Source organism: Nerophis lumbriciformis, linkage group LG22 (genome assembly GCF_033978685.3).
Source record: "Nerophis lumbriciformis linkage group LG22, RoL_Nlum_v2.1, whole genome shotgun sequence".
Classification (NCBI taxonomy): Eukaryota; Metazoa; Chordata; class Actinopteri; order Syngnathiformes; family Syngnathidae; genus Nerophis; species Nerophis lumbriciformis.
The window spans coordinates 8,722,899-8,794,987 of NC_084569.2; the positions used below are offsets into that span (position 1 = coordinate 8,722,899).

The 72,089-nt window shown below is 39.2% G+C and overlaps 2 protein-coding genes across 2 annotated transcripts in view; one reads left to right on the forward strand and one right to left on the reverse strand.

The window, feature by feature from the left end:
- Positions 1-41,340: 41,340 nt before the first annotated feature.
- On the forward strand, positions 41,341-56,732 carry aimp2 (aminoacyl tRNA synthetase complex interacting multifunctional protein 2). The gene is made up of 4 exons (XM_061974313.1): positions 41,341-41,580; positions 44,219-44,434; positions 51,882-52,116; positions 56,021-56,732. The coding sequence occupies exons 1-4, from the start codon at positions 41,458-41,460 to the stop codon at positions 56,407-56,409; spliced, it is 963 nt and encodes a 320-aa protein (XP_061830297.1). The 5' UTR covers positions 41,341-41,457; the 3' UTR covers positions 56,410-56,732.
- Positions 56,733-65,828: 9,096 nt separating this feature from the next.
- LOC133615596 (uncharacterized) overlaps positions 65,829-72,089 on the reverse strand; it is an 8,556-nt gene continuing 2,295 nt past the window's right edge. The window contains exon 2 of the mRNA XM_061974312.1: positions 65,829-67,894. Within this exon, the coding sequence (XP_061830296.1) occupies positions 66,182-67,894 (1,713 nt within the window). The 3' untranslated portion in view covers positions 65,829-66,181. The remainder of the gene's footprint in view (positions 67,895-72,089) is intronic.

Consider the following 72,089-nt stretch of genomic DNA (forward strand, 5'->3'; position numbering starts at 1 on the left):
CACTTTCGTCACTTGATTGACATTCACGGCACCCGAGGGTCTTCTGAGATGACGCTGGCTGCTGCCAGCTCATTAAAATTACCGACTGGAAGGCGAGAAACACTTTATTTCAACAGACTCTGGCGCCGTACCTGTCGTCAAAACTCCAAAGACCGACTGCACAGTTGCACAATAAAAGCTTTGCTTCATCCTGCCTGCGCTACCAAAATAAGAGTCTCAGAAAGCTGGCGTGCACAAGCTAGCAAGCTACGGAGTTTGCCGACAATGTATTTCTTGTAAAGTGTATACAAAGGAGTACGGAAGCTGGACAAATAAGATGCCAAAAACCAACCACTTTCATGTGGTATTGGACAGAAAGGAGGACTTTTTTTCCCCTTCCTTCGAAAATGCGGACGTTATCAGCACCACTGTCTGATTCCTATCAATGCAAGTCATCACAATCAGGTAATACACCAACTTATATTCTTGTCTTCATGAAAGAAAGGAATCTATATGTGTTAAACATGCTTGTATTATCTTTAACCACCTTTAAGTTGTTAACAATATTAACTATATGTGTTAAACATGCTTGTATTATCTTTAACCACCTTTAAGTTGTTAACAATATTAACTATATGTATTAAACATGCTTGTTTTATCTTTAACCACCTTTAAGTTGTTAACAATATTAACTATATGTGTTAAACATGCTTGTATTATTTTTAACCACCTTTAACTTGTTAACAATATTAACTATATGTGTTAAACATGCTTGCATTATCTTTAAACACCTTTAACTTGTTAACAATATTAACTATATGTGTTAAACATGCTTGCATTATCATTAAACACCTTTAATGTATTAACAATATTAACTATATGTGTTAAACATGCTTGCATTATCATTAAACACCTTTAACTTGTTAACAAAAACATATATTTCATAAATAAGTAAATATAAATGATATATATGAATGAGGTAGATCCCCACGACTTGATCAATTGAAAAGTAGCTCGCCTGCAGAAAAAGTGTGAGCACCCCTGTTCTAGAAGTCTAGAATGAAAGAGTATATAAGAGAATTGACATAGTGTGTGTACCTTCAGTGCTGAATGATGAGCAGAGGCAGAGTTTGGAGTGTTTTCTTTAGCTTGCTTTCCATGTTTATGTACTCACTGTCCACTTTGTCCAGCTGCCTGAAAGGGGGTGACTCCACTGTAGAAATAGCCTGCATGTCTTCTAGCACATATGCTGCAATGGGTCTATCAATGTTGTTCTGGCTAGCAGTCCCTCCGTTAAAATCCAGCCACTGTTGGAGGTGGAGGTGACGTGTGTCTCTCTTTACTAGCTTTGTCAAAGCATGTTGCTTTTGTAGCTGTTTCAGCAGATTTTAATTGCTGTTTTAGGCAGTTATTGGGCGGTATAGTACCGAATATGATTGGGCGGTATAGTACCGACTATGATTAACTAGTATCGCGGTACTATACTAGTACCGCAAAACCGTACAACCCTAACTTAGTGTTAATAATTGAGTGGGCCCGAGGCCACTTGTAGTCGAAAAGTTGGACCCCGAGGTCCAAAATGTTAAGGACTTTACTTGAAGGCAAGTCATTTATTTGCACAAAACTTGGTAACGGTTGCATCTACTATCCGGTGGAGGTTAAAGTAGTGGAGTTTGTGCAGTCCAAAAATATTAAGTCCTTAATAATACAATATTTTTTGTGATTAATCACATGAGTTAACTTGTTATTTTTGACAGCCCTAAATTAGATACGTCACGCCTCTTTTAGTTGCGTTTAGCCATTTGTTGATTGATTGATTGATTGATTGAAACTTTTATTAGTAGATTGCACAGTACAGTACATACGGTACTCTGTACAATTGACCACTAAATGGTAACACCCGAATACGTTTTTCAACTTGTTTAAGTCGGGGTCCAAGTAAAACAATTCATGGTACAAATATATACTATCAGCATAGTACAGTCAAATATATACTATCAGCATAATACAGTAAAATATATACTATCAGCATAATACAGTCAAATATATACTATCAGCATAATACAGTCAAATATATACTATCAGCATAATACAGTCATCACACAAGTTAATCATCAGAGTATATACATTGAATTATTTACATTATTTACAATCCGGGAGTTGGGATGTGGAGGGGGTTGGGGCGGGGGAAGTGGGTTGGGTTGGGGTGGAGGGGTTAGGTTTGGTTGATATCAGCACTTCAGTCATCAACAATTATATCATCAGAGAAATGGACATTGAAACAGTGTAGGTCTGACTTGGTAGGATATGTACAGAGAGCAGTGAACATAGTGAGTTCAGAAAGCATAAGAACAAGTATATACATTTGATTATTTACATTTGGTTATTTACAATCCGGGGAGGTTTAGCTCGTGACAGGGGTGGTGCAATCCGATATCACAGACCACTTTCCCATTATACTATTCTTTGACTCTGGCAAAACTCCCTCCTCCCCACCTCCTAAAGGTAAAACCAAAATACTCAACAATACAACTCTACTACACCTAAATAATAATCTGCTTGCCAGGAAATGGGACTCTGTGTCTAATTGCACCTGTCCTGATGCTGCATATGAACATCTGATTAAAATGATTCAGGATGCTATTCAGGAAACAATCCCTGAAAAAATTATCAAAAATCATACCTCAGAAAAAAATCCCTGGATTACAAGGGGGATCTTAAAGTCCATCAGACAAAAGAATAAACTCTACAAATGTTATATTTCGAACCCTACTACTGTCAACAAAGAAAAATACACAAATTATAGAAATAAATTAACTCATATTATCAGGAAAAGTAAGCGCAACTATTATTCTGAACTATTACAAGCATCGCAGGGGGATTGTAGGAGAACATGGAACGTGTTGAATACTGTTCTCAACAAGGGACATAAGGCCCCTGTTGTTCCAGATACAGGGTCAAATAGGGCTGATCTTGCCAATAGTTTTAATACATTTTTTGCTTCTATTGGGGAAAACCTATCCAGTAAAATAGGTCAACCTCCAGGGTATTCCTTTAAAGAATTTCTATCAGGCAGCTACCCTAGCTCCTTTTTCATGCAGCCAACCGACATCAATGAGCTTTATACGATCATTATGGACCTAAAGTCATCACATACAGCTGGAGTGGACGGGATATGTAGCAAAATCTTGAAAGCCATAGCAAATGTGATCATAAATCCTCTCTGTCACTGTATAAACCTGTCACTTAGTGCTGGCATTGTACCCAAAATGTCCAAAGTGGCAAAAATAATCCCAATTTTTAAATCAGGTGATAAAAATAATATGAACAATTATAGGCCAATTTCAATTTTACCAACATTTTCAAAAATATTTGAGAAAGTGGTCTATAACCGACTGAATGGCTTTCTGGAAAAACTAAATATCCTTGTCCCCTCCCAATATGGTTTTCGTAAAAAAAGCACCACCTGTATGGCTATACTCGACCTTTTGGAAAAGGTCAATGACTGTATTGAAGAAGGAAAATGCGGTATTGGCATTTTTTTGGATCTATCCAAGGCCTTTGACACAATAGACTTTGAGATCTTATTGTATAAACTATATCACTATGGTGTCAGAGGGGTACCTCTCGATTGGTTCCGCTCTTACCTATACGGAAGGTAGCAATGTGTATGCGTCAATGATCACAATTCACCCTGTATGACCATAAATTATGGGGTTCCCCAGGGATCCATCTTGGGGCCTCTCCTTTTTATCCTATACATAAATGATTTTGTAAACTCCTCCGAAACTTTTCATAAAATAATTTTTGCTGACGATACAAATTTGTTTACCTCACACAGGAGCCTACACGATCTACAAGTAACTGTCAATTCAGAGCTTGTGAAAGTAGATTCCTGGTTCAAATGCAATAAGCTCTCACTTAATGTAAATAAAACAAATTTTATTCTATTTCGTTCTAATAAAAACCGGACAAATACTGAGCACTGCCATATCAACATCAATGGGCAGGAAATACAGAGAGTGTACTCCACAAAATTCCTGGGGGTCATCATTGACGAATACCTCAATTTCAAATGTCACATTAGCCATCTGTTAAACAAATTATCCAAATATGTTGGCCTGTTCTTTCACCTTCGTCATTATCTTCCTCTTTATGCTCTACTCACACTATATAAAACTCTCTTTGAACCACATCTAAACTACTGTAATGTCATCTGGTGTAACACCTTCCCTACCTACCTCCACAAATTAGAATCTATGCAAAAGAAAATTATACGGGCCCTGTCATGGTCCAAGTTTAATGCCCCCACTCGACATCTATTCCATAATTATCATCTCTTAAGACTGACAGAGTTCAATATTTATCAAAATGCTTGTTTAACCTATCAAGTCATTTACAGGCTGAATTTAAGGCTCTGTAGCTTGGTTCCTATCTACCATCCCCAGCATGTCCACAACACTCGTAACTTAGATTTGATATCAGGGAAACATCGTTTACTGGATTGTACCGCTCGAAGTGTTGTATGCAGGGGACCAAAGATTTGGAACCGGCTTAATGAGAACCTCAAGATGCTGTATCCATTCTCCAACTTCAAAAATAAACTAAAAACTTATCTATTAACCACCTATATTTAATGCCTCATGTAGGGTAGACTACTGTTGGGTTTTGCATGGTTGAATGAATGTATGTATGTATGTGTATGCTTGCTTTAGTACTATTATCTTGTGTTAATCATATAGCGTTGTTTTTTGTTTTGTTTTTTGTTGTTGTACTTGCTACCATGTTCCATCATTCCATGTATATTCCATCATTTCATGTATATTCTATCCTCTGGACCCCCTGTCAAAAGCTTCTTCTAGCTTATTTGGGGGACCCTTTCACGTACCAACATCTTTAAATGATGATATTTTACTACTATTGTATTTGTGATATGGTATTGTGAATAAACTTGAAACTTGAAACTTGAGGTGGGATGTGGAGGGGGGAGGGTGTTAGTCAAGGGTTGAAGTTGCCTGGAGGTGTTCTTTTAGTGCGGTTTGGAAGGAGGATAGAGATGCCCTTTCTTTTACACCTGTTGGGAGTGAATTCCATATTGATGTGGCATAGAAAGAGAATGAGTTAAGACCTTTGTTAGATTGGAATCTGGGTTTAATGTGGTTAGTGAAGCTCCCCCTGGTGTTGTGGTTATGGCGGTCATTTACGTTAAGGAAGTAGTTTGACATGTACTTCGGTATCAGGGAGGTGTAGGGGATTTTATAGACTAGGCTCAGTGCAAGTTGTTTTACTCTGTCCTCCACCCTGAGCCAGCCCACTTTAGAGAAGTGAGTAGGAGTGAGGTGTGATCTGGGGTGGAGGTCTAGAAGTAACCTGACTAGCTTGTTCTGGGATGTTTGAAGTCTAGATTTGAGGGTTTTGGAGGTGCTAGGGTACCAGGAGGTGCAAGCGTAATCCCGCTAGAATCTTCATGGTGCTTTTGTTGACCAGAGAGGAGATTCTGTAGAGAAATCTCGTTCGTTGGTTGACCTTTTTGATTACCTTGGTTGTCATTTTATCACAGGAAAGATTTGTCATGTCTTTTGGATCATGTTTTGTTTTGTTTAGTTATGTTTGGTTTTTGAACTCTTTTTAGTTCCTGGTTGTGCACTCTTACTTGTTTTGTTTCCATGACAACTTATTAGTTTCACCTGTTTCACGTTTGGATTCACACACCTGTGTTAATCATACTTGCCAACCCTCCCGGATTTTCCGGGAGACTCTCAAAATTCAGCGCCTCTCCCGAAAACCTCCCGGGACAAATTTTCTCCCGAAAATCTCCTGAAATTCAGGCGGACTCAGGTCCATGAGGACCTGAGTCCGCTAACCCACAATATAACCAGCATACCTGCCCAATCACGTTATAACTGTAGAATGATGGAGGGCGAGTTCTTGGTTTCTTATGTGGGTTTATTGTTAGGCAGTTTCATTAACGTCCTCCCAGCGCGGCAACAACACACAACAAGAGCAGTCACGTTTTTGTATACCGTAAAGCAGTTTGTCTGCCGTAAACAGCAATGTTGTGACACTCTTAAACAGGACAATACTGCCATCTAGTGCATTTGATGAAAGCACTTTTGTGCGTGCCACACATCAATGCATCATCAGAGAGGGTGTTCAGCATGGTTAGAAAAATAGTGACAGAGAATAGAACAAGGATGGACAATTCAACCCTTAACTCAACAATGAGTAGATGAGTGTTATGTGTGTGTATACGTGTAAATAAATGAACACTGAAATTCAACTATTTATTTTATATATATATATATATATATATATATATATATATATATATATATATATATATATATATATATATATATATATACATATAATAAAATAAATATATATATATATGTGTGTATATATATATATATAGCTAGAATTCACTGAACGTCAAGTATTTGTTATATATATGAAATACTTGACTTGGTGAATTCTAGCTGTAAATATTCTCCTCCCCTTTTAGCCACGCCCCCCTCCCACCCCGACCACGCCCACCCCTAGCCCCCTCCCCCCACCTCCCGAAATCAGAGGTCTCAAGGTTGGCAAGTATGGTGTTAATCATGATCACTACTATTTAAGCCTGTCACTTTCAGTTGGTCAGTCTGGCGACATCACTCTGCTTCATGCCATGTTTACGGTTTCATGCTTAGTTCACGCTGCTTGTTTCATAGTCCGTGCTGCTCTGTTCACGTCAACGTGAGTAAGTTTTGTTTATTAATGCCCCAGTTAATGTCTTTTGTTTCATGTCCGTAGTTTACGTCTTAGTGCTAGTTTTGTTTCCAGCGTTAAGTTTTGTGCCTCCGCTGCGAGCGCCTTTTGTTTGTACAGGTTCTTGGCCCTGCACTCTTTAGTATTTACATGCTGCCGCTAGGCGACATCATACGCAAATACGGTGTTAGCTTTCACTGTTATGCTGATGACACCCAACTCTACATGCCCCTAAAGCTGACCAACACGCCGGGTTGTAGTCAGCTGGAGGCGTGTCTTAACGAAATTAAACAATGGATGTCCGCTAACTTCTTGCAACTCAACACTAAGAAAACGGAAATGCTGATTATCGGTCCTGCTAAACACAGACATTTATTTGATAATACCACCTTAACATTTGACAACCAAACAATTACACAAAGCGAATCAGTAAAGAATCTGGGTATTATCTTCCACCCAACTCTCTCCTTTGAGTCACACATTAAGAGTGTTACTAAAACGGCCTTCTTTCATCTCCGTAATATCGCTAAAATTCGTTCCATTTTGTCCACTAGCGACGCTGAGATCATTATTCATGCGTTCGTTACGTCTCGTCTCGATTACTGTAACGTATTATTTTCGGGTCTCCCTATGTCTAGCATTAAAATATTACAGTTGGTACAAAATGCGGCTGCTAGACTTTTGACAAGAACAAGAAAGTTTGATCACATTACGCCTATACTGTATACATAAATACATGTATACCTATATATATACCTATACTGGCTCACCTGCACTGGCTTCCTGTGCACTTAAGATGTGACTTTAAGGTTTTACTACTTACGTATACAGTTAGAGATGCTACCTCAGTAGAAGCATTTAAGTCCCATCTCAAAACTAATTTGTATACTCTAGCCTTTGAATAGCCCCCTCTTTTTTAGACCAGTTGATCTGCCGTTTCTTTTCTTTTCTCCTCTGCTCCCCCCTACCCCTTGTGGAAGGGGAGACACACAGGTCCGGTGGCCATGGATGGGGTGCTGGCTGTCCGGGGTCGGGACCCGGGGTGGACCGCTCGCCTGTATATCGGTTGGGAACATCTCTGCGCTGCTGACCCGTCTCCGCTCGGGATGGTTTCCTGCTGACCCCACTGTGGACTGGACTCTTACTGTTATGCTGGATCCACTATGGACTGTACTCTCACAATATTATGTTAGACCCACTCGACATCCATTGCATTCTGTCTCCCTAGGGGGGGGGGGGGGGGGGGGGGGGGGGGGGGTTACCCACATATGCGGTCCTCTCCAAGGTTTCTCAGTCATTCACATCGACGTCCCACTGGGGTGAGTTTTTCCTTGCCCTTATGTGGGCTCTGTACCGAGGATGTCGTTGTGGCTTGTGCAGCCCTTTGAGACACTTGTGATTTCGGGCTATATAAATAAACATTGATTGATTGATTGACACACTTTTCATAGTCAGAAATAAATCATGTCCCTACCTTCACGCCATGTCCACTCCAATTTCTTTGCATCTCGGGAAAACAAACCCCGCCATAGTCCACGTCGTGACAGGATTAGGCCCTTGAATGGAACCTAGGTAGGTGACCTCATCTTTCCTGGTGATAACACTGTCACCTACTTTTATAGTGAAGTCACTGACTTTCTTAAGGTTGATTTGGGACCCAAATAGGATGGATTCCGTTTTACCCAAGTGTATGGATAGTAGAGATGCGCGGATAGGCAATTATTTCATCCGCAACCGCATGACAAAAGTCGTCAACCATCCGCATCCACCCGATTTAACATTTAATCAACACCGCACTTACCCGCACTCGCCCGTTGTTATATATCTAATATAGACGATGCAAGGCATTAGTGAGGTTATAAAGCTTTTGCCTGTTAAAGAAAGGCGACTGATCCAATGCAGCAATCATCTGGGAGCCGCGCTGAGCGCACCTCCAAGCGCGTGGAGGTGCGATGTCCCTCGCACCCGGGCTTGCGCCCGAGGCTTCAGCGCCATCCATTTTCAGGTCTAGTTGATTCGGCAGGTGGGTTGTTACACACTCCTTAGCGGGTTCCGACTTCCATGGCCACCGTCCTGCTGTCTACAGTGCCGGCCCAAGCCTCCATGGGGCCCTAAGCAAAATTTGATTTTGGGGCCCTCTATTTCTGCCAATAATATATAAATAATATATAAACTCATTGCGGCTCTGGCAGTGTTGTTTACATTATCCTATTGTCAGCCTGACATGTCTTTACAAATGACATGTCATTTATAAAGATATGGGGGTGGCCCAGTTAAGAACATAAATAATACCAATGAATGAACGAATGATGTCCAGAGTGCCACATATGGTTCCTAATCTTAAAATGTAGAAAACATTCAGCTACAAGAGTGGCCTGGGGTTGAACAGTCCAAGTGATAAAGCTTTGTATTTACAGTAAAAGTGTCATCTTGTCTCATCAGTCTTGTACATATTAGTCTTTAATTACTAGTTTATATTTTTAGTTAATTGTTCATATTTAATGTTTACTTTGTACAAAGAGAGCGCAGTCTACTGAAGTTAAATTCCATGTGTGTTAAACATAACTGGACAATAAAGCTGATTCTGATTCACTTTATTATTTTTGGTAACAAAAACCTGAAACAGCAATGTGCAAAAATGTTGACCTAAAATTGTGTTTTTGTACAATAATATATCTTTGATCATTTAGAAATCATCAGTCAGACTCGTACATGCAAAAAATAAAAAATAATAATTTTTTGTTAATTGCTTTTGGGGGCCCCCTGGTGGCCGCGGGGCCCTAAGCAAGCGCTTAGTACGCTTATGCCTTGGGCCGGCTCTGGCTGTCTATATCAACCAACACCTTTTCTGGGGTCTGATGAGCGTCGGCATCGGGCGCCTTAACCCGGCGTTCGGTTCATCCCGCAGCGCCAGTTCTGCTTGCCCCACCCCTTTCGTGAGCGCACTGCGCGCGGAGTGACCCCTGTTACGCGCCCCCGGCAACAGGGGTGGCGGGCAGGTAAGCTGCGCGGGCGGAGCGCGCGGAGTGACCCCTGTTACGAGCCCCCGGCCACGGGGGAGGCGGGCAGGTAAGCTGCTTACCTGCTGCGCGTGACGCCGGCCGCGGCGAAGGCGGACGAGGCGGGGTGTCGTGCGATGGACGCGGTGGTGACCCTGGACGTGCGTCGGGCCCTCAGCTACGGCTCCCGGTGGGGCCCTCTCGGGGGAAGGGGCCTCGGTCCCGGACCCCGGTGAGGCGTCCCTTCTCCGCTCCGTAAAAGTGTCCATCTTTTTTTCTTTTTTTCTTTTTTTTTTCTGTTGTGGCATATGCAGCAGGTGCCTGCTCGTTTTTCGTATGTGGGTAACAACATTTAACTATGTATATATATTTCCGAATTGGTTTAACTGCCACCCGCCTGAATCTATTTAAAATCTAATTATTTTTTTTTTCAACCGCCCGACCCGACCCGCGGATAAAATCTAATTTTTTTTAATTTCATCCGCCCGATCCGCGGATAATCCGCGGACTCCGCGGATAATCCGCGGACTCCGCGGTTGTGCCCGCAAACCGCGCATCTCTAATGGATAGTTTATTGTCAGCGAGCCAGGTGCAAATTCTATAGAGTTCGGCACTGAGGGCCAAAGTTTTCCGTTTTTGTAAATGAAACCTGGACACTAGCAACAATCTTTAATAGTTTCGATTTTTTTGACCAAAAAAACCTGTATAAATGCCACATGTTTTACATTAACGATAAATGGAGGAACACGCAAGTAATGGTTCATTTTTAATTAGCCACATGGCCGCCACATAGCGTCATCACTTACAGTGCCACATATCTAATTATATCTATGGTTGCTTCAAATATAAGTCAGAAACACACACACACACATCTAAATAAGTTACTTGTCAAATATAAAAGAAACGTACATGCTGCAAAAGTACATTCATAGCTACTAGCTAACTAATACGTGTTTGTCTAGCCATCCATTTGTTAGTTTAGCTAGCAGGTTATTCCTAGTGTAGTAGTTTACAGAAGGCGTGTAAAATGACAAGAACTTACCATTCTTGCTCCTGGGTTCAGTTGTCTCTTAAACAGCAAAAGGAAAATGGGAAATGTGTCCAACCAAAGTAAATAAATATTTAAGGGATATATTTTGTTTCTTTGTCTGTTAGTGAGCGAGCCACTTCCTGGTTGATACCATTTTTGATTCTAGGATGGGGGGGTTCTATTGTGATCTAAGAATGTCATGTCAAGTCATCATTAAATAGCCCTGATATGTCAAAAGGCATTAATAAATCATGTTCTTTTCCAATACCTCTATAACTGATAACAGTAGTTCAGCCGGGATATGCTCATTTCAAAATTAGATTTACAGCCCTGAAATCTTGTTATGGTTTGAATTTCGATGTCCCGCCCTCCACCGTTTGACCAATTAGAAAGTCCGTGAGTGTGTCACATCCAATCCAATCCAATCCACTTTATGTCAAGTCTTGATCTTGTGAGTTTGCTTTTCCGGGATGCAACGGAAAGTTGGCACGGGCGAGACGGGAATGAAGGTACATGATTTATTTATTAACTATAAATACAAAAAAAAAGATCAAACAAAAAGCGCGCACAGTGGCGGAGAATAAACTATGAACAATTAAACAAAACTTGCAAACTATGGCTTGAATAAAAGAAAACTTACTTGGCATGGACAAAAAAGGAGCAGCGTGAACATGGACATGAAAAAATGGACAGAGCATAAATGTGGTGTGAGGTCGTCAGGACGAACAACAGAAAATGAATGAACTTAAATACTATGGACATGATTAGTGAAAGCAGGTGCGTGACTCAAAACGTGAAACAGGTGCGTGATGTGACAGGTGAAAACTAATGGTTGCTATGGTGACAATCAAGAGTGCACAATGAGTCCAAACGTGGAACAGGTGAAACTAATGGGGTAATCATGGAAACAAGACAAGGGAGTGAAAAGACAGAAACTAAAGAGTCCTATAACTAAACAAAATCATGACTTAACACAAAACATGATTACACAGACATGACACTTTATTTATATAGCACATTTAAACAACAAAAATGTTTCCAAGGTTGCTGCACAACAACATTAAAAACAATATTCAAATATTATCCTTAGCTCCACCAATGACTGAATAAAAAGAAAAAATCAATGATTACAAAACCAATATAAAAACAATTTAAAAATAAATATGATTAAAAACAATTTTAAAGGTTAAAAACAATTAAAACAGTAAATAAAAAATAAAAATGTTAAAAACACAAAGGACAACAGAGGACCACACAACTTACGTAGTGTTAAAAGCCAAAGAATAAAAGTTTGTCTTTTTTTTTTTTTTTTTTCATTTTATTTTTATTGACATCCAGCATCAGACCTTCCAATCCATTACGTCATATTCACATAAATCATATATCTATTGTCTGTCCTAAATGTCTAAATATTTTTGTTTATATCCCATCCATACCACCCCCCCCCCAAAAAAAAGAAACAATTGTTGGTATAATTGTTTGTAAGTTATCACAAAAGAAACGTTGTATTATGAATGCTGTCTTTCGAGGCCTAACAAGAGGAAGAATGCTCGTGAAACGCCACTGTGATTTCAACACGGACAGATGGCAGGATCTGCTCAACTTCCAGAGGAACTCTCTTTGAAGTGTGAAACGAACTCTCTCTGAAGTATTTCACAAACTCTCTTCCAACTATTTGGTAACCGAGGTCAACGCTATTTACGACCCGCTGCCCTCTTGAAGTCCCTGTGGTCAGGAGATGGGAGGGGTTATCCATTGTCCTCCAACACCTGCCCCAGCTGGATCCAGGAAGAGCCCAAGCCCGAGAAATCCTCTTCTTGGACTTCAATGAGACCGAAAACAATGACTGTTTTAAATACTTCCTATTCCTGCTGTGACATATGTTGGTGCGTGAACATTGAACATCTGAATAAATGAGGAGACGAAAACCTTCTTCGTCAGAGCGTGGTGCAGGACTGTACAGAGAGTGCAGTGGCCATGTCTCTCCTCAATATTGAGTCCAAATTGAAATCTGTCTCTGTTTGATTCCTTGCCTTTTGTCTTGTTTAATAGATGTCCTCAGTGTTTGAACGTGACAACAACAACAAAAAATATCTACAAATACATTGATTAAATAAACAGAAAAAGAAAAAAAAGGAAATAATAATACATTAATAATAATAATAATCAGAAATAAAATAAAATATAAACAGATGTATGTGTATATATATATATGTATATATATATGTCTTGATTAGATTATTCAAAAAATAGTGTTCGATACCGTGGTAGAGCGCAATATATGTATGTGTGGGGAAAAAAAATCACAAGACCATTTCATGACGGGTTCCCTCAATCATCAGGAGATTTTTTCTCCTGAAGGTTAAAAGATAAAAACGGGTTTACTTTTGCTAAAAGACGAAGATGATAAAAACACGATTTTAAAACGCCATTGACTTGTTTGTCAAGTTTAAAATCGCTGTCTATAGTGACGCCAAGTCTGGTGACTTTGGGACGCACATCATTTTGCAATGGTCCCAAGTCAGTGAGGGCCGGACCAAAAACTAAAATTTCAGTTTTTCCCTCATTTATTATTAAAAGATTCTGGGCTAACCAAGCCTTGATGTCGCATAGACAGTTGAGAAGGGGTGCCAGGGGGCCGTGGCCTTTTGAAATCGGCATATAAATTTGGCAGTCATCAAGGTTGCCAGTTACGCACCGCCATCTACGTCTAGCTCCTGCCACTGGTAAAGTTACTAAACATGTCAGATTTTAGCACATCTAAAAGGCCTCATTACGATTCTCAACGTATTCATGACAAAGCCAGGAACAAAACAAGGATTTGTATTGGGGCTTCCTTTCAAGAATTGAGACGATTAAAAGGCAGGGAATATTTTTTCATCTGACGCCAAATTTGCTAATTTCATGTCAAGTCATCATTAAATTGCCCTGATATATCAAAAGGCATTAATAAATCATGTTCTTTTCCAATACCTCTATAACTGATAACGGTAATTCAGCCGGGATATGCTCATTTCAAAATTAGATTTACAGCCCCGAAATCTCGTTATGGTTTTTAATTTCGATGTCCCGCCCTCCACCGTTTGACCAATTAGAAAGTCTGTGAGTGTGTCACATCCAGGTTGCCAGTTACACACCGCCATCTACGTCTAGCTGCTGCCACTGGTAAAGTTACTAAACATGTCAGACCTAAAAGGCCTTGTTACGATTCTCAACTTACTCATGACAAAGCCAGGAACAAAACAAGGATTTGTATTGGGGCTGCCTTTGAAAAATGGAGACGATTAAAAGGCGGAGAAGATTTTTTTCATCTGACGCCAAACTTGCTAATTTCCTCCTTGATAGGTAAGTCAGGCATTTATGTTTTATTACTACTTGTAATAAATGGAATTGGACATTTCCTATGTAAACTACACTGTCCAATACAGTCTATGATCTTGTCTAACAAAGCTAGTACGTTCCTTCAACGAATTCTTAGTGTGATGGTGCTTTGCTCCTAGTGTAATGCTGAGCATGCTAGCCCGGTCAATGACACGTCGGCATATAGGCTAACCGGGGAAATATATGCCCGTCCTTCAACCTCCAAAGACAAAGCTACGAACAATGGGAGACCGGGATTTCTGCTACCCCGCTCCCAGTCTGTGGAACGCTCTCCCTGACCACCTGAGGGCACCACAGACTGTGGATGATTTAAAAAAAAAAACTTCTTTTTAAAAAACCTTTTTTTTTTTTTAGATATATGCATACTAGTTTTAGCCATTAGGCTGTTCTAGTTTTTAGTTTTATTTATTTTTTTATTATTTTTTTATTATATTTTTATTTGTATTTTTTTAATACACTGTAGCACTTTGAGGTTGTTTACTCAATGTAAAGTGCTTTTTACAAATAAAATTTATTATTATTATTATTATTATTATTCAATTGAATATAAGTTGAAGAGGATTTGCAAATCATTGTATTCTGTTTTTATTTACCATTTACACAACGTGCCAACTTCACTGGTTATTGGTTTTGTACTGTTGCCAATCCCTCACACCTCGACAAATTGTCACAGTTTGGTATTCATTTGCATAAAGAAGAAGAAAATAAAAATATAACCGTGTCTGTCTATAAGACAAGGATGTGGAAGCCAGCCTCCAGGTAAGAGAAGCCTTTGGGGGGGAGGAACAATGGTTGTGTGGCCCCTGCAGGCTCGGAGCAGCGAGTGGTAAACAGGAAGGAAATGTGAGCCAACACCGACTGACTGAATAGTACGGAATAATTCACGTGTCTTGTACTGTACATAGCGGAATTATGTCGAAATAAGACATTTGGGATTAACACCAGCCTGATTATCTGCTGAAGATAATCAATAATTGACGCTTTCACTGCATTGTTTTCTCAAAAAGTCAAATCAAAAAAGGTGTGTCAGGCTCACCTTACTCATTAGGCTGCTTTGAAACTTTAATGTGCATCTTCAAGGGTAGCCCATATGTACAGTCCTGGTCAAAAGTTGACATACACTTGTAAAGAACATAATGTCATGGCTGTCTTGAGTTTCCAATCATTTCTACAACTCTTATTTTTTTGTGATAGAGTGATTGGAGCACATACTTGTTGGTCACAAAAAACATTCAGGAAGTTTGGTTCTTTTATGAATTTATTATGGGTCTACTGAAAATGTTGCGTCAAAAGTATACATACAGCAATGTTAACATTTAGTTACATGTCCCTTGGCAAGTTTACCTGCAAAAAGGCGCTTTTGGTAGCCATCCACAAGCTTCTGTTTGAATTTTTGACCACTCCTCTTGACAAAATTGGTGCAGTTCAGCTAAATGTGTTGGTTTTCTGACATGGACTTGTTTCTTCAGCATTGTCCACACGTTTAAGTCTGGACTTTGGGACGGCCATTCTAAAAGCATAATTTTAGCCTGAATTAGGCATTCCTTTACCACTTTTGACGTGTGTTTGGGGTCATCGTCCTGTTGGAACACCCAACTGCGCCCAAGACCCAACCTCCGGGCTGATGATTTCAGGTTGTCCTGAAGAATTTGGAGGTAATCCTCCTTTTTCATTGTCCCATTTACTCTCTGTAAAGCACCAGTTTCATTGGCAGCAAAAACAGGCCCAGAGCATAATACTACCAGCACCATGCTTGACGGTAGGTATGGTGGTCCTGGGATTAAAGGCTTCACCTTTTCTCCTCCAAACATATTGCTGGGTATTGTGGCCAAACAGCTCAATTTTTGTTTCATCTGACCACAGAACTTTCCTCCAAAAGGTCTTATCTTTGTCCATGTGATGTGATGATTGCTTCATCTGACATCTGTTGCGTCAGACCAGTTCTGACGCAATCCCAAGTTCTTTCGATGACATATATGCTGAGTAAGAAGGACCATCAAGACAGAATTTGAATATTTTCAAGTTTTACTAAAGCTTTAGGAGATCATCTTAACTAATACATTCGTATCGGCTACTCTAGTTGATCTGACATTCAAACGGAAAAGCCTACTTCTTGCAGACAAAGAAAGCCCCCCTCGCAACACTGATAAGGAAGACTTGGGGGTTTGGTTTCACATTCCTGATGGTTTAAGACACTAAACAGACAATCTGAAGACAAAGAGAGACTGGTAGAATATACAAAGGAAAAGTACTATCTACTCTAAACATGGCTATGTAAAAAGAAAGAACTCTTGAACATATATGCATCCTCCACACATCCCATGGACAAAGATAAGACCTTCTGGAGGAAAGTTCTGTGGTCAGATGAAACAAAAAGTCAGCTGTTTGGCCACAATACCCATCAATATGTTTAGAGGAGAAAAGGTGAGGCCTTTAATCCCAGGAACACCAAGCCTACCATCAAGCATGGTGGTGGTAGTATTATGCTCTGGGCCTGTTTTGCTGCCAATGGAACTGGTGCTTTACAGAGAGTAAATGGGACAATGAAAAAGGAGGATTACCTCCAAATTCTTCAGGACAACCTAAAATCATCAGCCCGGAGGTTGGGTCTTGGGCACAGTTGGGTGTTCCAACAGGACAATGACCCCAAACACACGTCAAGAGTGGTAAAGGAATGGCTAAATCTGGCTAGAATTAAGGTTTTAGAATGGCCTTCCCAAAGTCCTGATTTAAATGTGTGGAAAATGCTGAAGAAACAAGTCAGAAAACCAACAAATGTAGCTTTATGTATACTTTTGACCCAGCACATTTGCTCACATTTTCAGTAGACCCATAATAAACTTCATGCATGTTTTTTGTGACCAACAAGTATGTGCTCCAATCACTCTATCACAAAAAATAAGAGTTGTAGAAATGATTGGAGCTCAAGACAGCCATGACATTATGTTCTTTACAAGTGTATGTATACTTTTGGCCACCACTGTATGTCTACTATTTCCCTTCATTAATCAGTGATAGGCTAGCACATATTAATAGCCAAACATACTGTACATATATAAATAGATAGATATATGATATATATTGTAACTAGGAGTTCTAAACATAAACATTGAATAAAACCTCATTTTAAATATAATCAAATGTCATTTAAAAAAATAAGTAAAACCCACACATGCAAACCCCGAGCCCACACACTAACCCGTGTTCCACCACGCTGCCTATTAATTACAACAATTCTCATCAGAACTAATTTGATTAATTCACATTAGATTAAATATATAAAGTAAAATGAAATCAAATACATTAGCCAGTAAACAACACAATAAATATAAATAGAGCACCTCACTTTATGAGCTTAAGTCTACATCATTGAAATTAATTGAAATCAATTGAATTAGTGCTCGCCTCGTGTTCTGTGGTCTGACGAGTCCACCTTTCAAACACAAACTTGGAAACTTTGGATTTCGTGTCCTCCGGACCAAAGAGGAAAAGAACCATCCGGATTGTTCTAGACGCAAAGTTGAAAAGCCAGCATCTGTGATGGTATGGGGGTGTATTAGTGCCCAAAGCATGGGTAACTTACACATCTGTGAAGGCACCATTAATGCTGAAAGGTACATACAGGTTTTGGAGCAACATATGTTGCCATCCAAGCAACGTTATCATGGACGCCCCTGCTTATTTCAGCAAGACAAAGCAAAGCCACGTGTTACAACAGCGTGGCTTCGTAGTAAAAGATTGCGGGTACTAGACTGGCCTGCCTGTAGTCCAGACCTGTCTCCCATTGGAAAATGTGTGGTGCATTATGAAGCCTAAAATACCACAACTTAAGCTGTACATCAAGCAAGAATGGTAAAGAATTCCACCTGAAAAGCTTCAAAATTTGGTTTCCTCAGTTCCCAAATGTTTTCTGAGTGTTGTTAAAAGGAAAGGACATGTAACACAGTGGTAAAAACTTTTTTTGCAATGTGTTGCTGCCATTAAATTCTAAGTTAAGGATTATTTGCCAAAAGTGTGAACATTAAATATCTTGTCTTTGCAGTCTATTCAATAGAATATACCGTATTTTCCGCACTATAAGGCGCACCTAAAAACCACAATTTTTCTCAAAAGCTGACAGTGCGCCTAATAACCCGGTGCGCTTTATTACGATTCATTTTCATAAAGTTTCGGTCTCGCAACTTCGGTAAACAGCCGCCATCTTTTTTCCCGGTAGAACAGGAAGCGCTTCTTCTTCTACGCAAGCAACCGCCAAGGAAAGCACCCGCCCCCATAGAACAGGAAGCGCTTCACCCGCCCCCGGAAGAAGAAGAAAAAACGCGCGGATATCACCGTACGTTTCATTTCCTGTTTACATCTGTAAAGACCACAAAATGGCTCCTAATAAGCGATCCGGTTCATAAAAAGACGCAATCTCTCCATCCGCACACGGATTACTACCGTATTTCACAGCAACTGATATTCCTGTGAACCGCACTGTGGAACGGGAGCACGTACGGTGAATATTCGCACCACAGAGAATGAGAAGTCATCCTTCACTGTGGTTCTAGCTTGCCATGCTAACTTCCACCCATGGTGATATTCAAAAGGAAGACCTTGCCAAAAGAGACCTTTCCAGCCGGCGTCATCATAAAAGCTAACTCGAAGGGATGGATGGATGAAGAAAAGATGAGCGAGTGGTTAAGGGAAGTTTACGCGAAGAGGCCGGGTGGCTTTTTTCACACAGCTCCGAAGGCGAACACACCTTCACTAAGACGGGCAGACAGCCTCGGACGACATACGCCAACATTTGCCAGTGGATCGTAAATGCCTGGGCAGATATTTCGGTCACAACTGTGGTCCGAGCTTTCCGGAAGGCAGGATTCACAGAACAACAGCGACACTGACTCCCGATGACTTCTACGAGACGGAACCGGCCATTTTGGATCCCGTATTCGCCCAACTTTTCAATTCGGACACCGAAGACGAAGAATTCGAAGGATTTACGAATGAAGAATAACTTCAGAAGGTGAGCGCTATGTTTATTTTGTGTGTTGTGACATTAACGTTAAAGCAACATTATGTTGCTATTGTTCTACACCATTTTGAATTTTACTATGTTTGTGATTGCACATTTGCGTACATTTTGGGACAGAGTTGTTAGAACGCTGGTTTTCAATATATTATTAAAGTTTGACTGAACTATCTGACTGTTTTTTTGACATTCACTTTAGCGCAGCGTTTTTTTTGACATTCACTTTAGCGCAGCGTAGGCGCGGCTTTTAGTCCGGGGCGGCTTATTGGTGGACAAAATTATGAAATATGTAATTCATAGAAGGTGCGGCTAATAATCCGGTGCGCCTTATAGTGCGGAAAATACGGTAAGTCGAAAATAATTTGCAAATCATTGTATTCTGTTTTTATTTACCATTTACACGACGTGCCAACTTCACTGGTTTTGGGTTTTGTATTTTGTAATATTATACCGTAATTAATTTTTTTTAAATTTAATTATGTTTTTAAAATATTTGTCAGTACAGTTGTAATACCCTTTTGGTGTAGTTGGTGTAATAACTTGGAAAGCACCGATTGGTAAGCATAATGTGAAAATGACATTAACCATGTATAGGCAGAATACTCTCGCCTGGGATCTTGCTACCTTGTGCGGGTGTATCTAAAGTTTTGCTCATATGTACTATTGAAGGGTCTTGTCAAACACTGGGTGTGTACGCTAATTAGACCTGTGAGCAGGGAGGTGTTGCGTAGCTATTGTTGTGAGGCGCTGGAGAATTTTCCACGTGAGAAAACACAATTAGAGACGCTGGCAAACTCAATTCGACTTGCTAAATAATGGAGGTGAACTATTGTGGTTGGTATTTAAAGACGTAGCAAGACTAACTAACATCATGGCATTAAATGATGGATTACAGGATGGATGGAGGCATTTTATTTATTTAACCACTCTAAATATTATTTCCTGTTCCACTCAGGATGGAATACAAAGTCTCCCTACTAACCCACCAGTGCCTCCATGGAAATGCCCCCATTCTCAAAGAACTGCTCACCCCCAAATCCTCCACACGACACCCACCTCCGCTCCGGACAGGCTAACCTCCTCCAACCTCAGAGGATAAAGCTCCGAACTACGGGAGACCGGGCTTTCTGCTCCGCCGCTCCCAGTCTGTTGGAACACTCTCCCTGACCACCTGAGTGCACCACAGACTGTGAATGCTTTTTAAAAAAAGGCTTAAAAACCCTTCTGAAATTTTTTTTTATCTTGAAAATCATTTTTTACCATTGAAAATTTTTTTTACCTTGAAACATTTTTTTTAACTTGAAAAACTATTTTTACCTTGAAAATAATTTTTTACCTTGAAAATCATTTTTAACCTTGAAAAAAAAATTTTACCTTGAAAAATTTTTTTAACCTTGAAAATCATTTTTTACCTTGAAAATCATTTTTTACCTTGAAAATCATTTTTTACATTGAAAAAAAAAAAATTACCTTGAAAAAATTTTTTTAACTTGAAAAATTTTTTTTACCTTGAAAATCATTTTTTACCTTGAAAATCATTTTTACCTTGAAAAAAAAATTTTTTCTTGAAAAAAATTGTTTTACCTTAAAAATATTTTTTACCAAGAAAATCATTTTTTACCAAGAAAATCATTTTTAACCTTGAAAAAAAAAACGTTACCTTGAAAATAATTTTTTACCAAGAAAATAATTTTTTACCAAGAAAATCATTTTTAACCTTGAAAAAAAAAACGTTACCTTGAAAATCATTTTTTACCTTGAAAATCATTTTTAACCTTGAAAAAAAATTTTACCTTGAAAAATTTATATAACCTTGAAAATCATTTTTTACCTTGAAAATCATTTTTTACATTAAAAAAAAAAAATTACCTTGAAAACATTTTTTTAACTTGAAAATTTTTTTTTACCTTGAAAATCATTTTTTACCTTGAAAATCATTTTTACTTTGAAAAAAATATTTTTTCTTGAAAAGAATTGTTTTACCTTAAAAATATTTTTTACCAAGAAAATCATTTTTTATCAAGAAAATCATTTTTAACCTTGAAAAAAAAACGTTACCTTGAAAATAATTTTTTACCTTGAAAATCATTTTTAACCTTGAAAATTTTTTTTTACCTTGAAACATTTTTTTAACCTTGAAAATCATTTTTTACCTTGAAAATCATTTTTTACCTTGAAAATCATTTTTTACCTTGAAAATCATTTTTTACATTGAAAAAAAAAAATTACCTTGAAAATCATTTTTACCTTGAAAAAAAATAAAAATTCTTGAAAAAAATTGTTTTACCTTAAAAATATTTGTTACCAAGAAAATCATTTTTTACCTTGAAAATCATTTTAAACCTTGAAAAAAAAACGTTACCTTGAAAATCATTTTTTACCTTGAAAACGGGGTGTGCAAGGACCGGCCTCGACGACGGCGACAGGTGAGTGGATGGCCCGGGTGGGCCTTGTTATCTAATCACCTGCAGTGCAAAAACTGAAATCTAAGTAAGATTAAATATCTCAAATAAGGGTGATATTTGCAGATATAAGCAGATTTTATGTTGGAGTGTTTTACTTGTTTTAAGGGTTTTGGTCCTAAATGATCTCAGTAAGATATTACAGCTTGCTGCTGAGATGTTTTGACCTATATTGAGTAAAACATGCTTGAAACTAGAATATCAAGTGTTGCAAAGCTGTGTTATCAACACTCACATGTATAAAACTACTTTTTTTAAAGTAATAATTTCTTATTTCAGGCATGAAAAAAAAAATCATGACTTTGACACAATTGTGTCTCATAATTAAAACAGATGACAGCCAAATGGACTTTGCTGTTTTATTTTGAATGAAACAATAGAAAATATGTACTCATATAGATAGTAGTACAGTTGTTATTAGTGAGAATATACTTATTTTAAGGTATTTTTGGGTACATTGAAATTAGCTAATTTTACTTGTTTTGGAAAGTCTTGACAAGCCACATTTTCTTGTTCTATTGGCAGATAATTTTAGTTAGTTCAAATAAAATACCCCTCATTTTTGTATTTTTCTTCTTCTTGTTTTTGAACTCTGACTTTTTGCAGTCACGTGGTGTTGGTGACGAACCCCAAGATGCAGAGAAGGCAGGCTTGGTGCAGGAAATCATGATTTAAAGGGGAACATTATCACCAGACCTATGTAAGCGTCAATATATACCTTGATGTTGCAGAAAAAAGACCATTTATTTTTTTTAACCGATTTCCGAACTCTAAATGGGTGAATTTTGGCGAATTAAACGCCTTTCTATCATTCGCTCTCGGAGCGATGACGTCACATCGGGAAGCAATCCGCCATTTTCTCACTTTCGTCGGTGTGTTGTCGGAGGGTGTAACAACACGAACAGGGACGGATTCAAGTTGCACCAGTGGCCCAAAGATGCGAAAGTCGCAAGAAATTGGACGAAATTTGTTCAAAATACGAGGCTGTGGGGAAAGCCGACGAAATGGTCGGTCGTTTGTTCCGCACACTTTACCGACGAAAGTTATGCTACGACAGAGATGGCAAGAATGTGTGGATATCCTGCGACACTCAAAGCAGATGCTGACATCAACTCCAAAACTAGACAGATCAGCTTTCAGGAAAAGAGAGCGGATGAGGGTATGTCTACAGAATATATTAATTGATGAAAACTTTATTCATTACTCGCGGTTTTACGTAAATTATTAAACATAAACTGTGTTTACCAATAATTTAGCTTAAAAACATTTATTTGTTTCAATCATTCGAGTACATTCGGGTAGTCTTGTGTAATGCAGTATTTTGTGTCTATTTAGGTATGGTTAACCTGAGTGCTGAAATCGTGGGAAAATATATGTTCTTAGCGCGCCTGAAATGGGCTGTCTGCACTCTCAAAGTGCATGTTGTTGCCAAATGTATTTCACATGCTGTAAACCTAGTTCATAGTTGTTAGTTTCCTTTAATGCCAAACAAACACATACCAATCGTTGGTTAGAAGGCGATCGCCAAATTCGTCCTCGCTTTCTCCCGTGTCGCTGGCTGTCGTGTCGTTTTCGTCGGTTTCGCTTGCATACGGTTCAAACCGATATGGCTCAATAGCTTCAGTTTCTTCTTCAATTTCGTTTTCGCTACCTGCCTCCACACTACAACCATCCGTTTCAATACATGCGTAATCTGTTGAATCGCTTAAGCCGCTGAAATCCGAGTCTGAATCCGAGCTAATGTCGCTATAGCTTGCTGTTCTATCCGCCATGTTTGTTTGTGTTGGCATCACTGTGTGACGTCACAGGAAAATGGACGGGTGTATATAACGATGGTTAAAATCAGGCACTTTGAAGCTTTTTTTAGGGATATTGCGTGATGGGTAAAATTTTGAAAAAAACTTCGAAAAATAAAATAAGCCGCTGGGAACTGATTTTTAATGGTTTTAACCCTTCTGAAATTGTGATAATGTCCCCCTTTAATGTCCATGAAATTAAGAAAAAAACACAAACCAGGAACCAGGAACAGCCAAACTGGAAAATGGGAAACAGGATCCAGCAAACAGAAAAACTGGAAACAGCTAATGGCTAACAAGATCTAGCTAACAGGAAAACATGAAACAAAAGAGCTAGGAGACAGCAAACTGTAAATAGCTATAAGGAACAGCTTACCACTATGACGACATTGACGAGTATTAATGACAATACTCCAGCTGGCTGATTGACACCAGGTGTGGCCAGGTGCCAATCACCCGCAGCTGCTGGGAAACAGTGCTCGGGGAGACAAGCAGGAAACAACCAAAATAAAAGCGCTGACGGGAAATGAAGACAAACACAGAGGAAAAACTCAAACAAAACAAAACTGTCAAGGACAAGCCTGATAGTGTCGCCTTTATTAGCAGCAGCCGTGACGAGACACATAGTCGGAGTTGGAGTGGGAGCCAGAGAGACAGAGAGAGACACGAACGCAGAAAAGACAGCTTGCTGGAAAGCGAAACCTTTGCACCATTTTTATGAAAATAAAACAGTGTCGTACCCCTGATTTGGGCTCTCGTGGCAGTGTGTGGTGGTCCGAGGAACCCACTGGATGGCAACCTCCACACCTTCTTTTTAAAAAAAGCCTACTTTTTTTTTTTTTTAGATATATGTGTGCTAGTTCTAGCTATTAATCTGTTCTAGTTTTTTTTTTTTTTTTTTTACTATTTATTTTACTTGTCGGGGGCAGCTATTTGTGGTTGTAGCGTTGTTGTTTTTTAAATGCACTGTAGCACTTTGAGTTGTTTGTTCAATATAAAGTGCTTTTATAAATAAAATCTATTATTATTATTACCATTATTATGTGATTTAATGAACCTGAAGCACCTGTGTTTCTTCACAACAATGTAATGTTAGTTGGCTCATTACCTACAACCGACATGACACGACCTCAACCCCTTAACGAGGTCCGCCTCCACAAGGCCAGAGTTGCATCCGCCCTCTCACAGCCTTAAAAATATAGATATATAGATATCTAATGTATTCATACATTATGTAGGATATACGCATGTATAAATAACCTAATCATATTGTTTCTTCACCTTAAAAATAGCTGACCGTTTTTTTCCCCCCTTTCTATGGGATTATATTCCCAGTTTTGATCTCGGACGTCTGGTCACTTATAGCATATAAGAATATTCTATTAATGTTAAGCAAACTATGAATAATAAATCTCGAAGACAGCGACAGGTGAGTGGATGGCCCGGGTGGGCCTTGTTATCTAATCACCCGTCGCCTTTATTATATATTGTACCATATGTCCCGGCAAGAAATCTGCGTTCAAAGAACTCCGGCTTATTAGTGATTCCCAGAGCCCAAAAAAAGTCTGCGGGCTATAGAGCGTTTTCTATTCGGGCTCCAGTACTATGGAATGCCCTCCCGGTAACAATTAGAGATGCTACCTCAGTAGAAGCATTTAAGTCCCATCTTAAAACTCATTTGTATACTCTAGCCTTTAAATAGCCCCCCTGTTGGACCAGTTGATCTGCCGTTTCTTTTCTTTTCTCCTCTGCTCCCCTTTTCCTTGAGGGGGCGGGGGGCACAGGTCCGGTGGCCATGGATGAAGTGCTGGCTGTCCAGAGTCGGGACCCGGGGTGGACCGCTCGCCTGTGCATCGGCTGGGAACATCTCTACGCTGCTGACCCGTCTCCGCTCGGGATGGTGTCCTGCTGGCCCCACTATGGACTGGACTCTTACTATTATGTTGGATCCACTATGGACTGGACTCTCACAATATTATGTCAGACCCACTCGACATCCATTGCTTTCGGTCTCCCCTAGAGGGGGGGGGTTACCCACATATGCGGTCCTCTCCAAGGTTTCTCATAGTCATTCACATCGACGTCCCACTGGGGTGAGTTTTTCCTTGCCCGTATGTGGGCTTTGTACCGAGGATGTCGTTGTGGCTTGTGCAGCCCTTTGAGACACTTGTGATTTAGGGCTATATAAATAAAGATTGATTGATTGATTGATTAGCAGCAGCCGTGACGAGACACGTAGTCGGAGCTGGAGTGGGAGCCGGAGAGACAGAGAGAGACATCGAACGCAGAAAAGACAGCTTTGCACCATTTTTATGAAAATAAAACAGTGTCGTACCCCTGATTTGGGCTCTCGTGGCAGTGTGTGGTGGTCCGAGGAACCCACTGGAGGGCAACCTCCACACCTTCTTTTTAAAAAAAGCCTTTTTTTTTTTTTTTTAGATATATGTGTGCTAGTTCTAGCTATTAAGCTGTTCTAGTTTTTATTTTTTTTTACTATTTATTTTACTTGTCGGGGGCAGCTATTTGTGGTTGTAGCGTTGTTGTTTTTTAAATGCACTGTAGCACTTTGAGTGCTTTTACAAATAAAATCGATTATTATTATTATTATCATTATTATGTGGTGGATGTTTTAAACATGTTTAATGTACCTGAAGCACCTGTGTTTCTTCACAACAATGTAATGTTAGTTGGCTCATTACCTACAACCGACATGACACGACCTCAACCCCTTGACAAGGTCCGCCTCCACAAGGCCAGAGTTGCATCCGCCCTCTCACAGCCTTAAAAATATAGATATATATCTATTTAATGTATTCATACATTATGTAGGATATACGCATGTATAAATAACCTAATCATATTGTTTCTTCAACTTAAAAATAGCTGACCATTTTTTTCCCCCTTTCTATGGGATTATATTCCCAGTTTTGATCTCGGACGTCTGGTCACTTATAGCATATAAGAATATTCTATTAATGTTAAGCAAACTATGAGTAATAAATCTCGAAGACAGCGACAGGTGAGTGGATGGCCCGGGTGGGCCTTGTTATCTAATCACCCGTGGCCTTTATTAGCAGCAGCCGTGACGAGACACGTAGTTGGAGCTGGAGTGGGAGCCGGAGAGACAGAGAGAGACATCGAACGCACAAAAGACAGCTTTGCACCATTTTTATGAAAATAAAACAGTGTCGTACCCCTGATTTGGGCTCTCGTGGCAGTGTGTGGTGGTCCGAGGAACCCACTGGAGGGCAACCTCCACACCTTCTTTTTAAAAAAAACCTTCTTTTCTTTTTTTTAGATATATGTGTGCTAGTTCTAGCTATTAATCTGTTCTAGTTTTTTTGTTTTTTTTACTATTTATTTTACTTGTCGGGGGGAGCTATTTGTGGTTGTAGCATTGTTGTTTTTTAAATGCACTGTAGCACTTTGAGGTTGTTTGTTCAATATAAAGTGCTTTTATAAATAAAATCTATTATTATTATTACCATTATTATGTGATTTAATGAACCTGAAGCACCTGTGTTTCTTCACAACAATGTTTAATGTTAGTTGGCTCATTACCTACAACTGACATGACACGACCTCAACCCCTTAACAAGGTCCGCCTCCACAAGGCCAGAGTTGCATCCGCCCTCTCACAGCCTTAAAAATATAGATATCTATCTCTCTAATGTATTCATACATTTTGTAGGATATACGCATGTATAAATAACCTAATCATATTGTTTCTTCACCTTAAAAATAGCTGACCGTTTTCCCCCCCCCTTCTATGGGATTATATTCCCAGTTTTGATCTCGGACGTCTGGTCACTTATAGCATATAAGAATATTCTATTAATGTTAAGCAAACTATTAATAATAAATCTCGAAGACAGCGACAGGTGAGTGGATGGCCCGGGTGGGCCTTGTTATCTAATCACCCGTGGCCTTTATTAGCAGCAGCCGGGACGAGACACATAGTTGGAGCTGGAGTGGGAGCCGGAGAGACAGAGAGAGACATCGAACGCAGAAAAGACAGCTTTGCACCATTTTTATGAAAATAAAACAGTGTCGTACCCCTGATTTGGGCTCTCGTGGCAGTGTGTGGTGGTCCGAGGAACCCACTGGAGGGCAACCTCCACACCTTCTTTTTAAAAAAAGCCTTCTTTTTTTTGTAGATATATGTGTGCTAGTTCTAGCTATTAATCTGTTCTAGTTTTTTTTTTTTTTTTTTACTATTTATTTTACTTGTCGGGGGCAGCTATTTGTGGTTGTAGCATTGTTGTTTTTTAAATGGACTGTAGCACTTTGAGGTTGTTTGTTCAATGTAAAGTGCTTTTATAAATAAAATCTATTATTATTATTACCATTATTATGTGATTTAATGAACCTGAAGCACCTGTGTTTCTTTACAACAATGTTTAATGTTAGTTGGCTCATTACCTACAACCGACATGACACAACCTCAACCCCTTAACAAGGTCCGCCTCCACAAGGCCAGAGTTGCATCCGCCCTCGCACAGCCTTAAAAATATAGATATATAGATATATAGATATATAATGTATTCATACATTGTTTATGTAGGATATACGCATGTATATATAACCTAATCATATTGTTTCTTCACTTTAAAAATAGCTGACCATTTTTTCCCCCCTTTCTATTGGATTATATTCCCAGTTTTGATCTCGGACGTCTGGTCACTTATAGCATATAAGAATGTTCTATTAATGGTAAGCAAACTATGAATAATAAATCTCGAAGACAGCGACAGGTGAGTGGATGGCCCGGGTGGGCCTTGTTATCTAATCACCCGTGGCCTTTATTAGCAGCAGCCGTGACGAGACACATAGTTGGAGCTGGAGTGGGAGCCGGAGAGACAGAGAGAGACATCGAACGCAGAAAAGACAGCTTTGCACCATTTTTATGACAATAAAACAGTGTCGTACCCCTGATTTGGGCTCTCGTGGCAGTGTGTGGTGGTCCGAGGAACCCACTGGAGGGCAACCTCCACACCTTCTTTTTAAAAAAAGCCTTTTTTCATTAGATATATGTGTGCTAGTTCTAGCTATTAATCTGTTCTAGTTTTTATTTTTTTTTACTATTTATTTTACTTGTCGGGGGCAGCTATTTGTGGTTGTAGCATTGTTGTTTTTTAAATGCACTGTAGCACTTTGAGGTTGTTTGTTCAATGTAAAGTGCTTTTACAAATAAAATCTATTATTATTATTACCATTATTATGTGATTTAATGAACCTGAAGCACCTGTGTTTCTTCACAACAATGTAATGTTAGTTGGCTCATTACCTACAACCGACATGACGCGACCTCAACCCCTTGACAAGGTCCGCCTCCACAAGGCCAGAGTTGCATCCGCCCTCTCACAGCCTTAAAAATATAGATATATATAGATGTATAATGTATTCATACATTGTTTATGTAGGATATACACATGTATATACAACCTAATCATATTGTTTCTTCAACTTAAAAATAGCTGACCATTTTTTCCCCCCTTTCTATGGGATTATATTCCCAGTTTTGATCTCGGACGTCTGGTCACTTATAGCATATAAGAATATTCTATTAATGTTAAGCAAACTATGAATAATAAATCTCGAAGACAGCGACAGGTGAGTGGATGGCCCGGGTGGGCCTTGTTATCTAATCACCCGTCGCCTTTATTAGCAGCAGCCGTGACGAGACACGTAGTTGGAGCTGGAGTGGGAGCCGGAGAGACAGAGAGAGACATCGAACGCAGAAAAGACAGCGTTGCACCATTTTTATGACAATAAAACAGTGTCGTACCCCTGATTTGGGCTCTCGTGGCAGTGTGTGGTGGTCCGAGGAACCCACTGGAGGACAACCTCCACACCTTCTTTTTAAAAAAGCCTTTTTTTTTTAGATATATGTGTACTAGTTCTAGCTATTAAGCTGTTTTAGTTGTTATTTTTTTTACTATTTATTTTACTTGTCGGGGGCAGCTATTTGTGGTTCAAGCTTTGTTGTTTTTTAAATGCACTGTAGCACTTTGAGGTTATTTGTTCAATATAAAGTGCTTTTATAAATAAAATCTATTATTATTATTACCATTATTATGTGATTTAATGAACCTGAAGCACCTGTGTTTCTTCACAACAATGTTTAATGTTAGTTGGCTCATTACCTACAACCGACATGACACGACCTCAACCCCTTAACAAGGTCCGCCTCCACAAGGCCAGAGTTGCATCCGCCCTCGCACAGCCTTAAAAATATAGATATATAGATATATAATGTATTCATACATTGTTACTCAGTGGCCTAGTGGTTAGAGTGTCCGCCCTGAGATCGGTAGGTTGTGAGTTCAAACCCCGGCCGAGTCATACCAAAGACTATAAAAATGGGACCCATTACCTCCCTGCTTGGCACTCAGCATCAAGGGTTGGAATTGGGGGTTAAATCACCAAAATGATTCCCGGGCGCGGCCACCGCTGCTGCCCACTGCTCCCCTCACCTCCCAGGGGGTGATCAAGGGTGATGGGTCAAATGCAGAGAATAATCTCACCACACCTAGTGTGTGTGTGACAATCATTGGTACTTTAACTTTAACTTTAACTTATGTAGGATATACGCATGTATAAATAACCTAATCATATTGTTTCTTCAACTTAAAAATAGCTGACCATTTTTTCCCCCCCTTTCTATGGGATTATATTCCCAGTTTTGATCTCGGACGTCTGGTCACTTATAGTATATAAGAATATTCTATTAATGTTAAGCAAACTATGAATAATAAATCTCGAAGACAGCGACAGGTGAGTGGATGGCCCGGGTGGGCCTTGTTATCTAATCACCCGTCGCCTTTATTAGCAGCAGCCGGCACGAGACACGTAGTCGGAGCTGGAGTGGGAGCCGGAGAGACAGAGAGAGACATTGAACGCAGAAAAGACAGCTTTGCACCATTTTTATGAAAATAAAACAGTGTCGTACCCCTGATTTGGGCTCTCGTGGCAGTGTGTGGTGGTCCGAGGAACCCACTGGAGGGCAACCTCCACACCTTCTTTTTAAAAAAAGCCTTCTTTTTTTTTTAGATATATGTGTGCTGGTTCTAGCTATTAAGCTGTTTTAGTTTTTAGTTTTTTTACTATTTATTTTACTTGTCGGGGGCAGCTATTTGTGGTTGTAGCATTGTTGTTTTTTAAATGCACTGTAGCACTTTGAGGTTATTTGTTCAATATAAAGTGCTTTTACAAATAAAATCTATTATTATTATTATCATTATTATGTGATTTAATGAACCTGAAGCACCTGTGTTTCTTCACAACAATGTAATGTTAGTTGGCTCATTACCTACAACCGACATGACGCGACCTCAACCCCTTGACAAGGTCCGCCTCCACAAGGCCAGAGTTGCATCCACCCTCTCACAGCCTTAAAAATATAGATATATATAGATATATAATGTATTCATACATTGTTTATGTAGGATATACACATGTATCTACAACCTAATCATATTGTTTCTTCAATTTAAAAATAGCTGACCATTTTTTTCCCCCTTTCTATGGGATTATATTCCCAGTTTTGATCTCGGACGTCTGGTCACTTATAGTATATAAGAATATTCTATTAATGTTAAGCAAACTATGAATAATAAATCTCGAAGACAGCGACAGGTGAGTGGATGGCCCGGGTGGGCCTTGTTATCTAATCACCCGTGGCCTTTATTAGCAGCAGCCGTGACGAGACACGTAGTTGGAGCTGGAGTGGGAGCCGGAGAGACAGAGAGAGACATCGAACGCAGAAAAGACAGCTTTGCACCATTTTTATGAAAATAAAACAGTGTCGTACCCCTGATCCGGGCTCTCGTGGCAGTGTGTGGTGGTCCGAGGAACCCACTGGAGGGCAACCTCCACACCTTCTTTTTAAAAAAAGCCTTTTTTTTTTTTTAGATATATGTGTGCTAGTTCTAGCTATTAAGCTGTTTTTTTTTTTTTTTTTTTTTACTATTTATTTTACTTGTCGGGGGCAGCTATTTGTGGGTGTTGTTTTTTAAATGCACTGTAGCACTTTGAGGTTGTTTGTTCAATGTAAAGTGCTTTTACAAATAAAATCTATTATTATTATGATGTTATGGATGTTTTAAAGACGTTTAATGAACCTGAAGCACCTGTGTTTCTTCACAACAATGTAATGTTAGTTGGCTCATTACCTACAACTGACATGACACGACCTCAACCCCTTGACAAGGTCCGCCTCCACAAGGCCAGAGTTGCATCCGCCCTCTCACAGCCTTTAAAAAGTTCATTATTCCTTGTTCGTGCATCATTTAGGCTCCCGCTCGTCACTGTCAGGTTTCAGCTGCCCCCCTCAAGTTACACATGGCAGCATTATGTGCCATAGATGTAGCTCAGGCGGAAATATAAATAAATAAAGCACGACGCAGTGACAGGCGGTGACCAGAAGGGGGACACGTCAACGTAGAGACAACCAAGTCAGGCCTCTTGAATTGCTTCCTGCCGGTGGGCTTGTGTTGCCGTGTTCTGATCGGGTCAAAGAATCACAGCTTGTGATTGAAACATTAGCCTCTTTAAATGTTGCGGCTGCTTTGTTGACGTTACGGGCTGCAGGATGTCGCTAATAAAGTTGTGATTGACAGCGCGAGTGACACCAACCTCTCTATGGGGTGCCGAATGTAAAAACTATTTTCTAGTAAATATACCTCTCACTTTTAACACACTTTTCTAACATTTCACACACTTTTAGCACATTTAACTCATTTTTTAGTTAGCGCTCACATTTAAAGATCTACATTTAAGATTTAGATTTAGATTTTACATTTAGGTTGAGATTTAACATTTAGATGTTCATTTAACATGTATATTGAGATTTAACATTTGGGTTTGATTTAACATTTAACGCTCATGTTTACATCTAAGATTTACATTTAAGATTTAGATATAAATGTAAGATTCAGCACCTAGACTTGACATTTCAAATTCAACTCAATATTAAAATTTACATTCAACATTTCGATTTAGATTCGACATTTAGATTGAATATTTTCATTCAGAATCAACATTTAGATTTAACATTTAGATTTAGCAGTTGGATTTAACTTCAACATTTGTATTCAGATTCAACATTCAGATTTAACATTAAGATTTAGCATTTAGATTTAGATTCAACATTTAGATTCAGATTCAACGTTTAGATTTAATATTTAGATTCAGAATCAACATTTAGATTTAGCATTTAGATTTAACATTTAGATTTAGCATTTAGATTTAGATTCAACATTTAGATTCAGATTCAACGTTTAGATTTAATATTTAGATTCAGAATCAACATTTAGATTTAACATTTAAATTTAGCATTTAGATTTAGCATTTAGATTTAGATTCAACATTTAGATTCAGATTCAACATTTACATTTACAATTTAGATTCAGATTCAACATTTAGATTTAACATTTAGATTTAACATTTAGATTTAGAGCCCTGTGATGAGGTGGCGACTTGTCCAGGGTGTACTCTGCCTTCCGCCCGATTGTTGCTGAGATAGGCTCCAGGGAATAAGCGGTAGAAAATGGATGGGATGGATTTAGATTTAGATTCAACATTTAGATTCAGATTCAACATTTAGATTTAGATTCTACATTTAGATTTAATATTTAGTTTCAGAATCAACATTTAGATTTAACATTTAGATTTAGCATTTAGATTTAGATTCAACGTTTAGATTCAAATTCAACATTTAGATTTAACATTTAGATTCAGATTCAACATTTAGATTTAGATTTAACATTTAGATATATATTGAACATTTAGATTTAGATTGAATATTTAGATTCAGATTCAACATTTACATTTAACATTTAGATATAGATTCAACATTTAGATTTGACATTTGGATTTAGAGTTAACATTTCGATTTAGAGTCAACATTTAGATTTACATTCAACATTTAGATTGAACATTTAGATTCAGATTCAACATTTAGATTTAACATTTAGATTTAGATTCAACATTTAAGTGTCAAATTAAGATTCAGATTTAACATTTGGATTTAGAGTTAGCGTTTAGATTTACATTCAACATTTAGATTTAGATTTAACATTTAGATTTAACATTTAGATTCAGATTCAACATTTATATTTAACATTTAGATTTAGATTTAACATTTAGATTCAGATTCAACATTTATATTTAACATTTAGATTTAGATTTAACATTTAGATTCAGATTCAACATTTACATTTAATGTTTAGATTCAGATTCAACATTTACGTTTATCATTTAGATTGAACATTTTGATTTAACATTTGGATTTAGAGTTAACATTTATATTTAGATTCAACATTTAGATTTAACATTTAGATTCAGATTGTTTGGATTCAGATTCAACATTTAGATTCAGATTCAACATTTACATTTAACATTTCGATTTAGATTCATCATTTAGATTTGACATTTGGATTTAGAGTTAACATTTCGATTTAGAGTCAACATTTAGATTTACATTCAACATTTAGATTGAACATTTAGATTCAGATTCAACGTTTAGATTTAACATTTAGATTTAGATTCAACATTTAAGTGTCAAATTAAGATTCAGATTTAACATTTGGATTTAGAGTTAACCTTTAGATTTACATTCAACATTTAGATTTAGATTTAACATTTAGATTCAGATTCAACATTTAGATTTAACATTTAGATTTAGATTTAACATTTAGATTCAGATTCAACATTTACATTTAACGTTTAGATTCAGATTCAACATTTACATTTATCATTTAGATTGAACATTTTGATTTAACATTTGGATTTAGAGTTAACATTTATATTTAGATTCAACATTTAGATTTAACATTTAGATTCAGATTGTTTGGATTCAGATTCAACATTTAGATTCAGATTCAACATTTACATTTAACATTTGGATTTAGAGTTAACATTTATATTTAGATTCAACATTTAGATTTAACATTTAGATTCAGATTGTTTGGATTCAGATTCAACATTTAGATTCAGATTCAACATTTACATTTAACATTTAGATATAGATTCAACATTTAGATTTGACATTTGGATTTAGAGTTAACATTTCGATTTAGAGTCAACATTTAGATTTACATTCAACATTTAGATTGAACATTTAGATTCAGATTCAACGTTTAGATTTAACATTTAGATTTAGATTCAACATTTAAGTGTCAAATTAAGATTCAGATTTAACATTTGGATTTAGAGTTAACGTTTAGATTTACATTCAACATTTAGATTTAGATTTAACATTTAGATTTAACATTTAGATTCAGATTCAACATTTATATTTAACATTTAGATTTAGATTTAACATTTAGATTCAGATTCAACATTTACATTTAATGTTTAGATTCAGATTCAACATTTACGTTTATCATTTAGATTGAACATTTTGATTTAACATTTGGATTTAGAGTTAACATTTATATTTAGATTCAACATTTAGATTTAACATTTAGATTCAGATTGTTTGGATTCAGATTCAACATTTAGATTCAGATTCAACATTTACATTTAACATTTAGATTTAGATTCATCATTTAGATTTGACATTTGGATTTAGAGTTAACATTTCGATTTAGAGTCAACATTTAGATTTACATTCAACATTTAGATTGAACATTTAGATTCAGATTCAACGTTTAGATTTAACATTTAGATTTAGATTCAACATTTAAGTGTCAAATTAAGATTCAGATTTAACATTTGGATTTAGAGTTAACCTTTAGATTTACATTCAACATTTAGATTTAGATTTAACATTTAGATTCAGATTCAACATTTAGATTTAACATTTAGATTTAGATTTAACATTTAGATTCAGATTCAACATTTACATTTAACGTTTAGATTCAGATTCAACATTTACATTTATCATTTAGATTGAACATTTTGATTTAACATTTGGATTTAGAGTTAACATTTATATTTAGATTCAACATTTAGATTTAACATTTAGATTCAGATTGTTTGGATTCAGATTCAACATTTAGATTCAGATTCAACATTTACATTTAACATTTAGATCTAGATTCAACATTTGGATTTAGATTCAACATTTAGATATAACATTTAGATTCAGATTCAACGTTTAGATTTAACATTTAGATTTAGATTCAACATTTAAGTGTCGAATTAAGATTTAGATTTAACATTTGGATTTACAGTTAACCTTTAGATTTAGATTCAACATTTAGATTTAGATTCAACATTTAGATTCAGATTCAACATTTAGATTTAACATTTATATTTGACATTTAGATTTAGATTCAACATTTAAGTGTCGAATTAAGATTTAGATTTAACTTTTGTATTTAGAGTTAACATTTAGATTTAAAATTTAGATTTAGGTTTAACCTTTAGATTTGATTTAACATTTATATTCAGATTTACGATTTAGATGCAACATTTAGAGTCAACATTTAGTTTAAACTTAGACGTGAGGAAAATACGATAAATGTGAGAAAAGTGAGTTAATTGTGAGAAAAATTATCTATATGTGAGAATTATATCTGGTAAAAAAAAGTATGACTGATTGTTTACATTAGACCCCCACACTTCTGTAGTCTGTCACGTCCCACAGACTCTTCACTTTAGTGGGAGTAAAGTCTTGTCCTACCAAGTGTGGCAGGTGATGGACCATGTTTTTCTTCAATCACTTTATGAAAAAAAACAGATTGCATAATTTTATGTTAAAATGTGTTTTCTTACACCATATTTATCAATAATCTATCATATGCCAATATGATTGGCACACAATTGAAATATGAAATAATCCTTTTTTTTTTTTAATTAAAAACTGTCATCAAACAAAGCAATTAATAATGACTTTTAGTACTGGACTTCTTGTCAATGACAAACATTAAGCTGTAGCGCCCTCTGGCGTGTTTACAACACATTCCTTGTTGTAATAGCAATTGATTGAAGCACTATTATATTGTAATAATCCAGGAATGTAGGCTCATACAACTTATTTGTTTGTCTTGTCTTTATTGCACAAGATGCGATTCAAACACACAACAACTCCAATGTGCGTCTTCCCTCTTTTCCCGGCAATACTCGAACCCCTTATGACGTCACTTCCCTATCTCTCTCCGGAAGTCCCGCCCCCTAGCCAACGTCATTGGCTAACACTCCGGAGCCAGCCGCTACAAACACTTACATTGAGCGTTCAATAACATTTTTATTTTTTGAAAGTCCCATCCTGCAGTTTTTTTGGACTAGAGTTTTTGTTTTACTGTTTCGTATTTATAATACACACTATTATATACACTTATATTTACTGTATTTAAAAAACAAAAAAGTAGCGTTCCAAAACGCTGCTTTTATTGTTTTAACCGGATATGACGTCACGTGAGCCGCTCCGTCTCTTCCGGTGAGTCTGCTGCTGCTGCTGGCTGTCAACATAATTTTTATTTTTTATTTTTAATAAACCTTTATTTATAATATGCAACATTTACATATAATCAAATAAATAATAATGATCAAAACATGTACAGAAACAGTACAAAACAAAGCCAGGGGGTTGTAAACTCAATAAAGTAACTAAAATAGAATGCAATATATATATATATATATATATATATATATATATATATATATATATATACATATATAAAATGTGGATTATTTACGGAACATTTGTGAGCCTATGGCTTTACACTTTGTTACATATATATATATATATATATATATATATATATATATATATATATATATATATATATATATATATATGTATATTTACGGAACATTTGTGAGCCTATGGCTTTACACTTTGTTACATATATATATATATATATATATATATATATATATATATGTATATATATATATATATATATATATATATATATATGTAACAAAGTGTAAAGCCATAGGCTCACAAATGTTCCGTAAATAATCCACATTTGGAGCACAGCTTCATAGTTTTCACAGCTTTTTGGTTGTTATAGGTAGAAAGCGTTTTAAAGTAAAGTTCTGATTCTTTTTTAAAGGCACAAAAAACAAATGTTATCCTCCCTTTATTCACACACACTACAACCGTTCGACATGTGCTATTTGTATTTATGTATTTGTTTCAAACAATCACACAATAAAATGACGGCGAATCTGAACAATTAAATGTATATATTTGTCCACAATGTATTAATTTAATTTAAAATTGAATTCAAGCCGCTAAATAATTATATACTTATATTTATTGTATTACAAAAAAAAAAAACAGCGGTCCAAAACGCCGCTGTTATTGTTTTAACAGGATAATGACGTCACGTGAGCTGCTCCGTCTTTTCCGGTGTGTCGGCTGCATAATTTAAAAACATTTTTTTTAAATAAACCTTGATTTATAATATGCAACATTTACATATAATCAAAGAAATAATAATGATCAAAAAATGTACAGAAAGCATACAAAACAACGCCAGGGGGTTGTAAACTCAATAAAATAACTAAAATAGAATGTAATATTTGTAACAAAGTGTAAAGCCATACATTCAGATAAATTCCGTAAATAATCCACATTTGGAGCACAGTATCATAGTTTTCACAGCTTTTTGGTTGTTAGAGGTAGAAAGCGTTTTAAAGTAAAGTTATAAATCTTTTTTATAGGCAAAAAAAAACAAATGTCATCCTCCCTTTATTCACACACACTACAGCCGTTTGACATGTGGTATTAGTTTTTATTTGTTTCAAATAATCACACAATAAAATGACGACGAATCTGAAAATGTAAATGTATATATTTTTCACAATGTTTACATTTAATTTAAGCTAATTCAAGCCGGCAAAAAAATTATACACTTATATTTATTGTATTTCAAAAACAAAAAAATAGCGGTCCAAAACGCTGCTGTTATTGTTTTAACAGGATATGACGTCACGTGAACCGCTCCGTCTTTTCCGGTGTGTCGGCTGCATAATTTAAAAACATTTTTTAAAAATAATTATTTATTTATAATATGCAACATTTACATATAATCAAAGAAATAATAATCATCAAAAAAATTTACAGAAACCATACAAAACAACGCCAGGGGTTTGTAAACTCAATAAAGTAAATAAAATAGAATGTAATATATAAAAATGTAACAAAGTGTAAAGGCATAAACTCAGATACATTCCGTAAATAATCCACATTTGGAGCACAGCATCATAGTTTTCACAGCTTTTTGGTTGTTAGAGGTAGAAAGCGTTTTAAAGTAAAGTTATAAATATTTTTTATAGGCACAAAAACAAATGTTATCCTCCCTTTATTCAAGCACACTACAGCCGTTTGACATGTGCTATTTGTTTTTATTTGTTTCAAATAATCACAATAAAATGACGGCGAATCTGAACAATTAAATGTATATATTTGTACACAATGTATTAATTTAATTTAAAATTGAATTCAAGCCGGCAAAAAAATTATACACTTATATTTATTGTATTTCAAAAACAAAAAATAGCGGTCCAAAACGCTGCTGTTATTGTTTTAACAGGATATGACGTCACGTGAGCCGCTCCGTCTTTTCCGGTGTGTCCTGCATAATTTAAAAACATTTTTTTTAAATAAACCTTTATTTATAATATGCAACATTTACATATAATCAAAGAAATAATAATGATCAAAAAATGTACAGAAACCGTACAAAACAACGCCAGGGGGTTGTAAACTCAATAAAGTAACTAAAATACAATGTAATATATAAAAATGTAACAAAGTGTAAAGCCATAAACTCAGATAAATTCCGTAAATAATCCACATTTGGAGCACAGCATCATAGTTTTCACAGCTTTTTGGTTGTTAGAGGTAGAAAGCGTTTTAAAGTTAAGTTATACATCTTTTTTATAGGCACAAAAAAACAAATGTTATCCTCCCTTTATTCACGCACACTACAGCCGTTTGACATGTGCTATTTGTATTTATTTGTTTCAAACAATCACACAATAAAATGACGGCGAATCTGAACAATTAAATGTATATATTTGTCCACAATGTATTAATTTAATTTAAAATTGAATTCAAGCCACTAAATAATTATACACTTATATTTATTGTATTACAAAAAAAAAAACAGCGGTCCAAAACGCTGCTGTTATTGTTTTAACAGGATATGACGTCATTTGAGCCTCCCCGTCTTTTCCGGTGTGTCGGCTGCATAATTTAAAAACATTTTTTTTAAATAAACCTTTATTTATAATATGCAACATTTACATATAATCAAAGAAATAATAATGATCAAAAAATGTACAGAAACCATACAAAACAACGCCAGGGGGTTGTAAACTCAATAAAGTAACTAAAATAGAATGTAATATTTGTTACAAAGTGTAAAGCCATAAACCCAGATAAATTCCGTAAATAATCCACATTTGGAGCACAGCATCATAGTTTTCACAGCTTTTTGGTTGTTAGAGGTAGAAAGCGTTTTAAAGTAAAGTTTGTAAGGTTACGAAGGACTTAAAGTTGGTTTTATTTGCAGACGACACAACTGCTTTCTGTTCAGGAGAGAGCACACAGAGGATAATACAAATAATAACAGAAGAAATGAACAAATTAAAAAGATTGTTTGACAAAAACAGACTATCTTTGAATCTCAGTAAAACTAAAATAATGCTATTTGGTAATAGTAGAAAAGAGCATCATACACAAATACAAATAGACGGAGTAGACATAGAAAGGGTAAAAGAAACTAGATTTTTGGGAGTATTAATAGATGATCAAATGAACTGGAAATTTCACATACAAAACATACAACATAAGGTGGCAAAAAACATTTCAATAATGAATAAAGCAAAATATGTCCTGGGCCAAAAATCACTTCCTATTCTCTACTGCTCGCTAGTGTTACATATCTGAGTTATTGTGCAGAAATATGGGGAAATAACTACAAATGTGCGCTACATTCGCTAACCGTGTTACAAAAAAGATCAGTTAGAATAATACATAATGTTGGATATAGAGAACACACAAACCCTTTATTTATTAAGTCAGAAATATTAAAGTTTGGTGATTTGGTAAAATTGCAAACAGCTAAAATGATGTACAAAGCAAACTATAACCTGCTACCAAAGAATGTACAACAATTCTTCTCAACTAAAGAGGAGAAATATAACCTTAGAGGAAAAAATAATTTAAAACATTTATATGCACGTACAACACTTAGAACTTTTAGCATATCAGTATGTGGAATTAAATTATGGAATGGATTAAGTAAAGAAGTTAAAAATTGTACTGATATGATCCAGTTTAAGAGGTTGTTCAAAATAATAGTGCTTACAGAGTACAAAGAAGAAGAATTATGAGAAATACTTTCAACCTTATTGAAAATAAGATATTCTTCATCTCAGTATGTTAATAATGACTGAATTAATGAATTAATTACATATTACAAAACTGTTGTATACTAATTCATATATGTTATTTTATTATATAAAAAGGTCAGTAAATGATTCTATATATTTGTAAACGCTTGAAGTGGGAAAGGGGTAGGATTAAATAAGCTTTGCTTCTTCCTACTCCTTTTCGGGCATAATGTAAAATGAAATGATATGAAATTGTGTGATGTATTATGATGTAAGTGTGTTCATGTTCGAAATAAACTAAAGAAAGAAAGAAAGAAAGAAAGTTATAAATCTTTTTTATGGGCACAAAAAAACAAATGTTATCCTCCCTTTATTCACGCACACTACAGCCGTTTGACATGTGGTATTTGTTTTTATTTGTTTCAAATAATCACACAATAAAATGACGGCGAATCTGAAAAATTAAATGTATGTATTTTTGCACAATGTATTAATTTAATTTAAGTGAATTCAAGCTGATTAATAACCATACACCTATATTTATTGTATTTAAAAAAATAAATTAAAAAAATAGCAGTCCAAAACGCTGCTTTTAATTTTTTAACCGGATACGACGTCATGCGGGCCGCGTTGTCTTTTCCGGTGTGTCGGCTGCTTCCGGCTGTCAACATAACTGCTGCTCCATTCCTGTGACGTGGATTATTTTTTTTAGGGGGGGTGAGATTGCAAAAAAACAGGCAGCAACATGTACCAGGTAAAGCCAATCTGCGGGGGTGACGCCAAGGTCGATTTGCCCACCTGCATGTACACGCTACCCAATGTGCACGCGCGGCCGGGCAACAGCTGCACACACGAGCACGCGCTGCAGGTAAACGTTAAGTCATTCATTCACCAGATAATACATTTCACCCTCAATTTAGTATTTTTTTTTTGTTGGTATTATATCATTATATGTGTGCTGACAGGACGACTGTATATGAAGTATATTTCTCCTTCCAACTTCTCGCACCGTGGATGGTATTAGCAAGCTAGCTAGCGAGCTAGGCTAGGCTAAGCTAAGCTAGCCTGTGAGCTCTGTTTCACCGACTTTGTGCTGACGCAATGCTTTGTCAAAACGAAAGAGAAACTGTTTGATAAAGGATATAAAAACAGATTGTGTATATAAAAAAAGGAAACAAACCAAGGACTAGTTTAAAAAAAATAGTTCAGGTAGGTAGGTAGGTAGGTCTTTATTGTCATTGCACAAGTACACAGTCCAATCCACGTTATTTATATCAGGAGTCTCAAACTGGATGCAGAAACTGGGTGAGGCTGGGCAGCAAGAAAAGATTTCTTAAAAAAAAATCTAACATGCACTTTATAATGAATTCACCTTCTTTGGATTGGCAGACCGGGGTGGTGGTTCCTCTCTTTAAGAAGGGGAACCGGAGGGTGTGTTCTAACTATCGTGGGATCACACTCCTCAGCCTTCCCGGTAAGGTCTATTCAGGTGTACTGGAGAGGAGGCTACGCCGGATAGTCGAACCTCGGATTCAGGAGGAACAGTGTGGTTTTCGTCCTGGTCGTGGAACTGTGGACCAGCTCTATACTCTCGGCAGGGTCCTTGAGGGTGCATGGGAGTTTGCCCAACCAGTCTACATGGGTTTTGTGGACTTGGAGAAGGCATTCGACCGTGTCCCTCGGGAAGTCCTGTGGGGAGTGCTCAGAGAGTATGGGGTATCGGACTGTCTGATTGTGGCAGTCCGCTCCCTGTATGCTCAGTGCCAGAGCTTGGTCCGCATTGCCGGCAGTAAGTCGGACACGTTTCCAGTGAGGGTTGGACTCCGCCAAGGCTGCCCTTTGTCACCGATTCTGTTCATAACTTTTATGGACAGAATTTCTAGGCGCAGTCAAGGCGTTGAGGGGATCTGGTTTGGTGGCTGCAGGATCAGGTCTCTGCTTTTTGCAGATGATGTGGTCCTGATGGCTTCATCTGGCCAGGATCTTCAGCTCTCACTGGATCGGTTCGCAGCCGAGTGTGAAGCGACTGGGATGAGAATCAGCACCTCCAAGTCCGAGTCCATGGTTCTCGCCCGGAAAAGGGTGGAGTGCCATCTCCGGGTTGGGGAGGAGATCTTGCCCCAAGTGGAGGAGTTCAAGTACCTCAGAGTCTTGTTCACGAGTGATGGAAGAGTGGATCGTGAGATCGACAGGCGGATCGGTGCGGCGTCTTCAGTAATGCGGACGCTGTATCGATCCGTTGTGGTGAAGAAGGAGCTGAGCCGAAAGGCAAAGCTCTCAATTTACCGGTCGATCTACGTTCCCATCCTCACCGATGGTCATGATCTTTGAGTTATGACCGAAAGGACAAGATCACGGGTACAAGCGGCCGAAATGAGTTTCCTCCGCCGGGTGGCGGGGCTCTCCCTTAGAGATAGGGTGAGAAGCTCTGCCATCCGGGAGGAGCTCAAAGTAAAGCCGCTGCTCCTCCACATCGAGAGGAGCCAGATGAGGTGGTTCGGGCATCTGGTCAGGATGCCACCCGAACGCCTCCCTAGGGAGGTGTTTAGGGCACGTCCGACCGGTAGGAGGCCGCGGGGAAGACCCAGGACACGTTGGGAAGACTATGTCTCCCGGCTGGCCTGGGAACGCCTCGGGGTCCCACAGGAAGAGCTGGATGAAGTGGCTGGGGAGAGGGAAGTCTGGGCTTCCTTGCTTAAGCTGCTGCCCCCGCGACCCGACCTCGGATAAGCGGAAGAAGATGGATGGATGGACCTTCTTTGAATAGCTTTCCCGCCCTAGCAACCATCTCACTCACCACGTAGCTAGCTTTGACTGCTGCATCGCTCTTTTCGCTTGCTTTCTTGAAGAAATCTTGTTGCCTCAGTAGACTGGTTTTAAAATTTACAACCCGGTTCACACTCTCATCTCCCTGGTATTTTGCATACTACTCAGCATGTCTAGTTGTATAATGACGTTTCAAATTGTATTCCTTGTGCACCGCAACTTTCTTTGTGCAAATAAGACACGTGAAACAATTAAATATTGCATCTCCCACTGGAATTGTCTTTGCTCATCACTAACCTTTCTCTTCATTTTGAGACTTGCAACAGAGGGGAGGGAGTGGGGGCTGCAGCTCTCCAGGCGCTGCCCATCCGTCCATCACCCCTTTTATACCCAATAATGGCACCCACCTGTTCCCAATTAGCCTGTTCACCTGTGAGATGTTCCAAATAAGTGTTTGATGAGCATTCCTCAACTTTCTCCATTTTTTTGCCACTTGTGCCAGCTTTTTTGAAACATGTTGCAGGCATTAAATTCCAAATGAGCTAATATTTGCAAAAAATAACAAAAGTTTTCCAGTTCGAACATTACATATCTTGTCTTTGCAGTCTATTCAATTGAATATAAGTTGAAAAGGATTTGCAAATCATTGTATTCTGTTTTTATTTACCATTTACACAACGTGACGACTGCACTGGTTTTGTGTTTTGTATGACCAAACTGATCAGTTACTGTCTTGGCAGAATGGTGACATACTAGATCCGGCAGTCCAAGCTCTGGAGGCCCGACAAGATGAGATCATGCGAAAACTGTACGAACTAAAGGCGGCCGTAGAGGGCCTGGCGAAGACCGTGACCACGCCGGATGCTGACATGGACCTCACAGTCAGCAGCAGCCTCTCCTGCCAGAGCTCAACAGCCTTCCAAGGGGCAGCTGACCTGGACAAGCTATTAGGGAAGGTAGGAATAATGCTAGCGTCTGGAAAAGGTCATAGTAACCGGAATGGCTTTGTTCCGGCTTTTTGACTAATGTACCGTATTTTCCGCACCATAAGGCGCCCTGGGTTATAAGCCGCGCCTTCAATGAACGGCATATTTCAAAACTTTGTCCACCTATAAGACGCCCCGTGTTATAAGCCGCATCTAACTGCGCTAAAGGAATGTCAAAAAAACAGTCAGATAGGTCAGTCAAACTTTAATAATATATTAAAAACCAGCGTGATGTGGGCGCGCACGGAGTCGTATATCAACATGGACGGAGCTGCGTGAAAAAAGCCACCCGGCCTCTTTGCGTAAACTTACCTTAACCACTCGCTCATCTTTTCTTCATCCATCCCTTCGAGTTAGCTTTTATGATGACGCCGGCTGGAAAGGTCTCTTTTGGCAAGGTCTTCCTTTTGAATATCACCATGGGTGGAAGTTTCTGGCCATTAGCATGGCAAGCTAGAACCACAGTGAAGGATCCTGTGGTGCGAATATTCACCGTACGTGCTCCCGTTGTATCCACAGTGCGGTTCACAGGAATATCAAAAGTCAGTGGAACCTCGTCCATGTTGATAATGTTCTCTGGCCCGATCTTTTTTTCAGCTATCTTGTTTTTACAATATGCACGGAAAGTAGCCAGCTTTTCTTGAAAGTCTTTAGGCAGTTGCTGTGAAATAGTAGTCCGTGTGCGGATGGAGAGATTGCGTCTTTTCATGAACCGGATCCCTGTCGCTTAGTAGGAGCCATTTTGTGGTCTTTACAGATGTAAACACACAAAGGAAATGAAACGTAATATCCGCGCGCTTCTTCTTCTTCTACGCGGGCGGGTGGTTACTTACAGTAGAAGAAGAAGCGCTTCCTGTTCTATGGGGGCGGGTGCTTACCTTGGCGGTTGCTTGCGTAGAAGAAGAAGCACTTCCTCTTCTACGGGGAAAAAAGATGGCGGCTGTTTACCGTAGTTGCGAGACCTAAACTTTATGAAAATGAATCTTAATATTAATCCATATATAAAGCGCACCGGGTTATAAGGCGCACTGTCAGCTTTTGAGAAAATTTGTGGTTTTTAGGTGCGCCTTATAGTGCGGAAAATACGGTATATTAGCACAATAACAGTATTAGTAAGTGTACCAAAACATTGTAGATGCTTTTAAAAGAAGGTGTGTATCGTACATTAATTGCTCCACACTTCCCGGTAGTTTCGAGCGGCAGCACAATTAAGTCATTATTGTTAATTACAGTCCTCGCCTATTTACTGGACTGTACCATGTAGCTGTCCAAAGGTGCTTTTCCACTTTAGCTTTTGTAGCTTTTTCACTTCAGCATTTCATGTAATAACATGTAAGTCCACAACATTGCAGTAAACACATTTGCTGGTTGTCAAGCGCTTTTTAGCCGATAAAGAATCAACATAAACTGGCTTGTTTTTGCTTTGACACATTCGTTGCTTAATATAGGGTAGAAATAGCCTTGCAAGTATGTTTAAAATAAGCACTCATGTTCATGCCATTGGCTCAAAATGAACTAGACCAGAGGTCGGCAACCCAAAATGTTGAAAGAGCCATATTGGACCAAAAATACAAAAAAAAAACATGTAAACAAACTACGGTGAGTTCAAGGACCGCCAAAATTAGTAGGACAAAACGGCGCTCGCCAAATACTCGAATAAGAGAAGCATGTTTAATATAAACAGTGTGCTTTGTAACAATTAGGGAGGCTTGTGTCATGTTTGTCCTCCTACAGAAACCATATTAAAACAAAAAATAGATTTTTTTCCCCTCATCTTTTTCCATTTTTCATACATTTTTTAAAAAGCTCCAGAGAGCCACTAGGGCGGCGCTAAAGAGCCGCATGCGGCTCTAGAGCCGCGGGTTGCCGACCCCTGAACTAGACACAAGTACATTACAGCAGGTAGGTGAACATCAATAATAAAATATGCCATATTATTAAGGGTGTAACGGTACACAAAAATTTCGGTTCGGTACGTACCTCGGTTTAGAAGTCACGGTTCGGTTCATTTTCGGTACAGTAAGAAAAAAACAAAATATACATTTTCTGGTTATTTACCAAAATTTGTAAACAATGGCTTTATCCTTTTAACATAACAATAACATACATATACACACAGGGTCCATTGCCAGGGTTAATGCAGTCAACATATATAAAATAAAAACTAAATAAGATAAGGCTCAGAATTGGTTTCTTAACAAAACCTTTCTACATATAAAGTGCAACATTTCCACATAAAGTGTAACATTAAACTGCTTGAAGTTGTTGCTCAGATTAAATAAAATGACAACACTTTTCTTCTACATACAAAAAGTGCAACATTAAACAGTTTCAAGTCAACTCAGCCTCAGATTAACTTTTCTTTTCCTCCCCAGCCTTTAACCCTGGTGACTTTCACTCAATTTTCATGTTTTTTGCCAGAAAAATCAGTTTATCCACATTGTCTGCAGAAAGAGCAGACCTGCTTGCAGTTAAAATGTCTCCAGCTGTGGAAAATACCCTTTGGTTGGGCACGGAGGTAGCAGGTATGGTGAGGTAGTGCCTGGCTAACTTGGCAGTAAGAGGATATATGGGCTCATTGTTCTTCCACCATAGAAGTGGCTCAAAATCTATTTTTTAATGCAATATGGTCTTAAATCTGCTGCTATAAAAACATTTGTTATTGCTTTAGCCCTGCCTGACTCGCCGAGGAGAGGCTGCTTAAATGCGGTGGAAGCTGTGTTTGTTTGTCTTTATCTTCATTGAAGCGATGTTATCCATTGTTGTATCGCACCGCGAAACCGAAATGTTCCCAAACGGGAGATCTTAACGAGGCAGGAGGGTCTTCCAGCTCTGGCTTTTTGCATTTTGTAGTAGCCCGGTCACTGCTAGCATGCCGTGTGTTGTGCCTCAGTGTGCATTGTTTACACAACGTGCGGTGCGCTACTTAAAGGGGAACATTATCACCAGACCTATGTAAGCGTCAATATATACCTTGATGTTGCAGAAAAAAAGACCATATATTTTTTTAACCGATTTCCGAACTCTAAATTGGTGAATTTTGGCGAATTAAACGCCTTTCTAATATTCGCTCTTGGAGCGATGACGTCACAACGTGGCGTCACATCGGGAAGCAATCCGCCATTTTCTCAAACACCGAGTCAAATCAGCTCTGTTATCTTCCGTTTTTTCGACTGTTTTCCGTACCTTGGAGACATGATGCCTCGTCGGTGTGTTGTCGGAGGGTGTAACAACACGAACAGGGACGGATTCAAGTTGCACCAGTGGCCCAAAGATGCGAAAGTGGCAAGAAATTGGACGTTTGTTCCGCACACTTTACCGACGAAAGCTATGCTACGACAGAGATGGCAAGAATGTGTGGATATCCTGCGACACTCAAAGCAGATGCGTTTCCAACGATAAAGTCAAAGAAATCTGCCGCCAGACCCCCATTGAATCTGCCAGAGTGTGTGAGCAATTCAGGGACAAAGGACCTCGGTAGCATGGCAAGCAATGGCGGCAGTTTGTTCCCGCAGACGAGCGAGCTAAACCCCCTATCGACCCTAGCTTCCCTGGCCTGCTGACATCAACTCCAAAACTGGACAGATCAGCTTTCAGGAAAAGAGCGCGGATGAGGGTATGTCTACAGAATATATTAATTGATGAAAATTGGGCTGTCTGCACTCTCAAAGTGCATGTTGTTGCCAAATGTATTTACCGTATTTTCCGCACTATAAGGCGCACCTAAAAACCACAAATTTTCTCAAAAGCTAACAGTGCGCCTTATAACCCGGTGCGCTTTATTACGATTCATTTTCATAAAGTTTCGATCTCGCAACTTCGGTAAACAGCCGCCATCTTTTTTCCCGGTAGAACAGGAAGCGCTTCTTCTTCTACGCAAGCAACCGCCAAGGTAAGCACCCGCCCCCATAGAACAGGAAGCGCTTCTTCTTCTACTGTAAGCTACCGCCCGCCCCCGGAAGAAGAAGAAAAAACGCGCGGATATCACCGTACGTTTCATTTCCTGTTTACATCTGTAAAGACCACAAAATGGCTCCTACTAAGCGAAAAGGATCCGGTTCATAAAAAGACGCAATCTCTCCATCCGCACACGGATTACTACCGTATTTCACAGCAACTGATATTCCTGTGAACCGCACTGTGGAACGGGAGCACGTACGGTGAATATTCGCACCACAGGGAATGAGAAGTCATCCTTCACTGTGGTTCTAGCTTGCCATGCTAACTTCCACCCATGGTGATATTCAAAAGGAAGACCTTGCCAAAAGAGACCTTTCCAGCCGGCGTCATCATAAAAGCTAACTCGAAGGGATGGATGGATGAAGAAAAGATGAGCGAGTGGTTAAGGGAAGTTTACGCGAAGAGGCCGGGTGGCTTTTTTCACACAGCTCCGAAGGCGAACACACCTTCACTAAGACGGGCAGACAGCGCCGGACGACATACGCCAACATTTGCCAGTGGATCGTAAATGCCTGGGCAGATATTTCGGTCACAACTGTGGTCCGAGCTTTCCGGAAGGCAGGATTCACAGAACAACAGCGACACTGACTCCCGATGACTTCGACGAGACGGAACCGGCCATTTTGGATACCACGCTTGCGCAACTTTTCAATTCGGACACCGAAGACGAAGAATTCGAAGGATTTACGAATGAAGAATAACTTCAGAAGGTGAGCGCTATGTTTATTTTGTGTGTTGTGACATTAACGTTCGAGCAACATTATGTTACTATTGCTCTACACCATTTTGAATTTTACTATGTTTGTGATTGCACATTTGCGTACATTTTGGGACAGAGTTGTTAGAACGCTGGTTTTCAATATATTATTAAAGTTTGACTGAACTATCTGACTGTTTTTTTGACATTCACTTTAGCGCAGCGTTTTTTTGACATTCACTTTAGCGCAGCGTAGGCGCGGCTTATAGTCCGGGGCGGCTTATTGGTGGACAAAATTATGAAATATGTAATTCATAGAAGGTGCGGCTAATAATCCGGTGCGCCTTATAGTGCGGAAAATACGGTAATATGCTGTAAACCTAGTTCATAGTTGTTAGTTTCCTTTAATGCCAAACAAACACATACCAATCGTTGGTTAGAAGGCGATCGCCGAATTCGTCCTCGCTTTCTCCCGTGTCGCTGGCTGTCGTGTCGTTTTCGTCGGTTTCGCTTGCATACGGTTCAAACCGATATGGCTCAATAGCTTCAGTTTCTTCTTCAATTTCGTTTTCGCTACCTGCCTCCACACTACAACCATCCGTTTCAATACATGCGTAATCTGTTGAATCGCTTAAGCCGCTGAAATCCGAGTCTGAATCCGAGCTAATGTCGCTATAGCTTGCTGTTCTTTCCGCCATGTTTGTTTGTGTTGGCTTCACTATGTGACGTCACAGGAAAATGGACGGTTGTTTATAACGATGGTTAAAATCAGGCACTTTGAAGCTTTTTTTTAGGGATATTGCGTGATGGGTAAAATTTTGAAAAAAACTTCGAAAAATATAATAAGCCACTGGGAACTGATTTTTAATGGTTTTAACAATTCTGAAATTGTGATAATGTTCCCCTTTAATATGTCCGTGTGGAAACTCGTTCGGTACACCTCCGAACCGAATCCCCCGTACCGAAACGGTTCAATACTAATACACGTACCGTTACACCCTTACATATTATACATACAAAAAATAGTAATTATAAAAGATAATTATAATATTTATAGGAAATTGGTAAAATCAATGTTTTTACGGATTATCTCTAGAGGGGAATTGTGTGTATTTTCTTTATAATTATTTAGAGTATTAATTTCAACTAGATGAGGCCATTCCTAAAGGAATTACGTGTGAATGCTCCAATGCTGAAGTTGAACTGAAATGCTGACAGAATGTAGTATGGATGTAAGAATAGTTTGAACGTTGGAATGGTTTGAATCAGATGAAAAATGTGGGAATTGTGGATCTTTGAAAAATCCATCCATCCATCCATCTTCTTCCGCTTATCCGAGGTTGGGTCGCGGGGGCAGCAGCCTAAGCAGGGAAGCCCAGACTTCCCTCTCCCCAGCCATTTCGTCCAGCTCTTCCTGTGGGACCCCGAGGCGTTCCCAGGCCAGCTGGGAGACATAGTCTTCCCAACGTGTCCTGGGTCTTCCCCGTGGCCTCCTACCGGTCGGACGTGCCCTAAACACCTCCCTAGGGAGGCGTTCGGGTGGCATCCTGACCAGATGCCCGAACCACCTCATCTGGCTCCTCTCGATGTGGAGGAGCAGCGGCTTTACTTTGAGCTCCCCATGGATGGCAGAGCTTCTCACCCTATCTCTAAGGGAGAGCCCCGCCACCCGGCGGAGGAAACTCATTTGGGCCGCTTGTACCCGTGATTTTGTCCTTTCGGTCATAACCCAAAGCTCATGACCATAGGTGAGGATGGGAACATAGATCGACCGGTAAATTGAGAGCTTTGCCTTCCGGCTCAGCTCCTTCTTCACCACAACGGATCGATACAGCGTCCGCATTACTGAAGACGCCGCACCGATCCGCCTGTCGATCTCACGATCCACTCTTCCCTCACTCGTGAACATCCTCCACTTGGGGCAAGATCTCCTCCCCAACCCGGAGATGGCACTCCACCCTTTTCCGGGCGAGAACCATGGACTCGGACTTGGAGGTGCTGATTCTCATCCCAGTCCCATTGATTTAAATAGGGAATTTCAGAAAAAAATGGGAATTTCGGGAAAATATTTTTCAGAAATGGTAAACAACTTGAATGGTCTGAATGAGTTGAAATGGTTGGCGTTGAAATTGTTCAAATCGGTCGAGAAATGTTGAAGTTGTAACATGTTGAATTGAGAAATGGTATTACGGAATTCCTGGAATTTCGGGAAAACCGGGAAGTTTCCAGTACAAAAAAAAACGTGTTTTTTTTTTGCTGATTAAGAGAAATGTTTTGACTGTGAAATGGGTTGAAAAATGTGGAAGGAGTATTCTCCAGAATATAGGGTCAGAAAGGTTTTTTTTTACTGTAAAATCCTGGCAACTGAGCTGCCAGTTTCTTTTACTGTAAAATCTATTGTCATTTCTACTGTGTACAACTTGATGAATAGCTCGCTTTGAAATAACTCAAGCAGATATGTATTTTGTTTTTAATTTTAAAAAGTTAGAAAGTAATGATTGGAATATATTTGTTGTTGCATTATTAGATAATAAAGTTTAAAATATACCCAATAGCATGCAATACATTAATTTATGTCTGTCACAATGAAAAGATTAAATATAGTAAATGATGAAATGCTTTATTGACTCATATTATTTCAAGGCTTTTGCGGGCCGCTTTAAATGAGATGGCGGGCCTTGAGTTTGAAACCTGTGCTAGTTTAAGCAATGGTTATGTACTTACCCCAAATTTTCTCTCGCCTTGCATCATCCCCACTAGGACCTTGGCGCTCTCCACGACATCGTCATCAACGCCAACCCAGAACAGCCCCCACTGACCCTCCTGGTTCTGCACAACCTGCTGTGTCAGCGCTACCGGGTGCTGTCCGCCGTGCACGTCCACTCTTCAGTCAGCGGCGTGCCGCCACAGCTCTTGTCCTGCCTCGGCCCGCGTCACCCGGACAGCTACGCCCGCCGCCTCTTCCAGCTGGGCTTCACCCTCATTTGGAAAGACGGTACGTCACAGTTGGAGATATGACATTCCTAGCATAGGTTTAATTGTACAGCAGCTGCGTTGAAGCATTACAGTACAGCAGGTTTCACTGCACGTAGTAGCCAGCAGGGGGAGTAGTTATTTATTTGTAACCCGAGTCCTGTATGAAGCCAGTATGCAAATAAAAACAGGCGCCATGACTGCTACCTAAGTGTGTGGTGGTGCCCGGATGCATGTTAGTTTTTCTGATGAAATAAATCAAAATAATGCGTCTATATATAGTTCTAAACATACTCCAGCTCATAAACCTGCAATAAAATATGGTTTTATTTCTTCAGAGTATAATTTTGCGGCCGTATTTGATGCATTTTGACCAGCAGGCACTCTAACACACGCCGTAAAAAAAATACACCGACCAAAAAACTAACTTACTGCCCTCATTTTGTGACAATAGTCATTAGCTTTAGACCAACATTCACATAAATTGTGTCTAATTCTGTACAGTACAGGCCAAAAGTTTGGACACACCTTCTCATTCAGTGCGTTTTCTTTATTTTCATGACTATTTACATTGTAGATTGTCACTGAAGGCATCATAACTATGAATGAACACATGTGGAGTTATGTCATACTTGCCAACCTTGACACCTCCGATTTCGGGGGGTGGGGCGGGGGGCGTGGTTGGGGGCGTGGTTAAGATATATATATATATATAAGAAATACTTGACTTTCAGTGAATTCTAGCTATATATATATATTTTTTTTATTACATATATATATATATATATACATATATATATATAAAGAAATATTTGAATTTCAGTGTTCATTTATTTACACATATACACACACATAACACTCATCTACTCATTGTTGAGTTAAGGGTTGAATTGTCCATCCTTGTTCTATTCTCTGTCACTATTTCAGAACACACACATTATACAAATATACATTATAAAATCAATAAGAAAACGGGAGCTCCAATTTGGGAGTCTGAATTAGGATCAGAAGTTCCTATATAAACATTGCGCACTCACGTCGCCTTTTTGTATTGATTACTGCAGCTGTGCACTGGATTAATTCACAAATACAAACTACAACTCACAAACACTTTAGAGTTAGGCTCCACCATCAGAATGTGTACTTAAACTTATAAAGATCACATGGATATTATTCAGTGAGTTGATTCACCAAAACTAACCTGTTATACAGGAGGAAAAAGCACACAGGACGTTTCAATTGTTCACAGACTGGTCGCTCTCATCAGAATGACAAGACACTTTCGGTCTGCAGGTGATAGCATTCAATTGGGAAGAAACGCCCTACTGCCCCCTACTGACCAATGTGAATATTGATAAATGTGGAATGACAGCTCCAAAAACGAATTCAAACCACAAACTAAAAAAAATAAATCAACACAAAAATGTGACACATTATGGGTGGGTCACATATGCATGTACAGTAGATGGCAGTATTGTCCTGTTTAAAAGTGTCACAACGTTGCTGTTTACTGCAATGTTGTGAACAGGCTGTCAACACGTCACTCAGGTCTGCATGGAGCTGGAGGGGGCGTGGCCTCCAGCTCCGCCTGAATTTTGGGAAATTTTCGGGAGAAATTTTGTCCCGGGAGGTTTTCGGGAGAGGCGCTGAATTTCGGGAGTCTCCCGGAAAATCCGGGAGGGTTGGCAAGTATGAGTTATGTACTTAACAAAAAAAAAGGTGAAATAACTGAAAACATGTTTTATATTCTAGTTTCTTCAAAAATAGCCACCCTTTGATCTGATTATTGCTTTGCACACTCTTGGCATTCTCTCGAGCTTCAAGAGCTAGTCACCTGAAATGGTTTTCACTTCACCGATGTCATAGTTTTGATGCCTTCAATGACAATCTACAATGTAAATAGTCTTGAAAATAAAGTAAACACATTGAAATGAGGTGTGTCCAAACTTTTGGCCTGTACTGTATGTCAACTGTGGTGGCTTAATGCATGCACGTTAGGTGAATAAGTGTACTTTTGTTGTTATTTCCCCATATTTCTGCACAATAGCTGTTGAGCAGTAGAGAATATGAAGGGATTTTTGGCCCAGAAAATATTTTGCTTTATTTATTACTGACATATTTCTTGCCACTTTATGTTGAATATTTTTAATGGAATTTTCAGTTCATTTTCTCATCTATTATTACACCCAAAATGTGATTTATTTTACTCTTTCTATGTCTGTATAGTAGTACCGTATTTTTCGGACTATAAGGCGCAGTTATACTCAGGAGCGACTTATGTGTGAAATGATTAACACATTAGTGTAAAATATCAAATAATATTATTTATCTCATTCACGTAAGAGACTAGACGTATAAGATTTCATGGGATTTAGCGATTAGGAGTGACAGATTGTTTGGTAAACGTATAGCATGTTCTATATGTTATAGTTATTTGAATGACTCTTACCATAATATGTTACGTTAACATACCAGTTGGTTATTTATGCCTCATATAACGTACACTTATTCAGCCTGTTGTTCACTATTCTTTATTTATTTTAAATTGCCTTTCAAATGTCTATTCTTGCTGTTGGCTTTTATCAAATATATTTCCCCCAAAAATGCGACTTATACTCCAGTGCGACTTATATATGTTTTTTTCCTTCTTTATTATGCATTTTCGGCAGGTGCGACTTATACTCCGAAAAATGCAGTAGTTCATTTCTTCTTTTATACTTTTGTTGACCAATAATTGAGATCGCCTGAAACCGAGTTGGCCATGTTCTCTTTATACACGACTGTTAGTAACTGTTGCAGGGGTTCAACGTTTTCAAATGTAAAGTAGACCACATGAATACATTTTCTGTGGTGCCAGGCACCACAGAAAATGTTGTTGCCAAATGTATTTCATATGCTGTAAACCTAGTTCATAGTTGTTAGTTTCCTTTAATGCCAAACAAACACATACCAATCGTTGGTTAGAAGGCGATCGCCGAATTCGTCCTCGCTTTCTCCCGTGTCGCTGGCTGTCGTGTCGTTTTCGTCGATTTCATTTGCATACGGTTCAAACCGATATGGCTCAATAGCTTCAGTTTCTTCTTCAATTTCGTTTTCGCTACCTGCCTCCACACTACAACCATCCGTTTCAATACATGCGTAATCTGTTGAATCGCTTAAGCCGCTGAAATCCGAGTCTGAATCCGAGCTAATGTCGCTATAGCTTGCTGTTCTTTCCGCCATGTTTGTTTGTGTTGGCATCACTATGTGACGTCACAGGAAAATGGACGGGTGTATATAACGATGGTTAAAATCAGGCACTTTGAAGCTTTTTTTAGGGATATTGCGTGATGGGTAAAATTTTGAAAAAAACTTTGAAAAATATAATAAGCCACTGGGAACTGATTTTTAATGGTTTTAACAATTCTGAAATTGTGATAATGTTCCCCTTTAACAAAAAAAGGTGAATCAACTGAAAACATGTTTTATATTGTAGTTTCTTCAAAATAGCCACCCTTTGCTCCGATTACTGCTTTGCACGCGCTTGGCATTCTCTCCATGAGCTTCAAGCACACTTGTGAAGTGAAAACCATTTAAGGTGACTACCTCTTGAAGCTCATGGAGAGAATGCCAAGAGTTTGAGAAAAAGTAATCAGAGCAAAGAGTGGCTATTTTGAAGAAACTAGACTATAAAACATGTTTGTTTGTGTTGGCATCACTGTGTGACATCACAGGAAAATGGACGGGTGTTTATAACGATGGTTAAAATCAGGCACTTTGAAGCTTTTTTTAGGGATATTGCGTGATGGGTAAAATTTTGAAAAAACTTTGAAAAATAAAATAAGCCACTGGGAACTGATTTGTAATGGTTTTAACCCTTCTGAAATTGTGATAATGTTCCCCTTTAAGACCATTCCTGCACGTGTAACATGATGTTTCTCTTCCAGTGCCCAAAGTGCAGATGAAGTTCAGCATCCAGAACATGTGCCCCATCGAGGGCGAGGCCAACGTGGCGCGCTTCCTCTCCAAGCTGCTCACTCCTCACCCGGCCGATCCCGCCCTCGCCACACTGGTGGACAGCTGGGTGGACACGGCCTTCCTGCAGCTGGCGGAAGGCAGCGCCAAGGAGCGCGCCGCCGTCCTGCGCGCCCTCAACTCCGCCCTGGGCCGCGGCCCGTGGCTGGCGGGGCGGGAGGTCTCCCTGGCCGACATGGCCTGTTACTGCTGCGTGCTGCACAGCGGCGCCGCTTCCTCGGCCCCCGCTAACGTCCAACGGTGGCTCAAGTCTTGCGAGAACCTGGGCTACTTCGGCCCCGCTAAGGTACTCCTGCAGTGACCCCGGTAGGCTTAGATAGCAAAGTGAGAAAGGGGCATCATGATGTAGAAATCTGCCAGCTGTGTCAGGGACATCTTCCCGTGCTTCCCTCTTTAACAAACATATATAGTCACTCTAAGGCGGTTCACCTTCTGCCACGCTGCTTTTCTACACACCAGATTCTCAAAAGGAGGAAGCACGAGAGGACACCTTTCACCCACTTTGTGCCTATGAAATGTTTGTGTGGTCACAGTGTTACTAGTTATCAGGAGTAATACTTTGTACCTGTGTTTTTTTGGAAATCATTAAAACATCCACTTGGGGTCAAGCTTTTGGAACTGGGACATTTTGATGTTATGGTCTGTGAGATAACACAACAAAATAAGTTAAGCAATGGTAATTATTTCCTCACAAAACTCAGTAATAAGTTTTTGTAGCGTGATCTAATCAAAGGATTCTCAGACTGAAGTCTAGTACCCGCACTCTTTTACTATGAAGCCACGTTGATGTAACACGTGGCTTGGCATTGTCTTGCTGAAATAAGCAGGGGCGTCCATGGTAACGTTGCTTGGATGGCAACATATGTTGCTCCAAAACCTGTATGTACCTTTCAGCATTAATTGCGCCTTCACAGATGTGTAAGTTACCCATGTCTTGGGCACTAATACACCCTCCTACCTGGAACTCAAAATTTGCAAGTATCACCGTTTTAGTGACCTGCACTCACTTATCACTTTAGCTCAGACCTGGGGAAATTAAGGCCCGGGGGCCACATGCGGCCTATTAAGCTTTTCAATCTGGCCCGTCGGACATTCTCAAATAATTTTTGTAGATGTTTAAAGGGGAACATTATCACCAGACCTATGTAAGCGTCAATATATACCTTGATGTTGCAGAAAAAAGACCATATATTTTTTTAACCGATTTCCGAACTCTAAATGGGTGAATTTTGGCGAATTAAACGCCTTTCTATTATTCGCTCTCGGGAAGCAATCCACCATTTTCTCACTTTCGTCGGTGTGTTGTCGGAGGGTGTAACAACACGAACAGGGACGGATTCAAGTTGCACCAGTGGCCCAAAGATGCGAAAGTGGCAAGAAATTGGACGAAATGTGTTCAAAATACGAGGGTGTGGGGAAAGCCGACGAAATGGTCAGTCGTTTGTTCCGCACACTTTACCGACGAAAGCTATGCTACGACAGAGATGGCAAGAATGTGTGGATATCCTGCGACACTCAAAGCAGATGCATTTCCAACGATAAAGTCAAAGAAATCTGCCGCCAGACCCCCATTGAATCTGCCGGAGTGTGTGAGCAATTCAGGGACAAAGGACCTCGGTAGCACGGCAAGCAATGGCGGCAGTTTGTTCCCGCAGACGAGCGAGCTAAACCCCCTGGATGTCTTGGCTCACACCGTCCCTTATGCCACCGAAGATGATCAAGAGAAGAATATCGACCCTAGCTTCCCTGGCCTGCTGACATCAACTCCAAAACTGGACAGATCAGCTTTCAGGAAAAGAGAGCAGATGAGGGTATGTCTACAGAATATATTAATTGATGAAAACTTTATTCATTACTCGCAGTTTTACGTAAATTATTATACATAAACTGTGTTTACCAATAATTTAGCTTATAAACATTTATTTTTTTCAATCATTCGAGTACATTCAGGTAGTCTTGTGTAATGCAGTATTTTGTGTCTATTTAGGTATGGTTAACCTGAGTGCTGAAATCGTGGAAAAATATATGTTCTTAGCGCGCCTGAAATGGGCTGTCTGCACTCTCAAAGTGCATGTTGTTGCCAAATGTATTTCATATGCTGTAAACCTAGTTCATAGTTGTTAGTAATTATCTTATCAGACAGTGTTAAGCCGCTGAAATCCGAGTCTGAATCCGAGCTAATGTCGCTATACCTTGCTGTTTGTTTGTATTAGCATCACTGTGTGACGTCACAGGAAAATGGACGGGTGTATATAACGATGGTTAAAATCAGGCACTTTGAAGCTTTTTTTAGGGATATTGCGTGATGGGTAAAATTTTGAAAAAAACTTCGAAAAATAAAATAAGCCACTGGGAACTGATTTTTAATGGTTTTAACCCTTCTGAAATTGTGATAATGTTCCCCTTTAAGATGGAAAGTGTAGCTGCCATTATGATGTGCAGTGATGTTTTCTAATGACCGTAAGTCTTCAACTATACAAAGTATTTCAATGGTTGGAATCTGCGCTTTTGCATGATATACGAGTTACTATGGTAATTTAATTACCGTATTGTTCGGAGTATAAGTCGCACCGGCCGAAAATGCATAATAAAGGGACGGCGTGGCGCAGTGGAAAAGTGGCCGTGCGCGACCCGAGGGTCCCTGGTTCAATCCCCACCTAGTACCAACCTCGTCATGTCCGTTGTGTCCTGAGCAAGACACTTCACCCTTGCTCCTGATGGGTGCTGGTTAGCACCTTGCATGGCAGCTCCCTCCATCAGTGTGTGAATGTGTGTGTGAATGGGTAAATGTGGAAGTAGTGTCAAAGCGCTTTGAGTACCTTGAAGGTAGAAAAGCGCTATACAAGTACAACCCATTTATCATTTAATTTAAAGAAGGAAAAAAACATATAAGTCGCACTGGAGTATAAATCGCATTTTTTTGGGAAATTTATTTGATAAAACCCAACACCAAAAATAGACTAGAGATGTCCGATAATATCGGAAATTATCGGTATGGTTTTTTTTATTATCGGTATCGTTATTTTTTTAAATTATTAAATCAACATAAAAACACAAGATACACTTACAATTCTCCATTCACACTCATTCACACAAAAGGGTTGTTTCTTTCTGTTATTAATATTCTGGTTCCTACATTATATATCAATATATATCAATACAGTCTGCAAGGGATACAGTTATTAATATTAACAATATATCAATATATATCAATACAGTCTGCAAGGGATACAGTCCGTAAGCACACATGATTGTGCGTGCTGCTGGTCCACTAATAGTACTAACCTTTAACACTTAATTTTACTCATTTTCATTAATTACTAGTTTCTATGTAACTGTTTTTATATTGTTTTACTTTCTTTTTTATTCAAGAAAATGTTTTTAATATATTTATCTTGTTTTATTTTATTAATTTTTTTTAAAAGTACCTTATCTTCACCATACCTGGTTGTCCAAATTAGGCATAATAATGTGTTAATTCCACGACTGTATATATCGGTTGATATCGGTATCGGTTGATATCAGCTGTTGAGCAGTAGAGAATATGAAGGGATTTTTGGCCTAGAAATTTTTTTGCTTTATTTATTACTGACATATTTCTTGCCACTTTATGTTGAATATTTTTAATGGAATTTTCAGTTCATTTTATCATCTATTATTATACCCAAAATGTGATTTATTTTACTCTTTCTATGTCTGTATATTAATACCGTATTTTTCGGACTATAAGTCACAGTTTTTTTCATAGTTTGGCGGGGGGTGCGACTTATACTCAGGAGCGACTTATGTGTGAAATTATTAACACATTACCGTAAAATATCAAATAATATTATTGATCTCATTCACGTAAGAGACTAGACGTATAAGATTTCATGGGATTTAGCGATTAGGAGTGACAGATTGTTTGGTAAACGTATAGCATGTTCTATATGTTATAGTTATTTGAATGACTCTTACCATAATATGTTACGTTAACATACCAGTTGGTTATTTATGCCTCATATAACGTACACTTATTCAGCCTGTTGTTCACTATTCTTTATTTATTTTAAATTGCCTTTCAAATGTCTATTCTTGGTGTTGGCTTTTATCAAATACATTTCCCTCAAAAATGCGACTTATACTCCAGTGCGACTTATATATGTTTTTCCCCTTCTTTATTATGCATTTTCGGCTGGTGCAACTTATACTCCGAAAAATACGGTAGTTACTATGGTAATCTAATTAGTTACTATGGTCATCTAATTAGTTACTATGGTCATCTAAGTCACAGACGAGGCACCAAGCAGTGTGCGTGGGGAGCGTTTCCACAGAGTGTTTCCATAGCAGCCAGCCTGAAATGTGGGTGTCAGGGACAGACGCGAAAGGAGATTTTTACAACAAAATTATAAAACTTAGTGCTATATCAGATATATCAGATTGTAGCTGTGTTTTTTTTTACCCTTTGCGTTCATATTTCACTGTGTTTGTTGCATTTTTGTTGCGTTTCGCTTGATTGTAAAATATGTGGATCGAGAAGGGGTGTGACGTTCATATGTTGTCAATATTCAGTGTTTTATCCTCTATAGTTAATATTGTAAATCACAATATTTAAAAAAAAAAAAAAGTAAATTCAATTTCATTTCTCAAAGGGGAACATTATCACCAGACCTATGTAAGCGTCAATATATACCTTGATGTTGCAGAAAAAAGAACATATATTTTTTTAACCGATTTCCGAACTCTAAATGGGTGAATTTTGGCGAATTAAACGTCTTTCTATTATTTGCTCTCGGTTGTGACGTCACATCGGGAAGCAATCCGCCATTTTCTCACTTTCGTCGGTGTGTTGTCGGAGGGTGTAACAACACGAACAGGGACAAATTCAAGTTGCACCAGTGGCCCAAAGATGGGAAAGTGGCAAGAAATTGGACGAAATTTGTTCAAAATGCGAGGGTGTGGGGAAAGCCGACGAAATTCCGCACACTTTACCGACGAAAGCTATGCTACGACAGAGATGGCAAGAATGTGTGGATATCCTGCGACGCTCAAAGCAGATGCATTTCCAACGATAAAGTCAAAGAAATCTGCCGCCAGACCCCCATTGAATCTGCCGGAGTGTGTGAGCTATTCAGGGACAAAGGACCTCGGTAGCACGGCAAGCAATGGCGGCAGTTTGTTCCCGCAGACGAGCGAGCTAAACCCCCTGGATGTCTTGGCTCACACCGTCCCTTATGCCACCGAAGATGATCTAGCTTCCCTGGCCTGCTGACATCAACTCCAAAACTGGACAGATGAGCTTTCAGGAAAAGAGAGCAGATGAGGGTATGTCTACAGAATATATTAATTGATGAACACTTTATTCATTTCTCGCGGTTTTACGTAAATTATTATACATACCGTAAACTGTGTTTACCAATAATTTACCTTAAAAACATTTATTTTTTTCAATCATTCGAGTAAATTCGGGTAGTCTTGTGTAATGCAGTATTTTGTGTCTATTTAGGTATGGTTAACCTGAGTGCTGAAATCGTGGAAAAATATATGTTCTTAGCGCGCCTGAAATGGGCTGTCTGCACTCTCAAAGTGCATGTTGTTGCCAAATGTATTTCATATGCTGTAAACCTAGTTCATAGTTGTTAGTAATTATCTTATCAGACAGTGTTAAGCCGCTGAAATCCGAGTCTGAATCCGAGCTAATGTCGCTATACCTTGCTGTTTGTTTGTGTTGGCATCACTGTGTGACGTCACAGGAAAATGGACGGGTGTATATAACGATGGTTAAAATCAGGCACTTAGAAACTTTTTTTAGGGATATTGCGTGATGGGTAAAATTTTGAAAAAAACTTCGAAAAATAAAATAAGCCACTGGGAACTGATTTTTAATGGTTTTAACCCTTTTGAAGTTGTGATAATGTTCCCCTTTAAGATGTAAAGTGTAGCTGCCATTATGATGTGCAGTGATGTTTTCTAATGACCGTAAGTCTTCAACTATACAAAGTATTTCAATGGTTGGAATCTGCGCTTTTGCATGATATACTAGTTACTATGGTAATCTAATTACCGTATTTTTCGGAGTATAAGTCGCTCCGCAGTATAAGTCGCACCGGCCGAAAATGCATAATAAAGAAGGGAAAAAACATATATAAGTCGCACTGGAGTATAAGTCGTATTTTTTGGGGAAATTTATTTGATAAAACCCAACACCAAAAATAGACTAGAGATGTCCGATAATATCGGAAATGATCGGTATCGTTATTTTTAAAATGTTTTATTATTAAATCAACATAAAAAAACACAAGATACACTTACAATTAGTGCACCAACCCAAAAAACCTTCCTCCCCCATTCACACTCATTCACACAAAAGGGTTGTTTCTTTCTGTTATTAATATTCTGGTTCCTACATTATATATTAATATATATCAATACAGTCTGCAAGGGATACAGTTATTAATATTAACAATATATCAATATATATCAATACAGTCTGCAAGGGATACAGTTCGTAAGCACACATGATTGTGCGTGCTGCTGCTCCACTAATAGTACTAACCTTTAACACTTAATTTTACTCATTTTCATTAATTACTAGTTTCAATGTAACTGTTTTTATATTGTTTTACTTTCTTTTTTATTCAAGAATTTTTTTTAAATTTATTTATCTTATTTTATAATTTTTTTTTAAAAGTACCTTATCTTCACCATACCTGGTTGTCCAAATTAGGCATAATAATGTGTTAATTCCACGACTGTATATATCGGTTGATATCAGCTGTTGAGCAGTAGAGAATATGAAGGGATTTTTGGCCCAGAAAATATTTTGCTTTATTTATTACTGACATATTTCTTGCCACTTTATGTTGAATATTTTTAATGGAATTTTCAGTTCATTTTTTCATCTATTATTATACCCAAAATGTGATTTATTTCACTCTATGTCTGTATACTAGTACCGTATTTTTCGGACTATAAGTCGCAGTTTTTTTCATAGTTTGGCCGGGGGTGCGACTTACACTCAGGAGCGACTTATGTGTGAAATTATTAACACATTAGCGTAAAATATCAAATAATATTATTGATCTCATTCACGTAAGAGACTAGACGTATAAGATTTCATGGGATTTAGCGATTAGGAGTGACAGATTGTTTGGTAAACGTATAGCATGTTCTATATGTTATAGTTATTTGAATGACTCTTACCATAATATGTTACGTTAACATACCAGTTGGTTATTTATGCCTCATATAACGTACACTTATTCACTATTCTTTATTTATTTTAAATTGCCTTTCAAATGTCTATTCTTGGTGTTGGCTTTTATCAAATACATTTCCCTCAAAAATGCGACTTATACTCCAGTGCGACTTATATATGTTTTTCCCCTTCTTTATTATGCATTTTCGGCTGGTGCAACTTATACTCCGAAAAATACGGTAGTTACTATGGTAATCTAATTAGTTACTATGGTCATCTAATTAGTTACTATGGTCATCTAAGTCACAGACGAGGCACCAAGCAGTGTGCGTGGGGAGCGTTTCCACAGAGTGTTTCCATAGCAGCCAGCCTGAAATGTGGGTGTCAGGGACAGACGTGAAAGGAGATTTTTACAACAAAGTTATAAAACTTAGTGCTATATCAGATATATCAGATTGTAGCTGGGGTTTTTTTTACCCTTCGCGTTCATATTTCACTGTGTTTGTTGCATTTTTGTTGCGTTTCGCTTGATTGTAAAATATGTGGATCGAGAAGGGGTGTGACGTTCATATGTTGTCAATATTCAGTGTTTTATCCTCTATAGTTAATATTGTAAATCACAATATTTAAAAAAAAAAAAAAAAATTAAATTCCATTTCGTTTCTTAAGGCGGTCTGTCATAACGATTTTAGCATTCAGAAAATTATTGTGAGGTTTTGTATTAGTGTTCCTAAAAATAGATATACCGGCCCCAAGACACATTTTATTCTCTAAATTTGCCCCCCCGAAGCAAATAATTGCCCAGGCCTGCTTTAGCTTCTAACATGTGGTTTGTACTCGCAGGTAGGAGAGTTCAACGACAATTCAACAGGGATGTCCTGATCAACATTTTTGGGACTTGCGTCCCGATCAACATTTTTGGCATCTGATCCCATTTCGAGTCCCGATCCGATAATTTGATAATAGATTATAGAACTGAAAATATTTTACAGCAAGTCACTAAAGCAGTGGCTCTTAACCTGGGTTCGATCGAATCGTAGGGGTTCGGTGAGAAGGCCTCAGGGGTTCCGCCGCGGAGGTCATGTAAAATGAGATCTTGGCCCAAGTGGAGGAGTTCAAGTACCTCGAGTTCACGAGTGGATCGTGAGATCGACAGGCGGATCGGTGCGGCGTCCTCAGTAACGCGGACGCTGTATCGATCCGTTGTGGTGAAGAAGGAGCTGAGCCGGAAGGCAAAGCTCTCAATTTACCGGTCGATCTACGTTCCCATCCTCACCTACGGTCATGAGCTTTGGGTTATGATCGAAAGGACAAGATCACGGGTACAAGCGGCCAAAATGAGTTTCCTCCGCCGGGTGGCGGGGCTCTCCCTTAGAGATAGGGTGAGAAGCTCTGTCATCCGGGGGGGAGCTCAAAGTAAAGCCGCTGCTTCTCCACATGGAGAGGAGCCAGATGAGGTGGTTCGGGCATCTGGTCAGGATGCCACCCGAACGCCTCCCTAGGGAGGTGTTTAGATCACGTCTGACCAGTAGGAGGCCATAGGGAAGACCCAGGACACGTTGGGAAGACTATGTCTCCCAGATGGCCTGGGAACACCTTGGGATCCCCCGGGAGAAGCTGGACGAAGTGGCTGGGTAGTAGAGATGCGCGGTTTGCGGACACAACCGCGGAGTCCGCGGATTATCCGCGGGTCGGGCGGTTGAAATAAAAAAAAAATTAGATTTTAAATAGATTCAGGCGGGTGGCAGTTAAACCAATTCGGAAATATATATACATAGTTAAATGTTGTTACCCACATACGAAAAACGAGCAGGCACCTGCAGCATATGCCACAACAGAAGAAGAAGAAAAAAAAAAAGATGGCAACGCCGGCAGCAAACGTGGTACGCGACAAACTAAAAAAGGGAATACTAAAGACCAGGGGAAAAAAAGGCCAGAAAAGTTCAGCTTGGACTCGTTTTTATGAGGTTGTAAATCAGGATGATAGTAATGCTGGCTACGTGATTTGCAAGAGCTGCGACGCTGTTTATGTCTACGACAGTCACAAAACCGGGACATCTAACATGGTGCATCACATTTGTGCAAAACCCCGAATCTCCACAAACACCCTGAGCATGAGCAGTTTCGTCCGCCGTGATCCCAGAAGAGTGCCACAGGATGTTAAAACAAGATAGAACGCAGCTGCCTGCAGCAGTTTGAGTGGCGCGAGCGCGCTTGGAGGTGCGCTCAGCGCGGCTCCCAGATGATTGCGCACTGGTGTGCGTCTGGGCCGTGGCAGCGTGGCACGCGTTGAATGTCTCTGCTGCATTGGATCAGTCTCCTTTCTTTAACAGGCAAAAGCTTTATAACCTCACTAATGCCTTGCATCGTCTATATTAGATATATAACAGCGGGCGGGTGCGGTTTTGAATAAATGTTAGTTCGGGTGGATGGCGGATGGTTGACGACTTTTGTGATGCGGTTGCGGATGAAATAATTGCCTATCCGCGCATCTCTACTGGGTAGACCTCGGATAAGCGGAAGAAAATGGATGGATGGATAAATACCGCAAAGGGACATTTAATTTGAATTCAGTTTATGGTAAATACCTGTTGTGTTTGTATGGTTATTTCTTACATACTCAATGTATATATTCCGTATATAATTTGATCTAAAAATGAATGAGCGTGTGCACCAGCAGTAGTACTTCCCAAATGGGTAAAACAAAACGAACATAAAAGCTCTTTTCAAACTCTTAATGCATTATACAAAAGACGTACATGAGGTGAATTCTGATTCAAGAGTTGTAGAAAAAAAACTAATTAACTCAAAGACTAAACTTGGTGGCTACCAAAAAGAATCCTTATAAAGTCACACTTGCCCTGATTGTCAGTTAAACCTGAAAGTAAGGTTACTATCATTCATTGAGCAAAGGGCACAGGTTACTGTTGTATCTGAGCAGCTGGATGCGTTCAAAGTAGTCGTCGGTTAGAAAGTTCCTTTGCAGGGTAACCAGGTTGCCTTTCTGGCTGAAGAGCCTCTGGACGGGCGCCGTGGACGGCAGCGTGGTGTTGTACTTGAGGAAGAGCTGCTTCACCCTCGGGAAGTCTTGCAGGCACTCCAAGCTCTTCCCCGTTCCTTCCACGTACGAGCGGATCTCCTCCGTGACGCCCCGTTCCTGGTTGTGCGAGGAGTTTTTCGCCGAGCCGTAGCTGAAAAAATCGTCCTCCGATTCGATGGTGGACACGTTGCGGCAGGGGTTGGTCTCGGCCACGTCGGCGGGCTCCACCAGGGACGCCATCGTGGCGAGCTGGGAGCACATCTCCTCCCTCTCGGAGGCGGCCAGCCACCACAGGCGGAACTGAGGGGTGGTCGCCGTGGCAAACTTGGCCTCGCTGCTGGAGAACAACTCCCTGAACCTCACGTTGATGGCCGTCACCATGGCGAGGATGACGTCGCCAAAGTACTTGGCCGCGTCCTTGTGCTCGTTGAGCTTGTTCTTCAGACTGAGCACGGTCGGGATGACGAGGCCCAAGTAGCACTTCTGCTCCGCCTGGAAAAGCTCCAGCGCAAACGCCAGCGGGTGGAAGACGGTGACGTACTCTTTGAGGAAGTCCATCTCCTCGGGCTGCAGCCGCGTGACGTCCAGGCGCGCCGAGAGCTCCGTCAGCTCTCGCTCTGTGAGGGAGACGACCTTCTGCAGGGCGGAGTACTCCACGTTCCAGCGTACGACCGACGGAACGAACAGCGGCATCTTCTTGATCTCCTCCGCCGCCTCCATGCCGACTTGGAGATGGTGGCATTTGCTCCAAATGGAGTAGACCTTGGACATGGCGCTGTAGTAAAGCTGGCACGTGGGTCCTTGTGACACGGCCTGCCAAAAGTCCTCGGTGACTATCTGCTCCAAGGTGTGTGAGGCGCAGCGTTGCACCGTGGGCAGGAACAGGAGCATATCCTGCTCCGGCTCGGCTTCCAAGACGGCGCTCACGTTGTCAAACATCCCGATGTCGTCGTCGCTGTCCGTGCTGTCCACCGCGAACTCCTTGAAGACGTTGACGAAGGGGCTGGCGTTGTCGGTAACGGTGGTCTGGACTTTACTTTCGACGTTGTACGCCGAGTGCATGTCGTGGATCTTCCCCGCCAGGCTGTCGTGCGTCAACCTACCCTGCAGTCTGGCGAAGCCCAGGGCGGCGGACTTCCTCTCCAGCGAGTCTCCGTCGATCCAGTGGCACGTCATGCCGAAGAAGCTGCCGTTGTTGGCGCTCCACACGTCCGCCGTCGTGCACACGTACTGGACCGTGGCCAGTTTGGCCATCAGCTCCACACGCATCTTGGAGAAACTCAGGTCCACCTTGGCGAACAACGTGATCCTGTCCATGGACCTGAGGCCCTCGGTTAAGCCGGCGATGAGCTTCTGGAAACCCGGCTGCTCCAGCACGTGGAATGACTGACAGTCCTCCACGATGTAGTTGAAGATGAGCTGGTCGATCTTGGCTTGGTTCATGCATTTGGAGATGATCTCCGCTTTGAGCCGTTTCAGTTGACCCTGTCGACTGTCCTCGCCGTTGTACTCCTCCCGCCGCCGTCCTCTTTTGGCATCTGGCCTGGCCTCACAGCCTAAATGCGTCCTCTGAAAAACATGCAGCCTTTTTACTATTTGTTGACATGCTTCAGAAGACAGAGTAACATTTTGTACACCAACATGACTACCGTATTTTCCGCACTATTAGCCGCACCTAAAAACCACAAATTTACTCAAAAGCTGACAGTGCGGCTTATAACCCGGTGCGCTTTATATATGGATTAATATTAAGATTCATTTTCATAAAGTTTCGGTCTCGCAACTACGGTAAACAGCCGCCATCTTTTTTCCTCGTAGAAGAGGAAGTGCTTCTTCTTCTACGCAAGCAACCGCCAAGGTAAGCACCCGCCCCCATAGAACAGGAAGCGCTTCTTCTTCTACTGTAAGCAACCACCCGCCCGCGTAGAAGAAGAAGAAGCGCGCGGATATTACGTTTCATTTCTTTTGTGTGTTTACATCTGTAAAGACCACAAAATGGCTCCTACTAAGCGACAGGTTTCCAAGACGCAATCTCTCCATCCGCACACGGACTACTATTTCACAGCAACTGCCTAAAGACTTTCAAGAAAAGCTGGCTACTTTCCGTGCATATTGTAAAAACAAGATAGCTGAAAAAAAGATCCGGCCAGAGAACATTATCAACATGGACGAGGTTCCACTGACTTTTGATATTCCTGTGAACCGCACTGTGGATACAACGGGAGCACGTACGGTGAATATTCGCACCACAGGGAATGAGAAGTCATCCTTCACTGTGGTTCTAGCTTGCCATGCTAATGGCCAGAAACTTCCACCCATGGTGATATTCAAAAGGAAGACCTTGCCAAAAGAGACCTTTCCAGCCGGCGTCATCATAAAAGCTAACTCGAAAGGATGGATGGATGAAGAAAAGATGAGCGAGTGGTTAAGGGAAGTTTACGCGAAGAGGCCGGGTGGCTTTTTTCACGCAGCTCCGTCCATGTTGATATACGACTCCATGCGCGCCCACATCACGCTGGTTTTTAATATATTATTAAAGTTTGACTGACCTATCTGACTGTTTTTTTGACATTCCTTTAGCGCACAACACACGGCATGCTAGCAGCTAACGGGCTATGATAGACTGACCATACGTCCTCTTTTCCCCGGACATGTCCTCTTTTGCCGAGCTGTCAGGGCGGAGTTTCTTAAATGCCTCAAATGTCCGGCATTTTGAGTTAGGGTTGCGTGTTTTTTCAATGTACGTTCAGGGTTAAGAAGGGGTTAAAATCAAAACAAATTGTGCGCGCAGCAGGAGGGGCAGAGACAGAGAGAGAGACAGAGTTATGATAAACGCGCATGCGTCGCCAGGCTCTGCTTTTTATCCATAGATTTATCACATTTAATTTTTTATTATCTATAGCAGTGTTTTTCAACCTTTTTTGAGCCAAGGCACATTTTTTGCATTGAAAAAATGCGGAGGCACACCACCAGCAGAAATCACTAAAAAAAGTCGCAATTTTTGGATATGACTTTAAACCATAACCAACCAAGCATCACTATAGCTCTTGTCTCAAAGTAGGTGTACTGTATCAATATAGCTCTTGTCTCAAAATAGGTGTACTGTCACCACCTGACTTATTTTGTATTTTTTGCTGTTTTCCTGTGTCTAATGTTTTAGTTCTTGTCTTACGCTCCTATTTTTTTTGTATTTTCCTATAGCAGTTTCGTGTCTTCCTTAGAGCGATATTTCCCGCATCTACTTTGTTTTAGCAATCAAGAATATTTCAGTTGTTTTTATCTATCTTTGTGGGGACATTGTTGATTGTCATGTCATGTTCGGATGTACTTTGTGGACGCCGTCTTGGCTCCACGGTAAGTCTTTGCTGTCGTCCAGCATTCTGTTTTTGTTTACTTTGTAGCCAGTTCAGTTTTAGTTTCGTTCTGCATAGCCTTCCCTAAGCTTCAATGCCTTTTCTTAGAGGCACTCACCTTTTGTTTATTTTTGGTTTAAGCATTAGATACGACGACAAACCCTTGTCGTCTCACACAACGTGTTCCAGACATCTACAAAGCAATTAACTACCGGCTCCCACCTACTGATACGGAAGAGTATTACACGGTTACGCTGCCGAGCTCTAGACAGCACCGACACACAACAACGGCACATAATTTGCAGATTATAATTAGTGGTTGGCAAAAAATATTTTTAACCCAAATATGTGAAATGACATCATCTCCCACGGCACACCAGACTGTATCTCACGGCACACTAGTGTGCCGCGGCACAGTGGTTGAAAAACACTGATCTATTGCAGGGGTGTCAAAAGTGTTGTTTTAAAGGCCCACGGCACATTCTAAAAATACTATTAAAATGAACAAAAACATAACAAAAGTGAAATAAGAAAGCTTAAAGGTTAAATGTAATTTAGAAAAAGTTGCAGTGTTAACTAATAAAACATAATATTGAATCAAAATCAATGTTATTATGAATTATTGACCTATCCAAGGTTCCCATTACTTCACATCAAATATTCCACTAAGGAAAATATTTTTGGTGGAATATTTTGCAATTTTGGTAAATAAATAACCCAAAAATGTATATTTTGTTGTTTTCTTACTGTACCGAAAATGAACCGAACCGTGACCTCTAAACCGAGGTACGTACCGAACCAAAATTTTTGTGTACCGTTACACCCCTAGTGGATACATTTAAAACAGCAGTTTCTTTCATTCAAAAAAATTCAGCTTATTTTTATACTTGGCAAACTCATCTCGCGGGCCGGATAAAACCTGTTCGTGGGCCTGACCCGACCCGCGGGCCGTACGTTTGACACCACTGTTAGACACATTCAATCTTGGCGAGGCGTGCAGTAATTACCACTGATCCCAATGCTTTTACTGTAATTGATAGGAACATTATTCAACATTTAATACAAGTGTAAGCCATTTTTCTCTGAGATAATTATTTTGGATGTGACGCACAGCGCTGTTATTGTTCAAAGGCTGAAAGGTGAATGGTAGGAAAAAGAGAGCTTATGCCTCATTTTACCAGACTCTCGGTTACAATAGTTTACAATTTGGGATGAGAAGCATCACTCGACACTGATCGTAGCTCTTTACTCTGTTGATCATATACCTTTCATGTCACTGAGGGAAAAAGTCAGTCCTTTTGGGTAGTTTTAATAAAAACTGTCCTCTCGCGAGATTTTTATATTGAAAAAAAAAAAATACCTTGAAAAAAAAATGTTACCTTGAAAAATTTTTTTTACCTAGAAAATCATTTTTTACCTTGAAAATCATTTTTAACCTTGAAATTTTTTTTTTTACCTTAAAAAATTTTTTTACCCAGAAAATGAGAGAAAAAAAAACTCTCACATACGCACCAAATGTTTGATTTGGTCTGGCTTTTGGAATTAAGTCTGCGCATGCGCAATAGTTTGCCAAAAACCACTACGATTAATTATTTAGTCTTCCAATTACAGGAAGCGCACTGTAAAAAAAAAAAAAAAGAGCTGACAAAATGATATAAAACACGAGATTTTAGGGAAAAATACTAAACTCTTATTTTTAGGGGTATTTTATTTTAAATTAAATATTAAAAACTTGCACTAAATTAATTTATATTATTATGTGTTGTCAACGTTGTACTTTTTTTTAATGTAATTGCCTGAAATAAATGAATAAAATAAAACTAAAAAACACACAAAAAAAAAAAAACTTAAATTATCTGTCCATGCAGCTAGTTAATTTGACTTGATAAGACATCCTAAACCAGACCTGGGCAAATTAAGGCCCGGGGCCCGTTAAGCTTTTCAATCTGGCCCGCCGGACATTCCCAAATATTTTTTTGAGATGTTTAAGATGGAAAGTGTAGCTGCCATTATGATCTGCGGTGATGTTTTTTTATTTTTTTAAATCTGTCCTTTCTAATCCATTTTCTACTGTGTGTTACTCTCGGTGTATCCTAGCCACTTTTTTTCAAATTATATTGTCTAAAAATGTATTTTCCTATCAATAACGTGACATTATCCCGCTTGGAATATACAGGTAAAAGCCAGTAAATTAGAATATTTTGAAAAACTTGATTTATTTCAGTAATTGCATTCAAAAGGTGTAACTTGTACATTATATTTATTCATTGCACACAGACTGATGCATTCAAATGTTTATTTCATTTAATTTTGATGATTTGAAGTGACAACAAATGAAAATCCAAAATTCCGTGTGTCACAAAATTAGAATATTACTTAAGGCTAATACAAAAAAGGGATTTTTAGAAATG

What these genes read in the sequence shown, in the direction of transcription:
- aimp2 (XM_061974313.1), top strand. Translation starts at nt 41,458, where the DNA reads ATGTACCAGGTAAAGCCAATCTGCGGGGGTGACGCCAAGGTCGATTTG. An exon ending in CACACGAGCACGCGCTGCAG is followed by an intron (nt 41,581 to 44,218) that starts GTAAACGTTAAG and finishes CTGTCTTGGCAG; the next exon opens with AATGGTGACATACTAGATCC. An exon ending in CACCCTCATTTGGAAAGACG is followed by an intron (nt 52,117 to 56,020) that starts GTACGTCACAGT and finishes TTTCTCTTCCAG; the next exon opens with TGCCCAAAGTGCAGATGAAG.